The sequence below is a fragment of the Punica granatum genome, chromosome 6, assembly GCF_007655135.1.
Source record: "Punica granatum isolate Tunisia-2019 chromosome 6, ASM765513v2, whole genome shotgun sequence".
Taxonomy (NCBI): domain Eukaryota; kingdom Viridiplantae; phylum Streptophyta; class Magnoliopsida; order Myrtales; family Lythraceae; genus Punica; species Punica granatum.
The window spans coordinates 2,529,908-2,597,653 of NC_045132.1; the positions used below are offsets into that span (position 1 = coordinate 2,529,908).

The window sequence follows — 67,746 nt, forward strand, 5'->3', positions numbered from 1 at the left end:
AATTGGTGGTGAATATCATTGTATAAGCACCTTTTAATGTTACGTCATATCGGTTTCGAAGAATAAGAACTAAAAACTATTTACCCAAGTAAAAGACTTGTTTGAATAATTAAACATTTGATACATGAAATAACGTTCTACTTTGAACTCTCTTTCCTACATGGGATTGAGCAGATTTCAGTACTTTATAATTATTATGTTATTCAGATCATAGCACGTAAAGAAGCAGTGGCCGGCTTTTGGATTCATACACTACTATGTCATATATTTTACTAGAAGCCTATCCGAAATCGAAATCTGTATCATTTATAGGTACGATAGATTTCTAGTACTCATTCGTGACCTGTATTTAAAATCTATTACTGCATGGGTAAATGCAAAAGTTAATTAAGGGATGAAGGGCAAAAAAAAAAAGTGAACGGCGGTGCAGGGTAGATTTTGGGTACTCTTGTACCGACTTTCAAGTTTGGAGAGAATAATAAAAAAGTTCGATGCAGAAAAATCCAAATTAACAACCTGGACGTTTGCTTACTTTGTCGATTTGTTTTGTCCTCTGGAAACAGCTTTGATGGGTGCTCCACTAAGAAATTACACAATTGAAACAACAAATCCTCCTCAATTTTTTCGGATGAGACTACGGGTGTTCTCGACGAACCTGCATTCGAGTCAAACGTCAATTTAATTCTAGTGACGTTACTAATTCTAATAATTTTGAACTCCAATATTTGGAATATGCTCATATACAGTGCAGTTTTTTAACTGCACTGTACCTCATTGATGAGTTTCGTTTCTTTCTCGACAAATGAATCATAGCAGTATTACTCCAAGTAGAGCTACTTCGGCCCGAAGCAAACTAATTTGGCTGTTACCGTAATAAATAAATCATTATGATTAAATAAATAAACAGACAAATAAACAAACAAATAATAAATAAACAAATTTGAGAGGAACACAGCATCAATGTTTGTTTGGGATGTTGCAGAGAGGCATCTCTACCAACTGAAATCATTGCCCACCATCAACTACCCTCTACTTGATTTCCTTAATTTCGTGGAGAAACTCATTACTTTAATGCATGTCAGGTCTAAAATATATGCCTAAGTGACATATATAATCTCTGTCAACAGCTTACTCCCTTCTCTCTTTTTTTTTTTGGCTGAATAACAACTTATTTCTTTTAATAATATTTGACCCTTGCTATCCTAAAGATTAGGTACTTCTTTTTTAAACCTAGCTGCCATATACCAGTTATGCCCGTGTGAAAATAATGGGGGCCAACCTCTATACTTGCTGTCAAGGTTTCTTGGAGGAATTCTAACTAGTTAGGTGGGTCGGACGAGACCGTGCATGGGTCTTGTTCTTGGCTTCAAGCGACTTTGCCAAACGACTTAGGTGCGTCATTTTCTGATTTTTCCAAAGTATATAACGAATGGGAAATGTAGTAATGTACACACGGTTCTAGGGTTTGTGAGGCATAAACGCCATGAGTGAACATTTAGGGTCCTTTCGGTAGTGGAGTTGAACATTTAGTCGAGCCCTAGAGAGCGACTGATATTTAGATACGAGGATAAGCCGATAACCTCGAATGTACAGTCTAAAGCGTGTTGGTCAATAAGGTCGGTCTCGGGCCCATCACCAGTTGGCATGGTCCAATTCAGTTTGATTCTCAATGCCAATTACGATTCGGGACCAAACTAATTAAGCATCAAAATCAGACGTGAAGGACATGTTTTCTTTTCATTTGCAGGTTACCTTGTTTCTTTTGATGTCCCTTTTTGTCATTGAGAGTTGGCAAGTATCTAATTCGCTATGCATGGTTCCGTAAGCCAAGGTAAATAATGAAAGAAATTTCTCTCATTACAATTTTTTTGCGCGACGATAGTCGTTCGACTTGATCACTTATAATTAATTTTCCATAACCATTTCAATTGAATGTGTCCTGGAGGCTGAAAACTCTTCTTGAGGAAGCCCTCCAATGCAATCAAACGCCAAGATAATGGTCCATTGGAGTGATTTATTGCTCTACTCCATCTGCCTTAATCATTATCATAAACACACACTTGTGTGAATACTAAAGGAAGGTCGCTTTGTAATTTCTTGTTCCCATAAAATGATTGATAAGGACACATGTCATATTACTATTAAATAAAAAAAGAAAGATTATATGATTTTTTAAATTTCTAACCCTCCATTGCTACTCCCAGAAATACCGATCGATTATGTCAATGCACCCGTATGACTGACCTCATGCGCATGCCAAGGGCAAGATTTTTAAAATATCGAAATCATGAGCAGATGACAAATTATTGCGTTTTATATGAATCAACTTTACTTATATCGAAAATTTGAAACTCACTGAAAGAATAGTAACGGATAAATTGATATTTGTATGGAAGTAAATATCATTTAATCGATTGAGAATATATGTCGTAATCTTATGAAAAAAGGAGAAAAAAAAGAAAAGGAAAAGAGAAAAGGGATTCTAGACAAAAGATTAGGTTAGATTAGATTGGACTGAGGGTGTGCACAAAGTTCATGTGGGCAAGATTTTCCAAGGAATCACATCCGAACAGCTCAATCCCCATCACGGATGTTCTTGTCCCACTTTTAATGGAAGCTTATATGCGTCAGAAATAGAAATGATAGCTAAAGTTATCAAAAACAATCAAGACGTACATAATAGAAGATTACTTGCTTCCAGCAAGGATTTGAGAGAAGCGTAACAAGTGATCCTATGATCGGATGCAAGCTGTACCTGTATTTGTGTATTTGATAGGTTAACACGTATATGTCAGGGAAATTATGATAGCTAAATCAATCTCAAATTAAATCTCAAATTACGTATGTGATATCGATTCATGCATAAATCCCTAGTTTAATGAAGCCATAGGATTGGTCGATGGACTACACCTATATCCCTTTATTATTTTTATTCCGATTGTTGTAAACATTCTACTCTTTTTTATTAGGGTTGCTAACTCAACGGTAGATTACTCGGCTTTTGAGTGCAGCTAGTTTCCTTTCTTAATGACTCATGTACTAGATAGTGTACCTGAAGGGTCAGCCCGTTTGGTTTTAGGATCAATTTTTAAAATTTTAACTCTAACTTTAATTATACTTACTATACAATAAAAGTCAACAATACAATTATTATTTTTTTATTTTTTTCAATTTTTTTAACCATTCAATTCAATTTTTAATACTAAACTCTCTCAACTATTCATTACTTTTTCACATTTTTTCTTATAATTCAACAACATAATCATTACAACCCAATTAAAATCAAAACTCAACTCTACTTAACTCTAAAACCAAACACACTATTATATTTTTTCGAAACTAAATCCCATGCCATCCTTTAATAGTTTTGAGAATAATGAGAAAAAAAGATTATCAATTGTGACGATCAAATTCCTTCGCATAATTAATCATTTGCTCCAGCAATCTCAAATCAAGAATCTCTAAATCTCGAATCATCAAGAAATTCTGCATGCATTCGATTTTTATAAGTAAATTTGGAGAAAGAAAAAGAAAAAAAAAGAATGGAATAAGCCCGGCAAAAGGAATGTCATTAGCCCAAAGGACTTATCTAGAAGTTGGAACCAGCAAACAAACAACCAAACAATAGTTATTAATTTTCTTAATAATACGAAAAACGACATATAGTAGCGACGCATGCACTCGCCTGATAATTAAATATATTTTAAATTTAATTTGCATTGCGATGATTATTCATGTCCCTTTAATAAATATTTAAATATTTATAATTAGAATAGAATTTATATTTTATCATATCATAAGCTCATATTGAATTGAAAAAAATTTCTTAGTAAGACCTTAATAACAGTCCTAATTATATTCAATATCATCATATATTAAATTTATCATCCTCAACAAAAAGTACAAAAGAAAGAAATTATTCCTCACCCTTTGGAGGGAAAAATCAATCAGTCTCTTCTCTCATTCACTAATCACCATCGATTATCATCTAAACCCTAAGAATTAATCTTTTAATTACAACAGAGATTTTTCATAAACTTCTCCGAAAAAGCAGAAAGAAAGAAAATGGAATGGAGTTTTCCGTCTCATTGATGATCGATCGATCGATCAATCAGCAAGTGTAGAACTCGACGAGCTCGTCCATGGAGCCGAGGAGCTGTCCCTCCTCCGCCGCGTTGTTCTCCAGCATCCACAGCAGGTGCTCGAACAGCACCACCTCGCACGCCACCACGAACCCCCCTCCGCCGCCCTCCTCCTCCACCACCAGTTCCCGGAACAGCGGGTGCGCGGTGACCTCGGAGCTCACGAGGTACCGCCGCCGGGACTTCCCCACGTAGACGGCGTGGAGGTTGTGGCCGCCGTGGTCGCCGACGGCGGCGGCGGGTGGGGCGGCGGTCACCTGGTTGGAGGGGCTGCGGGTGGTCTTGGTGAAGGAGGGCCACCGCTTCATGGCGGACTTCAGCTTCGTCAGCTTCCCGACGATGACCATTTCCGATTTTTCTTTGCCGGAATTTGAAGAGAGAGAGAGATAGAGATAGAGAGAGAGAGAGAGGATCTGGAGACTGAGGAGCGGACCGAGGAAAAAGGGGCGTGGAAGGTTCCAATATAAACCCATAGGGAAGTGGGCCCCAATTTTAGCCCAGCTAAGAATGAGATTTTTATTTATTTATTTATCTATCTATTCCTCTTTTTTTTTGTTTTTTTTTTTTAGCGGAGAGGAGAAATAAAGATAAGCCATTTGCGGGTATTGTTTTTCTGTGTTTATTATGAAGCAATTTGGTGCCGGTGGGGACGCAAAGCTATACGATATGGACGACATGTCGTCCTCTGGCCCCCGTCCATGGCATTTTGGATTATTCTCTTTGTTGTTAATCCGAAAACCAGAGTCTGACGCGACTCGACTACCACGATACGTTGAATTTCGAGTATTCACTCTTTTTTTTCCAAAATCCGGATGAGTACGTATTTACTATTTCGGTTATTATGATGAATAGTATAACATAAAATCGTAGAAAAGAAAGGAGTTAAAAAGGTTACTAGGAGGTAGGGGAGTGTTGCTGATGAAAATGCATCAAATCAATTAAATGGGATGTCATGGTTTATCTTCCGATAAATTAAAATTAGCCATTTCACCCGTGCATGGTAAGGAAATATTATTCGAACGGAATTTTTATAATTTATTATATAAAGTCTTTAAAAATATTGATTAGTTTATAATTGTAGAATTAACATTTTGATAATCATCAAAATAATGATGAGTGGAGAATATTAAATGCATTGTATTAGATTTACTCTATTAAATACTTAATTTACATAAAAAACTATGTTATTCACATTAATTTATATATTTTATAAATAAGATTAGTAAAATCACATTAATGAAATTATTTTAATTAAAGTAATTAACTAATGCCTTCTAGTTTAGAAAAACTCTTAATTTTCAATAGCAAAATTGTAGAAGATATTTGCATTTTAATCCTTTATACAATAATAAGTTACTCATGAAACTTCAATTTTTCAATTTTAAGTAAGTTTAACAAAAAGAGAGACTAAATCTATTGCATTCATTTAATGAACTTTTAAATAAAAAAATATTTTATCATCATTTTTTATTTCTAAGTATATTTAATATTTAGAACTTGTAATAATTTTTTAATATTCCAAATCTCCTTACAATTTTAATTATGTAAGTAATTACTTATGGGAAAAAATTTTCAAAAAAATATTTTCCTATCATTATTAAACTGAAAAACCATATTACAATTTGAAGAATATAATTAAACATTTCTAGAATTGAAAATTGGAAAAGAAAATAATTTTAATTAATCAAATTTCAAATGATATATTTATTACTAAATTGTACGAATTCTTAGATCAATTCACTTGTATTTTTTATATTATTAAGTGTATTTAATATTGGTATAGAGATTTTTAAAAGTTCATAGATATTACAGTAAACATAATTTTATTTGTTAAATTGAGAATTGAAAAATGAAAATAATATTAGTAAATTGAATTGATATAAATATATTATCCCTATAAATCAATTTAATTACTTGTGCATTAATTATTAAAGTATTAAAGAGGACAGAGAAGATTAGTAAATTTTGAATAAATAGAAAATTGAGAACTTGGCACATGACATCGTCCTATTAATTCTAGAATGACACCTGGCTCAACTATGTTTATTTTTTGATTTGCTATTATATATTATGTATAGATGTCTAGGGGAGAAGGAGAAGGGGAATTGAGCCGTCCTCTTGGGAAAAAATAAACTGTATGGAAACATAACTTCACATGGATGATTTGATAGAGTAATACTAGCTTTGCATAGTTACGTTTACAACGATAAAATTTAAAACAAATTATGATTCTTAGAAGGGGTTTGGTGCATTGCCTGTAATCTTTCAAGTAGTAATTTACATTACCACAAGATAAATTACCACTAGACAGATAATTGGTTATCCACATTAACATATTTGGTGAAGGAAAAAACAATGGATTTACATTGCTAGATATGCAGGTTAAAAAGTCCAAATTGCCCTTGAAAAATATTTTCAGAAATATCAATATTAAAACCCTAATTTTTAAATATATATATATATTATAAAAGAAAAAAAGGAAAAAGAGCTTCGGCTGTCGTTCAGGATGAAGTGGCGAAAACCTCCATAGTCGCAGCACCTCAAGCTTCTATGAAGCACGAAATCCTCGGATCGAGGCTTGTATGCTTCGTCGAAGCTCAAATCGAGTCCTTTGTGCTTCAACCCCAAAGGGTTCGGTCTAGTGGTTAATGTGTACTCAAGTTTACACCGAGACCCAGGTTCGAATCTCCTTGGGGCCATAGGCGCGCCTTTGGCGTAATTACCCGCTCCGTGTGCCGCCGGGGGTTCACGGAAACCTGGGTATTAGTCGAGCGAAGTTTGGACACCCCGGGTTAGCCAAAAAAAAAAAGAGTCCTTTGTGCTTCGACGAAGCTCGATGGAGAAGGTGACGGCGAGGGGAGACGTCGAGGAGGAGTAGAGGTGACGGTGGTGGCGACAAAGGACGTGGTGGCGGCGACAGAGGAGTCGGTTAGGGTTTCTAGAAGAGGGCTGAGAGGAAGAAGACTTTTATGATTTTATTTTGTTGTGATCACCATGTTGGAGGCAATCCACATGGGATTACCACTGCAGGATGGATTGCCACTCGAATGTTGTCATCAAATAAGGTAATGCAGTGGACCAAGGTAATTTAATCACAGATTGCTGGTAATTCTTCTTGGATAACCCATACTAAATGCATCCTTAGAAATTTTCGTAAAATATTCTTTTATTTTAAGGAAAAAAAAAGTGAAATAGCGCTTATAAAATTATTCTTTGTTTGTTTGAAGATGCTTTTTTTTTTTAGCATATTATCACAAATTCAATTGGACTGGTTCGATTGGTAATTGTTCGGCTTTTGGTCCCTTGGAATGTTTGGAAGACATTAATTCCGAACTTACATATCAGGGTGGAGTCCAATTGCACCTATTCGGTCGAGGACTGATTTGACCTTTTTCATCTAATTGGTTGACAGCTCTCATTTTCAATGGCCAACCTTGGTTCATTGGTCATTTATGGACCAGACAAGATAACTCGTCAAGCCTTTTTCCTTGCACTTACAATGTTCCGAGTGATAATTACAAAATCACCAAGCTACCAAATTCTAGGCAACCAAACGAATTAGCCCTCCTTTGACTTCAAGAAAATATAATTACTCGTCAACAAGTGCAATGTAATTATTATATTATATTATATATATATATATATATATATATAACTTCTTGTGGAAGTAAGTTTTCTACTCGCATGATTTTTATGGAAAAGGATAGGAAAAAAATAACTTACTTATTCATGATATCAAGAATTTGCTGTTCCATATCAAAAGAACAGAAGAAAAATATGGAAAATATATAGAGCATGGATTTCCATTAAACTTTTTTTATTGATATGAGAGCGAGAATGTAACTTCAAAGCGACTTTTAGGGTGTGTTTAGCAAATGAGTAATATTCATTATTCTACTTCATTTTAACTCCGTTTATCTTCAGTTCAACAATACAATTATTATTTTTTTCATTTTTTTTCAATTTTTTTTATAAAAATTACCATTCAATTCAATTTTTAATACTAAATTCTCTCAATTATTCATTACTTTTTAACATTTTTTTATAATTCAGCGACACAATTATTATAATCTTAAATAAATATAATTATTTATTATTGATCCCAAACTTACCCGTTGACTTCACACTACAGTAATCAAAATCAGAAACCCCAAACGTGCAAAGTGAGAACCACCAAGTGTACGCCTAAGGTTAGTCTTCATGTAATGATTTATAGATACAAGTACGAGAGCTGGCTTCGGAGTTTGCCAGCCTCTTTAGTCAATGTTGAGGCCGGCAGTGATGCGCGATGGTGATAGTAAAAGAACACGTGTTATCGTGTGAGGAAAGGTATGAGAAGTCAGTATCCCACAATAAATTAAGTAATAACATGCATGAGATGAGTATAAGTTCCCTTGTTCCTTATAGCTTAAACTTTTAGCCGATTGCATATATGATTCTTATCACTACCGTCACTTATGCGGTAGTGAAACACATGATCCTTAAAGCACGAGGAGAATGTGGATTATTAACTATATGTATATAGATTATACAAAGAAGATGTCGACGTCAAAATCGCACGACCACCTAATTGGCAACACGTGGGAGATCCAAGCATGCCAAGAAGCGGATCCAAGTTACGAGACGCATCACTAACCGGCCCCACCAAAACAAAGCGTGCACCACGGCCTTAAAAGTTCACGGGATTGCTTGCCAACTAGATTTAGGTCTTTAAAATTAGAGTGCAACTTAGACGATTCAAGGTCCGAGGATTTGACCATTTAGGGTTCTCTACCCATTTCCTATGCACAAGCACGAACATGAGTCTGATATCGATCAAGCGGCTATGCAATCTGCTTAATAGAACTCGATTGATAATTCAACCCAAGAAGCCGAGTTTGAAGTGAAGGAAATCCACCCGATGCAAGTGAACCGCCCTTCGATAATCTTCGGCAAGTGGTGCCGAAGGAAGGTAAAATCTTCGCCTTGAAAACCCGGGAGATCCAAGGACGAATTTTATCGATCCACGGGGAATCGATTGAAGAATGAACGAATGGGAATTGAAAAATGCGGAAAAGTAAGGTTCGATAAACGAAAGTGGGTGTAAGGTGGAGTGCGATAAACGAAAGATAAGAAAAGTACGAGTTTGATTGATTGATATGCAGAGTCCAATAACGCATAAGACGACACATATATATAAGCGATACCATGAAACCCTGGAGAATATATCGTAATCGATACACCCATAAAATACGATATCAAGATAATATCTAAATAAGAAATCAACTCCTAACCTACCTAGAAACAATATCGGAAGAATTATCTGACTTATTTGACACTAAAATGAAATATAACACGAGAATATCATGACATTATTGCATGCTCGATCATCAAAATATCGGCTGCCTAGGAAATTAATTCCACCGCCTCTGTACATGAAGGCTGAAGCCACGCTTATGGATATATATATTTGTCTCCATATTGGGCCCAAGGCATGACTTCCAGATTGGGCCTCATCTTGAATGGGATGGCCTAATAAACTTTGGGCTTTCTCCTTCAAGAATTGGACCTCTAAATTGATTCGCCCCACATGATTACGGCATCTCTCTCCAAATCCAAACCAATGGATTCCAAAAGCTTGGAAAAATTATCGCAATCACCGAACACACATCACAACTAGGCATTATTCACGAACTACGGAAAATAAGTGTAAATAGAGCCACATTACTCTATAATTATGAGGGGATTTTGTCATTGTTCCAATTTAGTCGCCCAATATTTTTTTTTTCCCTTTTTTGTTCTTGGTGGGAATCCTTAATAAACTATAAAATTTTCTTGTTCTTGTTGGGGACAGATATTGGCATCATTTAACAGCATGGAAAGGAAAAGGAAGCTGTGCGGGTTGGTGACCAGTCAGCAGAGAACCCAGCTAGGATTTCGTTCTATGCTTTGTCCCAAAAGAGACGACCACCCTGCCACCAAATTCAGCATCTTCTTCCTTTTTCATCCCTCAATTTTGCATGGACTACCTGCCAAAGTTGGTCTCCGAATTTCATCTTCTCCTGTCCTTTCTCACTACCACTGCCACACACCCATGCATCAATTGGTGATCGTATTGGGGTTCGTATACGCTATATCTCCTTATGCTTTCTCACCTGCTGGTAGCGGTCTTGATCGACCCGGCTTAAAGCTAGGAAAACAAACATGGGTGCTTTTCGCAATCATGCGCTTATATTAATATTTATTTCAAACTTGACGTGATTGCAAGATAAGAGTTGGTGATGGTTCTTATTTATGCGTACTTAGACCCGATTCTTGGGGGTCCAGCACAGGCTCACCACAGCCCAATGGAGCAAACACGTCGGGCCCGTTTGGTTTCAGAGTTTGATTTTAGAATCATGATTTTGATTTTAACTCTACTTACTACACAACAAAAACACGCGTTTCCCAAGTTAAATTTATAATACCATCTCATTTGTTTTTTTTCCATAATCAAAATCAAAATCAAAATCAAAGTTACTTTAACTATGAAACCAAACGCACTCGTAAAGTCGCAACTCCCACCTAAGCCCACCGAAGTATGGTATTGATTTTTTTTTCTCCATTTAATTAGTTAATTAATTAATTTAACAAAGTACTAACAAAAAATAATGAATACAATGTTTGATGATTGTTCTTGATTACATTTCCGGGTTGTCTTTATGGAATAAGTGAGCTGGGTCGGAAAGCTTAACTATGGCTTATTATTTATACAGAACACAGTTCAAATTATATTAAATACATAGGGATGAGTATTTGTAATTTGGAATTGCGGCTTGAAAGGGATTTGATCCGGTAGCTCTACTAGCCTACTACTAGCCGGTGACATAAGAATGTCCATACCTTGTTGGATCGATGCCGTGAATATTTCTCTTTTCCTAAATATACCAAGCGTAGGCGAGAAATTCTTCATTGGAGAGTCGTAGTGTCGGACGAAACTCTAGAACGGTCATTTAGGAACCATCGGGCCGAATAATATGGTCCAGTCGTCCGTTGAAGTTGAGTGTGTTTGGATTCGCAATAATTTTCAACTCAACTCAACTCAACTCCACTTATCTTCAATTTAACATCACAATCATTACTTTTTTTATTTTTTAAATATTTTTAACCATTCAATTCAATTTTTAATATTAAATTCTCACAACTATTCATTACTTTTTCACAATTTAACAACACAATCATTACTTAATCATTATTTTCTCTCAATTATTTATTATTTTTTCACACTTTTTCTCATAATTCAACAATACAATCATTACAAACCAATTAAAATCAAAACTCAACTCAACTCAACTCTCAATCCAAACACACCCAAGTAAGAAATGTATAAACCCATATAGGGCTAAAGAAGAGTATGGGCCTCAGCCCTCGATCCGAATTCCCTCATAGGAAAGTGTCTCATAAATCTTCTGCTGATTGTCATTGTTCTACTTCCAACATGGCGTTTGCGCAAAAATTAGTTTCAAAATAATTTATTTTCTACCATGTTTTAAATTTTTCGGTGTAAACTATGGTATCCGAAAGTCAAATTCGGTCCCGACTAATCCATTTGAGCCGGGTTAGCCCATTAAAGGATAAAATTCTCCAGCGTAGATTTTCTATATTCACAAGAACTCGAATCCAAAAATTTACTTAAGCGGAACAAACGCCGAACCATGCTTTAAGTTTTTGTCGTGCCATGTTTAGGTACGGAAGATATTTGGAATCGCGATATAACAAGCCTGGATTGAAACTAGAGGGGCGTTGAGCCAATATAGATTCGGACCAAAAGGAGAAAAAGTATCTCATGCATCCATTGTACCACGTGTTAGTATAATAAATCAATAGAAATTACATATTTGATGTATATACAAAAAAAAAATTCCCATTATTAATTTGTTGTATCTCGTGTCATATGGAACGAATATATACGTTACGTCTTCCAATGGAAGAATTGCATCGTCCTTGATTTGATCATAATGTTTGGCTGCCTTTTAACTTGAACCAACAATTGCTTGTGAGATGGTCGTCTTCATCAAGGCTCGTGGTATATTAAGACCGTCAAAGTCGTTCTCTCATCCCATCCTTTATCGACCATGGGAGCAGAAGCAAACGGAGGCCTATGGAGTCGATAACCAAGAGGTGCCGAACACGAACCGCGAAATTACGCTGAAGTGGAGAATGAAGAGGTTGGTAATTATGATTTTTTTTATTATTATTAAAAAGAAGAAGAAGGTAATATAATGTTAAGATTATCTGTTTAATGCGATTGCATGCATCGAATTTTCATTGAGAAAATTCATTCGCGACCCCACGAGCATTAAAATCTTTTTTAATCCCCTCCTCATCTTATTAGCCGAAATTAATATGTTCGTCCCAATGTCGAATTAACATTACGATACGATGTATATCCAGTGAGTTTCCGCTATATGTATGTATATTATTAAGTCAATCAAATCCAACGGCTCGCAACGGTAATGATCGTTTGATCTTTTCTCGGAAGTAATGATGATTAATTAAAAGCATCATTCAATCTCCCTCGTCCGACAGAACAGTCGCAGTCCTTGCGCCACGTCACTGTTTCAGAACCTCTTAGAGGATTCCACAACCCCGTAAATGCTGACACGTGTCCCCCCGCCTTCATTCTTCCAGATTGTTCGCGTAACTCTGCTCCCCTCTCCATATATTCCCTCCCCCCGCCCCCCACGCCTCGTCGCCAGACATTTGCCGATTCCTTCTGCTTCGATACACCCCCGTTCGTGATCGCGCATTCGCTGTTGTCAGCGCCAGCAACGCCGTAACCGCCGCCCTGCTGTGATCGGAGAGGATGAGCCTTGCGCTGGAGCAAACTCTGCTGAACGGGCTCCTCGATTTCCCGGACGCAATCGAGAAGCTGGTGTTCTCGTCTAGGCCGCACGAGGCGGGCGGGCGGGAGAAGAGCGCCGGGAACATTCCGGTGGACATCCTGGAGGCGCCCAAGGAGTACGTCTTCTACATGGACGTCCCCGGCGTTTCCAAGTCTGACATTCAGGTAAGGAAGTCAATGCACCTCCCTCTGTCTCTCTGGTGATTCTTCTTATCTTCCGTACATTTAAGTAGGAAACTTATGGTAGATAGATAGTGACTGGTGCTTGGTGTCTAATGCTGCCGATGTTGTCGAGTTCGACTGACAGCGATGGTCGGTGGAAATAAGCAAAAATCCGAATAAACTGACAGTGGGTCGATTGAAGTTTAGTCAGTGCCAATTGCAGAAGTCACTGAGTCCTGCGAACAGTTTGCAGGATACGTACTGGCCGATCGATAGTGGGAAATGTAGCTAGATGGGTTGTTTCGGAATGATAACGTAAAATTTCCCAGTGGAACATAGAAATTACTTGGACTACTTCTTCCCTCTATCGGATCGGAGCAACCTGAGCCAGATCATCAATTGAGCAATGTGAATTAACTGATATGCTGTAGATGATGCTGATATAGTTGTCTTAGATCGTCGTGATCGGTAGTCAGTTCGCCTATGCCAGTCGAGAAGTATCACTTGTGGATATATATGATCATTACGCTCGTCTCGTGGACATCGACAGGGAGTTTACCTGCAAGAATGAGTTTCCGGGAAAATATATAGGTTTGGTTGATTGTTTGATGTCGGACGTGTTTGTTTAATGCTAGTCTGAATGTTGTGTGCAGGTGACCGTGGAGGATGAGAGGACCCTAGTGATAAAGACCAACGGGAAGAGGAAACGGGATGAGACCGAGCAAGACAAGGAGTGCAAGTTCCTGAGGCTGGAGAGGAGGACCTCGGCATCGCCCAGGCTTATGAGGAAGTTCCGGCTGCCGGAGGATGCCAATGCAGGTGCAATCATGGCCAAGTGCGAGAACGGAGTGCTGACCGTGACGGTTGAGAAAGTGCCGCCTCCGCCCAAGTCCAAGACCGTGGAAGTTGCCATTGCTTAGAGTGTGAAGGGAAGACTACAAAGGGGGAAAAGAAAAACTCGTCAATTCCGGGGGCTTAGATAGGAACTTGTTGCTTCTGTAGCCTAAGTGTATGATTTCCGTGTTTGCGTTGTGTATCATTTGTATCTACCCTTGGTGTTAATCCGTAGGCAACAGTCCGGTGTGGAGCTTGATGGTGTATCGACTGTGTTCAAGTGGAATATCGATAAGGAACGGAATATCCACGTCGATAAGGAATGTAAGAGCTTCCCTTGCCTAATGTCTCCTCCTCTCAAGCGGCTCAAAGGTGTTCTAATTCGAGGTTCAAGAGAGAATGCAGCCTATAAATATGACTGTCTAATATTAAGTCGAGTGATTAATCGGATCAACTTCCAACTATAAATGGCCTCTTACTCTGCGGATGCAATTGCGCGGCCTTGTGTGTACAAGCTAGTATTGGCAATCAATGACACTGGTTATTGCTAAATTTTGGATCGAGTTATATGCAATGAAAAATTTGATCCTGATTATGAGGTATTTTTAATGTATTTCAAATTTAATTATGTTAATAAGACTTTTTTGAAGTGTTTCAAATTTTTTTTTTTTGCTGCAAATGAAGTTTGATTACATTAACTAATGGTGATATTCATGTAAAATTATATCACAAGACATATAAAAATTATTATTTTTGTCAAATAATTTTTTGTTTATATACTGTAAATCGAAATGATAAATTCTTATTGATTTTATAAATTAAAATGACAAATTTTTATTGACTTGTAGTTTTTCTGCATGGTATCTTCATTCATTGTATACAAGATTTTTAATAGAGGGGAGATGATGATTTGAGTGAAGTGATTTGGGGGCAAAGATGTGTCAATCAAAAAGTACTCTGATCTAAGTTTGACAATCTAAAAGTACACGGGGTGTGTTTGAAGAATTAAAAGTAGAGAACCAGTTTCCTAATAAGTCAAAAGTACAGGGCATATTGTGCAATTCTCCGACGAAGGCAAAAGAGCTTCTTGGCATGGCCATTGGCCGGAACATCTTTTTATCCGTCTCTGCAGTCAATCCTCAAAGCTTCGCTTAAACCCCGTCCGCCGTTCCTTCTCCCATTCCTTTCTCTCTCTGTCTCTCTCTGGTGTCGGACATGTCCCTGCTCCTGCGAGCCTTCCCTCTCCTATCCCTTCGGTCGAGGTCCTTCCCTCTCTTCCACGCCCTCTTCACCCCTAAGCCCCTCTCCCTGCCCACCAAGAGGACCTCTCCCTTCTGCGCCTCCTCCAGAATCCCCGCCGAGACCCTCACCTCGAAGCGGACCGTCTCACCCGTCCCTGACAACCTCGTCTGGGTCTCCCGGACCGGATTCTGCGGGGAGCTGTCTGCCCATGATGTCGGGAAGCGGGTTAGGCTCTGTGGGTGGGTTGCCCTTCATCGGGTCCACGGCGGTCTCACATTCCTTAACCTCAGAGACCACACTGGCATTGTTCAGGTATCTCTTTTCCCTTTCTTCTTTCTGTTCTTTCAGCTAACGAAATTCTCTAGCTCGTGATGGATAAAGGAGTGGTTTTGATGGTATAATTCGATGAAGCGTTGTTGGGCAATATTGCTTGTTGCGCTGTAATGAATAGCACGTTAGAGTTATTAGATTGTGAGAGGACTCGGAGCTTCTGATTCGGTGAAGATTTGATTTTGAAGCAAAGTTTTGTTCTTTAAAGCTTAAAAGGTTATCAGCATAGTGTCTCCAGGTATGATGAGCTGCAATATAACATTTCATAGATTCGTTTCATCTTGTAGTTCCAATAAGCCACTATATGTAGTGTATGGGACCTTTTTGCGATAACATCGAGGTCTACGATTCAATACTCTTGTGAGCACATAGAGCCTGAAAATGGGAAGACGGATTCTTCTGTATGGGCCGGAATGGCATGCATTGATCTAGATTGAATGCCTTTCTGTTGCTGCATTTGCTATATCTTTGGTGGTAACTTGCTGTCTTCTGGTTGGTAATGCTAATTTTTGTGCTTACACTTTGCATGTGAAGATTACAACTCTCCCTGATGAGTATCCTGAGGCTCATTCCGCCATCAACGAGCTGAGGCTTGAATATGTGGTCTCTGTGGAAGGTACTGTCAGGCAGCGTCCGAATGAATCCATCAATAAGAAAATGAAAACAGGGACAATTGAGGTATGTGTACCAGTTAACATGCACTCTGCTTTGATTATTTGGCTCTGAACTTGAAATTCTGATTTGTAGTCTTCTATTTGGGTGGAGAGATGTGGAGGAAAGTAAAGTGCGTGCATTTTATCAATTCTCTAAAGTGGATTAATTTGGATGAAGGGGAATATTGTACATGATCGACTAAAGTAATAATTGCATAATCTTATGCAGCCACTGTGCATTTGGATGTTCTGCAAGATGTGTTCTTATTGTCCTACCATATAATTAAGATAGTTCTCCTGTGGTCTGTCTTCTTCACTAGTTCATCTATAAATGGATGAGCATTCTCCTCTTTCACGTCTCTAGCATTTTCTTGTCTTTTCCTCTTCTTTACTCATCTCTTTCATTTCCTCTTTCTTAATAAAAATTACACAAATCAGGTGAAGTCACATTATTGTTCCGTCCTTGGTTTTTTATGATTATCCGTCTTTACACTTGAAATTGGAGGGATCGTGAGATAAAGAGATGGAGATCTTACAATATGTCATGTGGTAGAAGAAGGCTGTCTTTAGAGCTTGGTGGTTATATCTCCTTCTCATGTCACATGGATTATTTTATTTCTAGGTCGCTGCAGAGCATGTTCAAATATTAAATGCTGTGAGGTGTAAGCTGCCCTTTCTGGTCACTAGCAGCGATGATGCAAAAGATTCCATCAAAGAAGAGATCCGCTTAAGGTAGTCGTAATCAGTTTTTCTTTCTCGTTAACAGTTCCTTTTCTTTTTTTGGTTGGGGGGGGGGGGGGGGGGGGGGGGGGGGGAGGGATTTTCTTATTTTGTATGTGTGTTCGGCTTGTTTGATAACACTTGGTACTAAATAAAAGTTGGGTAGGAAGATGGGTGGAGTGGTGGGGCTTGGGGTGGTGTATTGGAAGATATACAAATGTCATCTTATATGAGGATTTTGACTAAATGAATCAGTATAAATTGTTTTCAGATATCGGTGCCTTGATTTACGCCGTCACCAGATGCATTTCAACATTATGTTACGGCACAGGGTGGTGAAACTCATACGGAGATATCTAGAAGACTTGCACGGTTTTGTGGAGGTAAAACTATGCCGCGAGATAGCCATGATTGCTTTGGTTTTTATATTAAATCAATTACCTGATGGACTTGTATAAAAATAGTGGCCTGTAATATCTGTCCTTAATTGCAGTCTTTTTTGATCTTATGGTGGTTGTAAGGTAGATTGAGACTCCAATACTCTCAAGGTCGACCCCAGAAGGTGCTCGAGATTATCTAGTACCGTCAAGAGTTCAGGTGTCTGTACGACCATTTATTTACTGTCCTTGTATTTATGCTTAAATCCAACTGCATCAATTTCTTAGAAAAAATAAATTGAAACTACAAATATGTGTGACAAACTCTAGCATCAGCGTGAACTCTAATCTGTATTTAGTTACTCTTCCTTTCTGTTAGTTGTTTAGGGTGAAACTAAAATAAGAGAAAGTAACAACGTTCTGCTCCAAAATTCTTTTACTTACCAATGTGATACATTCTAGTGTTTGCTTTGAAGGCAGGAACATTCTATGCTTTACCTCAGAGTCCACAACTATTTAAACAAATGCTGATGGTTTCCGGTTTTGACAGATATTATCAAATAGCGAAGTAGGTTCTCATCTATTTCTCTCTCTCTTTTTTTTCCCCCCTTTGATTACTCTGTTATTATTACTGTTTATTGCCTTTCCTTTCACTTGATGTTTGTTTCTTCGCAAAACCTATACAGTCTTATAGTTCTCTTTATTTGTTTCAGGTGCTTTCGGGATGAAGATTTACGAGCTGATAGGCAGCCAGAGTTCACGCAGCTTGATATGGAGATGGCCTTCACTCCTTTGGAGGACATGCTTAAGCTTAACGAAGACCTTATCAGAAAGGTAAGCTTTACACAATTGTTAGTTAAAACGGTGATGATGTGTGGTTCGTTGTTTATCATGTGCTTCCATGATATGAGACCATTGCATTAATCTGCAAAAGTTGGCTCTAATGATGGGAAATTATAATTGTTTGTCGTAGGTTTTCCTCGAGGTCAAGGGTGTTGAGCTACCAGACCCTTTCCCAAGGCTGACATATGCTGATGCTATGGATCGATATGGATCGGACAGGCCAGATACTAGATTTGGTCTTGAATTGAGAGATGTAATAGATTTCCCCTTGTGCCTTCTTGAAAATTACACGTTTTTGGATTGCAGAATCTCGAAATATCTTAGACATGAAGGAAAAATCTTAAGCTTGTAGTTGACCATGGTTTTTACAACCAGACTTAACTGGATCCAATTAGGTTAAGTTAAAATAATCTGAGATGGTCTTTTATTTGAATAATAATTTGTCTGGGTTTTCAGGTATCTGATATTTTTTTGGACACTACCTTCAAAGTGTTCTCGGAAGCCTTGGAAAGTGGCGGAATCATCAAGGCAATCTGTGTTCCATCTGGAGCTAAAATCTATTCAAACACTGCTCTCAAGAAAGGGGAAGTTTACGGTGAAGCCATAAAATCAGGAGCGAAGGGCTTGCCATTCTTGAAGGTTCTCTATGATGGTAGAAACGAGCCTTGTTCTCTGGTTTTGTTTCACTTTCGCATCAGATGTCAGAGGATCATTGTGATCTTGTCATGTCATTGCTGATTTCTTTTCTCCTATTAAATTCTTTTGCAGGCATTGAAGGTGTTCCTGCACTTGCGTCAAGTTTGAATCCTGCTGATATAATGAAACTGCTGGAACGATGCTCGGCATCATCTGGTGACCTCATTTTGTTTGCTGTGGGCCCCCACATGTCAGTGAATCGGACACTAGACCGACTACGACTATTTGTTGCCCATCAGCTGAATTTGATAGACCATGTAAGTCCAGGTCTCTTTTTTCTTGATCTGAGGAAAATAATATAACTGGAGTTATTCTTTCTAATGGGATTTCCTTTTTCCTGTTAATTTAGTCCAGGCATTCGATACTTTGGGTGACTGACTTCCCTATGTTCCAGTGGAATGACTTGGAGGAGAGACTCGAGGTCCGTTCTAACATCTATTTTAGTTCATTTTCTTTTTCTCTTTTTGTCAACTTAGTGAGCCAACCTTGGGCGAATGAACTCCCCACAACCCATTGATCTAAGTTGATGCCTCTTTACGAAGCTCATTTAGGCGGTTGTAGGCGCTATATGAGGGGTCGGAGAGTTGAGTCTACATTACTTAGAAGGGAAAAAAGTAAAAAAGACCCAGTTGTTGAGACTAAAAGAGAATGCAGCTTGATTGCTCTGTAAAAAACCGACCAAAGTGGGAGGCAGTAGTTCACTATAATCTACGGGGTTGGCCTGAAGTACCTTGCTGATAATTTAGGTGTAATCTTTTATTTTTGGTACTCTATTGCAGGCCTTGCACCACCCTTTTACTGCACCAAATCCCGAGGACATGGAGGACCTCTCCTCTGCACGAGCATTAGCCTATGACATGGTCTACAATGGAGTTGAGGTACGAACTTTTCCCTGCTCATTTTATGAAAATCGCAGGATCCCCACATTATAATGTAACTGAACCGCCTGTGTCCTTTATGCTAATATTGGTGTTTCTTAGATCGGTGGTGGCAGTTTGAGAATCTACAAGCGCGAGATCCAGCAGAAGGTTTTGGAAACTGTTGGGATCTCATGGGAGCAGGTGAGCAAATCCTTAATGCAGTTTTGCTCTTGGGCTACGTTCGGTATGAGAGTAGAATATTCAGAACAGAATCTTGTATGCGGACAACACTATTTTGTATGGCGGTTCCATTCCATGCCTTGCTTAGAATATTCAGAACAGAATCTTGTATGGGGATAACACTATTTTTTGTGGCGGTTCCATTCCATACCTTGCTTAGAAATTATTTCCATGCCTTCATTATACGGTAATTAAATATGTATAATTTAAATTGCATGGGTCTTCATGTTTATAGGCTGAAGCGAAGTTCGGGTACCTTCTCGAGGCACTGGACATGGGTGCACCACCACATGGTATTGTTCCCTTCTTAGTATGTTCGAGTGAGAGGCACTGATGAATCTCCCAATTGTTACACCTAATATATATATATATATATATATATATGGTTAGTGTTGGAGCATGGCTTCAGAAAACGTGTTTCTGAGAAACAGAAGATTTCCATCCTTACTGGGTCTCATGAAAATGTTATCTTTGGCTAAAAAGATACTCGGGTCGGTATCTGTGCAGGTGGGATTGCCTATGGGCTAGACAGATTAGTAATGCTTTTAGCGGGCGCAAACTCGATCCGGGATGTGATTGCCTTCCCGAAGACTACGACGGCTCAGTGTGCCCTAACACGGGCACCTTCAGAGGTCGACCCTCAACAGCTTAGGGATCTTTCTCTTCAAACCATATAAAATTTCCAAAGAACATAGACATGCCAAAGAAGTTTTGCCTTGATTTTATCTGAGCCGAGAAGAAATATCAGTTCAGCTGCATATCTGTTTATGGTAGTTAAATTCTAATTACATCTTCAATTTGTATCATGTTACTTTGTCATATTGACTATTTCTCATATAAAGCGTTGCTGCTCTTGTTATGCATTTTCGGACAGTGGTTCTTGCTGATTCGATCTTGAAATGACATCGAAATGTTAATATGACCGAGTGATTTATTATGTGTTCTAGTTATTGTTTGAAGGTATTTTTCAAAGATATTTCCTTCTACCTTTGCATAACTGAGGAGGCGCCTCCTTTTCACTCCTCAGGGTGTTCATTGGGCGGATCGGAATTTAGGGACCCCATTACTGACCCGATTGAACCTAACATATTGATAACTAGTCGTGAATCCATCCGTTGAACGGGATATAATGTGATTTTTTTTTAAAACAATGTTATTATATGTCATGCGTATTTTAGATCGTTATAAATTGTAATTTACAATCAATTATATTAAATTAGAAGACTTTGGATCTTATAATGTAAAAATATTCTTTTAAAATTTAGAAAATAGTTTTTATTAAAAGTTATCATACAAAACTAAAAAAATCAAGAAAATATCATTTAGTGATCAATATTAGAAAAAAATCATAAAATTCTAGTATGTTAATTTTAAAGTTAAATATTAAAATCAGAAAAAAAACTCAAAATTGTTTTTGAATTTCAAAAATTCAAAAATTTTGATTTACCAAATATAATGTTACTAACAGTATCTAATAAAAAAATTAGAAAAAGATATCGTCGTTAGATTTTATCATGAAAAATCTTTTAAAATTTTTAACAAAATAATTTTTGTCAAAAGTTATTATGAAAATAACAAGTTCAAAAAAATCGAAAAAATTTAATAAGTAACGGAGCGTTCTATAATCATATTGTCGGACCCACGATATTCTTGCTTTCATATAGATACAGAGATGATATTTCTATTTTCCAAGCTAGCTAAAATCAGTTCAGAGGAATGTTAAGGATAATGGGAATATTGACTCATTTTTCAAAATCTTTAGTATACAAGCCGATATGCGAAATTAATGTGTTTAACAAGAATGTTAAGCAATTGAGAATACAGAGGCCAGAGGGTAATATATGATTATAGTGCTTGCTACGTCAGATAAATTGATGGGAAATGAATATAATTTTACATTAATATTTAATACTCTTGTTTGATAGATTATATTTTTCAAAGAATTGTTATTTGTTGCCTAATAAAGTGAATATTTAGGTGGCCTTCGTTGTATTGTCGATAATCTGATCACTAAAAAACCACTTTACCTCGAGATAGATTCAAACCGATTGAATTACCGTTTATTCGCACTACCGCGTTTGGTATATCAATTAACATTACTCTGAATCTTATTTTATTATACCATCAAGGTGAGAATCCACTTTCTCACCCCTCTAGTGGTAATTTAAATTACTCCTTCTGACGGTAATTTACATTACCATCTAAATGGAAATGTATAGGTGAGAATATGAATTGCTATGGCCTAAACCCACGTAACAAATGCCTTGTTAGTTTTGTCTTAGTAGAATGACAGTCTTCAGCATATTCGTTTGCAAAACAAACTACAATAATCTGTTTTCAACACATATTAAGCTTTGTTTGGAAGTGAAGTAGTGGTTGCATAAGTGCTTTTATGTTAATTTTTAAGTAGAAGTAATGTTTGGTAAACTATTTTAAAATCATGGTTTTGTGGATTTTAGCGATTGGAAACATAATTTTATTCGGCAGGATACTATGTACTTATGTAAATTGTTTCTACTTATTTTCTATTACAAACATTAATTTGAATTTCAACCATTCGAAATTTATTCTGAAATTAACATTTATTTTTTAGCAATTATATATCTGCACTTTTGTTTCAGTAATAATATTCCCAAACCAAGCCTTATGGTGTGTTTGATAACATAAATCAAGTGCTGAAATTTCTTTCTCAACACTTAGGTGGTGTTTGATAAATTAAGTATTGAAAAATTAATCACTTAATTAGTTAAAGAAAGAAATGTATAGGAAGAGAGTATGAATAATAAGGGTGAGAAAATATTTTATAAGAGATTGAGAGCATCAATAAGTGAAAAATGACTTATTTTATTAAGTCAAAATTTTTTCCTTACTCATTAAGTGATTTTTACTCAATATTAAGTAGATGAGACCATTATCTTTTATAATTAGCTCTCTCTTATTTATTTTCCCATGTCACTAATTCATAACTAACTTTTAAGCACATATTTAATTAACTTGTAAACTAACACAACATTAATCTCATTCACCTTCTTTGACAAACACTAAAAAATGACTTGAAAATTGAATAATGCTCAGCTGGGGGAGTTTCTTTGTTTGATCCCGTTGAAGAGAGCAGTGATATCCATAATCCTGGTCACTACCGCGACGTTTCCAGGGACGTTAGGCGGTGGAGGCTGGCGACGGAGATCCTCGCTTCGATATTGCTCCCTCTCTATGAGAGGAGTGATTGAGGTGGTGGTGACCCCGATCTCGGCCACCACCACCCAAGTGAGGTCATCGACAACCCCTGATGTCGCCGATGACCTCTCCTTGGACGGTGATGACTGAAATTGACAGCTACTAGCAGCCTTTCCCCGTAGAGCGTGATCTGCCTCTTTCTCTTTTTTTTTTTTTAAAAATTAATTATTTTTATTTTATTATTTTTAGAAACGATAAAATTAATATAATATTAAAGGTCAGGTCAAAAGTGGAAAAATAAAGGAAATAGTGGCTAGCATGTGAGTATTACACCAAAAGCTCTAAATTTTTAACACTTAACTCTATCTAACAATTTTTACTTAATGAATTAAGCACTTATTTCATTAAGTGCTAAAAGTTTTAGCACTTAATTTTCATTACTTAATTTTAAATTCAAACAATCACAATTAAATTATTTGCCATATAAAGTAATTTGAAGGGGAAGTGTGAGGATCTCATGAATCCTTGATTCTTCCCATGATCCAAACCACCTCTTTAACATTTGAATTTTGTCATACTAATTTTAACTATGAGAAAAAAAAAGAGAGTGGATCTTGAAATTTCAAGTCTATTATTTTACAGGAGAAAATTAAAGCAGGTCCGTTGGCATGTAAGAAAAGTATGGTAATTTTCTCCACTCACAGGATTCACCCCCTCTCTCTCTCTTATTAATATTTTTTACTCTTTTTTATTTTACTTTTTAAATACATATTTAAATATATAGATTTTCTTCGGTACCCATCACCTATATTCAGAAGCCTAGTGGATTCAATTGATATAGGTATGGGCGAGGTCATCCTATTGAGTGATAAACTCATCCGATCGCGATTTTTTTCCTAGTGACAACATTCACATCTAAGACCTTACTTAAAAGGAATAAATGTCGAAGTACTTAAAATCAATATGTCTTAGCAAAAAACCTATTTCAATTTATCAACAATTTAATTAGTTTCTTTTTATTTGTGATGTTAGAAAATTTGCAATTTTTTGTTGTTGAAATGCAAGGTTATACTATTTTATTGATTGATATTAATTTTCACTATCTTATGAAAAAGAACATATTAATTTTCACTTGGGTATGGCTGTGACCAAAGATGCTTTTAGTAAATTGCGAATCCCTATTGTAAGTAGACTTCATTCATTTAAAATTATCAGGCCTATTGCAATCATGATTTTCTAAATATTAAAAAATCAAATTAAGATTAGCTTGTAGGGGAATGTTCGCTTTTATATGGACAAAAATTAATCAATACAATCCTTTGAAAAATCTGAATCATCTATTATCAATATTAAGTTCGTAATTTTTACATATAAATAATTTTATCATTGATTTTAGTAATACTCTTAGTTATTATACAAACTATTATGATGAATCAAAAAATTAAAGAAAAAACTTGCCGACCCGCTACGTCGTGCAGATGTAGAACCTAGTCGTAATTATATGTAGAAGTCTTTTGTTTTTTTTCTTCTCTGTGCACTATTCATTAGGTATTTTTAAGAGTATAGTTTGAAGTAAATTTTCATTCGGATATCGAATTTGCGATAACCCATCAGTTGTTTCTCTTTGAATCTCTAAACCCTTGTTTTTCGTACAACCTATACATCCAACATGCTAACTTTGTAAACAAAATTTAAAACCGGGAAAGAAATTATTTGATCATTAAGTAATTAAGGAAAAAAAAATCAAAGGACAATGAATATAATTATTAATTCACGAACTAGCAAAGTGGAGAATTATGACAAAAATTAGGGACAGAATCGTCATTGAGAAGTCTAGGGTTCCTCTGCGTCGACACATATAAAAGCCTCCGGAAACCGGTCTCTGCAAACCCAAAGGCCCCTCACCTGCTCGGAAAACCTCTGCTGCTGCGATTCCGTCTCTAAGGGTAGCTCTCTCTCCGGCTAGGCTTCCTACATCATGGCGACGGCCACCACCACCGCACAGTCTGGGCCGCGACAACTGTCGCAGAAGGAGGCCGACATCCAGATGATGTTGGCGGCTGAGGTCCACCTCGGCACCAAGAACTGCGACTTCCAGATGGAGCGCTACGTTTTCAAGCGCCGCAACGACGGTATTTGATCCAAATCCTCCCTCCCCTCGCCTTTTTTGGTCTGTCGTTGATGCATTTCTGGAGGTTGCAATGCCATTTTGTGTTGCTTAATCAGTGAGCCTGCGTAATTTAATGGCAGCTGTGCTTAGCTTTTCCTCTGCTAGAAATTCCTTATTTTTACTGAGAATCAATCGCCTGCGATGTATTCTGTGTGTTTATATACTATGGCAGTGTTTTTGCGAGGGATTTGTCATTGGGATCTGCTAGCTTGTTGGTTTATTGGGGATACTTGTTGATGCACATGATTCAATTATAATTATATGTGAGTCAATTTGCCTCACGACTTTTGGGGAGGTTTAGGTTCGACTTTCAGTGAATCAAGGTCAGCGATAGGAATGTCTGAATGTTTGGTTTTGCCGGGCTGATTGTCATTTTCAAATGACGAAGCTTCCAAGGTTTTCTGAAGCATGTTGTGTGGTAATGACCAGGTATCTACATTATTAACCTGGGGAAGACATGGGAGAAACTCCAGATGGCAGCGAGAGTTATTGTTGCTATCGAGAACCCTCAAGACATTATCGTACAGTCTGCGAGGCCATATGGGCAGAGGGCTGTTCTGAAGTTTGCCCAGTACACCGGTGCTCATGCCATTGCTGGGAGGCACACTCCTGGAACTTTTACCAACCAGCTCCAGACCTCGTTTAGTGAGCCTCGTCTCCTTATCTTGACTGATCCAAGAACTGATCACCAGGTGAATTTTCCTTATTCTTAACCCTTCTATTGCCTTGTGTACTGTCCTTTTGATGACCATTTAATGTTTTTGTTTCATGATCTGTCTTTCAGCCAATCAAGGAAGCTGCTCTGGGGAACATCCCAACAATTGCATTCTGCGACACTGACTCACCCATGCGATATGTCGACATTGGCATCCCTGCCAATAACAAGGGAAAGCACAGCATCGGGTGTCTTTTCTGGCTGTTGGCAAGGATGGTCTTGCAAATGCGTGGAACCATCCCACCTGGTCAGAAGTGGGATGTGATGGTAAATCCAAATGCATTTTTCCCTGTTGAGTTTCCGGCAAGTTATCTAGGGAGAGGAATGCAGTCTCTTAATCCTAGACGACCTATTTGTCAATGATCAGGAATACTTAGTGAGATCTTTCTTCTCGGTTTATTTGTGCAGGTGGACTTGTTTTTCTACAGGGAGCCTGAGGAGGCCAAGCAACTAGAAGAGGAGGAAGTTGTTGCTACTGCTAATTATGGAATTACAGAATACAATGCCGGTCTCCCTGCTGAGCAATGGACAACTCAAATCGCTGATGGTCAGTGGGGCGCTGATGCGACCGCACCTCCCGATGGTCAGTGGGGCGCTGATGCGACCGCACCTCCCGATGGTCAGTGGGGCGCTGATGCGACCGTACCTCCCGTGGCTGCAGTGGCAGCTACTGATGGGTGGACAGAGTCAGGTACTCACTATTAATATTACTTGCTAAATTTTGTTTTGATGTGCCATAGTTTTCATTTCAATCGATTACTTTGATATGTATTTACATTTTTTCTTTCATTTGTGATGTTTGGCAGCTCCTCCGCCGGTGGCAGGTGATGGGTGGGAAGTGGCCCCACCTCCGCCAGGTGCTGGTGTTCCTCCCAGTGGCTGGGAATGAAATCGTATGCTTTATTAATTATGGATAAGCAAAGGAGGGTTTGAGACATTATTTCGCCTTTCATCTCTCGGGTTGTCCTATGGATTGTTTTTGTTCTCTTTTTTTACCCTTTACAAAGGCACAGTGTTAGTATGCATAGGTGGATGAATTCTTAGAGACTCGAGGTTGAATTTTGGCATCTCAGCAAATGTTTAGATTATATATTCCGCATATGGAAAGTCTTTCATCTTACATGTTTGCAGTCTCCGTGATTAAGTTTTGAGAATCGGGCGTGGATTGCATTCCATTACTTGGCATGACGTACTTGCCATTGTGCCACACTTCAGACCTTGCTTGGACCTTTTCGGCTTGGCCCACTGAAAAATATGGGACGGGCCTTGACATGTTGCCTTGATCCGAGCCTAGCCGGGAGTAATGGATGGAGGATATGAAGGGGGAAGCGTGTGAGAGTGTTGTTTCTCGGAACATCACCATTTATAGTGGGTGTGATGTGAATAAGACAATATCGAAGGTTTCTCTTAAACCTTTATCCAAACAAGCTTGTCTACTATAAGGTCTGTTCGAATTTCTTAAAAGAAAATCGATGAGATGGTAGTTATCTGTCGTATAGGATGGATTGAAAACCGGGTATGTGGGTATTAGGAATCTTCACTCCCCACATCCCCTCTAACAGACAAACCCTAGTTAGCGCCGCTTTCACCAGTGCGTCCAGCTCCGGCCAGATCGGCTACACCACTATTGGGATCAGAAAGTTGGCACCCCCCTTTATCAATCCGATATTTTCGATCCCGGTGGCTTCTCCTCTTTTCTCCTCTCCTATATTTTCTTAATGCTTTTTTTTTACAGTTGAGGGAGGCAAATGGAATGTGTTGCCGAAACAACGTCGTGGTTAGGGTAGTGGTCTTCTGCCTCACGGCTCTTCAAGCTGGTCGTCCTTCGATCTGGTCGCAGGTCGTGGTGCTCCTTTGCTTGGTGGTCTTCCTCCTTAGTATGGCGCAGGTCACAATGCCCCTACACGACGCTCCTCCACGACGTGGGTCATGTGCTCCTCTGCCGACGTGGATGCGACTGTGGGTCTCGACACTGGCTCACCTTCTCTATGGAGATATTACTAGCGGGCTTCTTTGTCCCGATCTAGGCTGCGGCTTTGCCTCGTTAGCTGCTCATCGTCTATGGTCCCTGGGGCTAACATGTCTTCGACATCTTCGCCTCAGATCTAAATCGAAGGTTATGTTGGATGGCGCCCTTGGAGGTCACAGCGACCTTTATGCTCCTCTTCGTTTTTGGCGGTGCATAGAGGTGTCTCCTGATAAAGTAGCCTCTCGCTCCCCGCTGAGGTCGCGTCTTCTCCACCATCAAGTAGATTTGCTGTGAAGAGCGAAGACAGTCTTCGTTTCCTTGGTCGTCGGCGAGGACCAGTAGTGGATCCGCCAGCCCTGATTAGGCTAGCCCGCTCCCCGATCTTTCATGCCAAGCCAGCTCTCATCCATGTCTCGATTCGACACGATCTGTCATGCTGTGCCTCGACTCGACCTGATCTGTCATGCCATGCTTCGACTCGATCTGTCATGCCGCGCTTGACTCCATGAACTGTTTACTGCTCGACCTGAACCGACCAACAAACCACCCCTCAATAGAGACACTAACGGCACAGCAACAATGTCCTCACTCGCCTCTTTGCCTTTCCAACTTTCTCCCTCAATTGGCGGCTTCTGTTCTGCGAACAACCGCCATTGCACCTGCGATGCAATCCTTGCCCTCCATTACAAAGGATCAAACTCCTCGCACAATCGATTGTACCAACTGCCTACACAATCGACTTTTTGTGCCTGTACTCTTTTCTTGTTGGTTTTTATTGGTTTCGGCTCCCTAACAATATTTGCTAGTATGAACTGATTAAGAAAGCTTAGTACTTTGATTTGATAGTCTAACTAGTCTTTGATTAGTTAGGTTGCCGCTGATTTGAATCGATTAAATGAACCTTGCTGAATTGGTTTGCATGTCTAGGGATTGGGTTATTTAGGATTGGTTGATGGAATTGATCTGCAAGTGCGATCTGTAGAGAGTTATCACGGCGAGTACCAATCCAAGACTTGTCTCAGTTCTGTACAGTAGTCTCTATATGTACTGCGCTATACTTTGCTTACCCATTTTCACTGGGGTCCATATAAAATTTAGTTGCAAGATGTTGAGAACGAATTCAGATACTGAAATGATTTTTGCAATTGTATCTATGTTTATTTGATGTACTTCAATACTCCCTTTGTAATTATTTAGGTGGATGTGCTGAAATTTCTGAGTTTTGAGCTCTATAATGTACCATCTTGGACATTTTCCCTAGTACCCGTTTTGTTATCAATGAATATTCATTCATTCGTGGAGAGGGGAAAAAAAAAAGAGATGGTAGTTATCTATTGATGCTGCACGTTTAAGATAGCAACTTCGGGAAAATTGGGAGCAAATAAGGAGGTAAAGCTCTCTATTTGTTGAAGAACTGGCTTGTGTTATGGACTGAACCAATCGTGAAAGGCAAAATAGAGGAGAAGAGAGGAAGAGGAAATCAAGAGAAGAAGGAGATTAGAGATTGAAGGAAGCCATCAGAGAGGTAATCACTTTTCATTCATCCATATAATCTGAAGTTATTACATAAGTATCCTTTTATACAAGGAATCACTAATCACGCCTCCCTTGCTTCACATGTAACTGACTGTTTCAAAAATTACAAAATATACCCCTCATTTTCTATTTTTCTATTCTCGTCGCTCAATCTCTTTTAATTACAAATTGACCATTTCCCCCTTTTTATCCCGTGACATTCCCCTCCCCTTCAAAACCCTTGCCCCCAAGGTCGAACTCGAGGAAGCGCCATTTGAGCTCTCTATTTGTTGAAGAACTGGCTTGTGTTATGGACTGAACCAATTGTGAAAGGCAAAACAGAGGAGAAGAGAGGAAGAGGAAATCAAGAGAAGAAGGAGATCAGAGATTGAGGGAAGCCATCAGAGAGGTAATCACTTTTCATTCATCAATATAATCTGAAGTTATTACATAAGTATCCTTTTATACAAGGAATCACTGGTCACGCCTCCCTTGCTTCTCATGTAACTGACTGTTTCAGAACTTACAAAATATACCCCTCATTTTCTATTTTTCTGTTCTCGTCCCTCAATCTCTTTTAATTACAAATTGACCATTTTCCCCTTTTTATCCCGTGACATTCCCCTCCCCTTCAAAACCCTTGCCCCCAAGGTCGAGCTGGGGGAAGCGCCATCTGAGTTCGTCCGCATACTCCCATGTCGCCTTGGCTGGGGAGGTGTTGGACCAGTGCACCTACACCTAAGTGGCTGCTCTGTTTCCCCTATTCACCATCCTGCGTTCCAGGATTGTTGCCGGCTCCAGAGGTAAGGCTCTTGATCTGTCACCTGTTCTTGGTGGTTCAGTTGAGCAATTGACTGAGCCAATGGCTCTTTTGAGCTGTGAGACATGAAATACTGGGTGAATTTGAGCTGAGGCAGGTAACTTGAGCTTGTATGCCACCTTCCCAATCTTGTCTACAATATCGTAAGGCCCAAAAAATCTAGGTGAGTTTCTCTGAGCGTCTGCTGCTAACTGTCCCTTGTTTGTATGGTTGCAACTGAAGGTAAACTTTGTCCCCTATTGAAAACTCTCTCTCAGACCTCTTCTTGTCAGCTTGCACCTTCATTCGATTCTGTGCCCTCCTTAAATGGTGCTTCAACACCTAAACCATGTCTTCCATGTCTATCATGTAGGAGTCTACCGTAGCAACTGATGAATCCCGAGGGAAATAGGGCATGTGCAATGGGGGTGGGAACCATATAAAGCTTCAAACAAAGTTCTTCCAATAGAAGTGTGGTAGGAAGTATTATACCACCATTCAGCTAGAGGTATCCACTTTGCCCATAATGCTGGTTTTTCACCAGTCATACATCTCAAATAAGTCTCAAGGCATTTGTTAACAACCTCTGACTGCCCATCAGTTTAGGGATGGTAAGCCGAGGATGCCCGCAACTCCACCCCTTGTAATCTAAATAAATCTTGCCAGAACTTGCTAAGAAACATTGGGTCTCTGTCACTTACGATGGATTCCGGCATGCCATGTAATTTAAAAACGTTATCAAGGAAAATTTGAGCCACCATAGAAACTGTGTAAGGGTGTGTAAGTGTCATGAAGTGTGCATACTTAGTGTACTTGTCAACCACCACAAACACTACTTCTCTCCTCATAGACTTAGAAAGTCCTTCAATAATGTCCATAGTTATGTCAGTAAAAACTGACCTGGGCATTGGTAAAGGTTGCAGGAGTCCAGGATAGGCTAAGTGCTCTGCTTTATTTTTTTGGCAAACTTGGCACTCCCTCACGAACTGCTTCACATGTTTCCATAATCCCTTCCAATATAATAGACTTGCAATTCTTTTTGCAGTAGCTTGAGCCCCTGAGTGCCTTCCTACTGGACTTGAGTGATATGCTGCAATTATTTCCTGTTGTAATGCAGTATCCTTTCCCACCACTAGTCTTCCTTTTCTCCTCAGTTGCTCTCCAACCCAAGTAAACTTAGGTTGAGAAGCCGACCTTTCTTTCAGATTTGCTATCAGCTGTCGAATGGTGTGATCAGAACTCCAACTTGCTTGAATCCTGTCAAGGAAGGTTGTAGACACCACCGAGACTGCCATACATTGAAGTTCTTGCCCAATTATTCGAGAAAAGGCATCAGCCACTACATTTTCTTTTCCCTTGTTGTAACGTATCTCATAATCATACCCCCATAGCTTAGCTAGCCATGTGTGTTGAAGTGGATTAAGCCTTTGCTCTAATAGGTACTTCAAACTTTGGTGGTCGGTTTTGATGATGAAGTGTCTCCCACTTAAATAATGACTCCACTTCTTCACTGTATAGAGTATAACGAAGAGCTCCCTTTCATAGAATGAGAGTGCTTGGTGTTTTGGAGCCAATATCTTGCTGATGTAGGCTATGGGATGACCTCCTTACTGCAAAACTGCTCCAATCCCTATTCCAGAAGCGTCTATTTCCAGTATAAACTCCTTCGACAAGTCTGGCAAAGTCAGCGCAGGTGTGGAAATCATAGCTCCTTTAAGTTTCTCAAATGCTTCCTGTGATGTATGTGTCCACAGGAATGCATCCTTCTTGAGAAGATCTGTGAGTGGTTTGCTAATACTGCCATAGTTCCTCACAAATCTCCTATAATATCCCGTGAGTCCTAGGAATCCCCTTAACTGCTTCAAAGTGGTGGGTGTGGGCCATTCTTGCACTGCCCTTAACTTCCTAAGATCTATTGCTACACCTACAGCAGACACATAATGCCCAAGATACTCCACCTTATCTTCCCCAAAGCTGCACTTGGATTGTTTTACAAATAAGGAGTTCTTCCTAAGCATAGTAAAGACCCTCCTTAGGTGTTCCATATGCATTTGCCAGTCCTTGTTGAAAACTAGAATGTCATCAAAGAAAACCAACACAAACTTCTTGAGGTATGGCTTGAACACCTCGTTCATCAAGCCTTGGAATGTTGAGGGAGCATTAGTAAGCCCAAAAGGCATGACCAGAAACTCATAGTGCCCCTCGTGAGTTTTGAAAGCCGTCTTATGAACATATGCTCCATACATTTTGATCTGGTAATACCCTGACCTCAAGTCAATCTTCGAAAAGATTGATGATCCATGCAATTCATCTAGTAGCTCTTCCACCAACGGAATTGGAAACCTGTCCTTGATGGTCATGCTATTATGACTTCTATAATCCACATACATTCTCCACGAATTATCTTTTTTCTTTACCAACACCACAGGAGAAAAGAAAGCGTTGTGACTAGGCTGTATTATACCTACATCCATCATTTCCCAAGTCATCTTTTCAATGATATCCTTTTGTAGTGTGGGGTATCTATAGGGTCTGATATTCCCTGGTTGTGACCCTTCCTTGAGTAGGATCCAGTGGTCATGTTGTCTCTTGGGTGGCAATCCCTTAGGCTCCTCGAAAATATCATCAAACTCCTTCAATAATGGCTTCAGTTCTGGTGCTTCCCTGTGGTCTCTATTGTTACTCACCTGTACCTTACTAGGCCCAGCTACTTGCAAAGTGCACAGTTGCACCATAGCCAGTTGGTCTTTTTTCTGCAACAATCTTTCCATTTGTTCTTCTCCAATGGCCTTAAGCTCTTCATAATTATTACCTTGTAGTGCACTTCTTTGCCTCCTACAACAAACTTCATATGTAATTCTTTGAAGTTCCATACTATGTCTCTTAATGTGGATAACCACTGCACCCCCAACACCATGTCATAACTGTCTAAGGGTATCAGCAGCATATCAGCTACATATTCATTACCCTGTATCCTCCATGTAAACTTCTTACACATTCTCTCACACCTCAACTCATTACCATTAGCTACAGCTACTTTCACAAAGGGCACCAACTCCATTTGACAACTCAGTTTCCTTCCAGTTTCCACATTCAGGAAGTTGTGAGTACTTCCTGAGTCTACTTTTATGTGCAACAACAATCTTTTGCCTGTGGTTCCCACGACCCTCATGGTTTGGAAACTGCGGGTACCCAAGAGGGCATGTAGGGATATCAGAGGGGCTGTCTCTTCCTGCTCTTCCTCGACCTCTACCTCATGTTCTCCTTCTACTGCTTCTACTTCAATAATAAAGGCCTGCCTTCTCGAGCACCTATATCCTGGCACAAACTTCTCATCACACCAGAAACAAAGGTTATTTGCTCTCTTCTCTTCCAACTCCTTATGAGTAAGTGTTTTGTGGGGACGGTTGTAAGGGGAAGGTAAGCTTCTTGGTAAAGCAGGAGTGGGCAAAGGCAGTAATCCATTGCCCTTGTTGTGGGTTGTTGGGATGTTTTTATGGGTGTTAAGTGCAATGTTTTTGGATGCATTAAAGTGGGTGTTTGGAGAATGTATGTAGTTGTTGCTGGAAAAAATATTTTGCAGCTTAGGGATTGTTGAGCCAGGTTTGTACAGAGCTAAATAAGTGGATTCTTGTAATTTGGCTAGGGAATAAGCTTGGTTAAGGTAATAGGATGAAACATACGAATAGGCAATTGGATCTCACTTCTCAACCTTCCCAAAAAATGGCTTAGAGCATCGGACTCACTAATAGACACCTTGTTCACTAATGCGTCAAACTCATTCATATACTCCTGCACAGATCCCACCTGCTTCAAGTTTTTAAAATCAGCCATGGGGTCTACATATCCATAGTCACCAAATCGCGAACCCACAACAGCAACATACTCATTCCAACTCACGGACTTCCCCTCTACTCCCATCGACCTAACATATGATTGGTGCCACTGAAGGGCTCTTCCCTCCAAGTGAATGACTACCAATTTCAATTTAACCTCATCTAGAGTCTCATCCACTTCGAAAAATTGCTCGCACCTATACAACCATTCCCTAACTCCATCACCACAGAATTGTGGAAAATCCAGCTTGCCAATTCTAGAGATAGGTGAATAGTGCCCCACTTCTAACCCATCTGAAGAAGGCGAAGGTAAGTCAGACTTACCCTTCTGTGGTTGAGACTTCAGTCGATTCTATTGCAGGGTAATACCACTCATCATTTCTGCAAGTTGATCGATACGACTACTGGTGTGGTTCTTGAGCTCCACCATAACTTTATCATGTTCTTCCAATGTAGCTGCCGGCTTGTTCACCTCCTGGTTACGAGTTGTAGACGCCATGGATGCCAGGAAGGAGGCTTTGATACCACTTGTTATGGACTGAACCAACCGTGAACAGCAAAACATAGTAGAAGAGAGGAGGAGGAAATCAAGAGAAAAAGGAGATCAGAGATTGAGGGAAGCCATCAGAGAGGTAATCACTTTTCATTCATCCAGATAGTCTGAAGTTATTACATCAGTATCATTTTATACAAGGAATCACTGGTCACGCCTCCCTTGCTTCACATGTAACAGACCGTTTCAGAAATTACAAAATATACCCCTCATTTTTTATTTTTCTATTCTCGTCCCTCAATCTCTTTTAATTGCAAATTGACCCTTTTCCCCTTTTTATCCCGTGACAGCTTGTGATAGTAATATCCTCATTACAGACTTTGTGGATGGGTAGGGTTGCTTTTAATCTTCATAGGAGTCTTGGTGACGAGCCTGCCCCATGAATACTGGCGTAGCTACGCTCAACTCGGATATTTCATGAGTTTACGTCTTGTTGAGATTATGTGCCGGTCATCCCAACTTCTTTTATTTATAAAAAAAAATCCTAATACATATATATATATATATATATATATATAAAATTAATGTCCTGTAAAAAGGACATGATGTTTATCCAAGGATAAAAAAGGACATGATGTCAATCTCGTCTTGAGCCATAAACAAATCATCAAAAACCTATAAAAGAACCCGGGAATGATGGCTGCCTTAAACATCCAATCCCGTGTTCTCTTTCGCCCGTGTATGAGTCGCAACCCCTTTTAGCAACCTCATGGGGCTGGCCGGACTTTTCTTCTTCCTTCGTCACTGGGGATGATCCAACAATCCTGAGCGTGGATATGGTACCTCAGAGACAGGTAGTGATCATAGTACCGTAATTCAAGTACAACCACCATCTTATACGAACCATACTCTCTAAAATCTCAATCTCGAGGCTGAGAGTAAGGAATCGGGTTGCGATCCGTGTAATTTACTTGAAGAGAATTGAAAAGTAAAAGTAGAACATGAAAGAATATAGACTTGAGAAGCTCCAAAGGGCCCATAAATAAATAGATATTTACAAAATTGGGAGGAGAAGATCCATAAAGAATTGGCTAAACTTATTTCGGCCCCTGAGACTTCTAAAACCATGAACAAATGCTCTGCATATTTACATACGACTGACAGTGCTTTATTTTTGGGAGGGCGGGAAGCTTATTTCAGCTAAAATAGACTGGCGGGTTTTTCTCATTTTTCGGTATATATTTCTCTTACCGTATCTTTCCCGTCATTTGATCAACCCAATCCTTCGGATGGGTCGGAATTAGATCAGAATGTGGTGAATATCAGTCTCGGCGAGTTTCGGATCTCAATTGAGCAGCATCACCCCGTTGTTCACCCAGCGGATGAAGTTTTCGGAATAATCAGCAAGGGGATCGTCAGGGATGGTTTCATGTTCCTTTCCCTGAGGAGGAAAAAAACAACAGGAGAACGATACACTCTTAATGAGACATATGGTGCCGCCTTAGGAAGTTTCCTAGTTGAAAAACCACAAAACTTATGAAAATAGGTTGATGGTGTGTAGATGCAATTGACTTGGTTTAATATGTGTATGCATGTGTGGCTTCCAAAGTCGATGGCATATCATAATACCCTTTCATGTTGGGCCAGTCAGACAAGGCAATAAGCAAGTGAACTAATAGTCAAAGGACATCTCATGTGCCCTTAGGAATCTATGTTAAGCAAGAGAGACAGAACACTAACCTTCATGCTGGATCCAACCTTGCTTGACGATCTGGCCAGTTCGCCTTTTAGTCTGTTCACACCATCCAGCGACAGGCCAGTGATGGATGACCTGTAAACAATAAAACAACAGCAGATTTATATTTTGAAATCACAAGTGGATGTGAATTTTCTGATTTCACAATTTTAGATGAATTGATTTCAAACCAAGCGGATACCTTTCATATATGTCTTCGTCACATGAGTTTCCTGATGAAGAAAGCCAGTCCACGTCCAGAAAATTTGAACAGTTGCACGAGTCCCCATGTCTATCGTAACAAATGTAATCGCTTTCAAGACATTGATCCTCTTGGACATCCTTTATTAGCGGCTGGTAACTACACCTGATAAAGGCAGCCAACATTTTCTCAACCTTTCACCAAGGAAAGCAATAAAAAGAGAGCTCTTAGAATAGATAAAGCATGTGCAATGAGTGGGTGCATGGAAAGACCTGTAATCGGATATTTCATTATCGCAAGCTATTGCTGGGGTAGACTCTGAGAGACCTTTGTTAGCCCCTTGTGCTTTTCCAGCAGAGAGTGACTGATTTGGGACTAAGTTTTTGGTTGTTAAATGAGCGTCACTTTCAGAGAGAATGTTTCCATCAGAGAATGATCTCTTCATAAATGACCTACAGATAACAGGATTTAGAAGAAATTGTGCGCACAATATTATAATAAATGCTACCATCAAACAAGGCATTCAATATTATGATCGTTGAATTATTCCACTCAGCACCAATCTTTGTAGGATGATGCAGATCACACTTCAAGCAGCAATTTCATTGAAAAATGTCAAATTTCAGCAACTTGGATGAATTTTACCTAGCACTCTTGTCAGCATAACCAGACCGTCTGCCTACATTGTGGTGCTGGTCTGAGTCCAGTTCCCATAGAGCAGGTTTACCTTGCTGTGGCTGAAAGTAGCCCAAGAACCTGCTCAAACAACGGAAAAATCTTAATATGAGACAATCACAAAAAATTTCTAGAAAAAGCGAAAAAGGAAAACCTTATTCTGATCATAAGACTTTTCAATACATACACATTAATGGCATCCTGTTTTTCACCATCGATGTAGGCATTGCTGTAGTACCGCTGTAGAGTTCTAAAGAACTCTTGGGATTGAGTTGCGGCCTTCCACTGACCCCGTCTCTCGGAAAAAATCTGACATGAATCAGTGAGCAGAATACTATTTAGTTGATGTCAAGATAGGAAAAACTACTATACTTGAATAAAATTGTATTTGCGGTACCAAGGAATCTCTGGTCTAAATAAATCCTTAAATCAGATATGCAGTTGCAGCAAAGAAAGTCAAGGAAATGACAATGATGCAACAAATTATAGGCCCAGTGGACCCCAAAACCTTTTTTTATACTTCCCAAGGAAATGTCAATTGCTGAAGCGGCTATTTCTTTTTCTATACCTAGCTTTTTTAAGGGAAAAACAAAAGGAGGTAATTACCTTGTTGTGTGCAGCAGAGCCACCATACTGCAGGGCAAGCGTATCTCCCATCATTTCATATATGCTCATCAGATCCTCTGCCAATAAGTTATCTAAATCTATATTTTCAGATTCCAGTAATCCTAGAGTATGTAGCTGCCTCCCCAGAGCAACCAACCCATACGCATATTGGGCAACATTTGTACGATCCAGACAGTCTATGCAGTTAGTCCTCAGAACCCCTTTTTGAAACATTGGCAGCTTAACCTTTGGGTTACCACCGATGCTACTGACCTCACTTTCCAAGCTGTCCCCATCATCGCTGTTGTTGGAGAAATGATGAGAACCAGAGTCTCCATAATCACTATTCCTGCATCACTTCACGTGTCAGCAACATGTATTGCAGCTGTTATATTAACAATTTAACTGTTAGCAGCAACCCTTGATTCCCAACCATCATGAAGCAAAAGAGTTGTACAATTCTTTCTCCCAATCAAACCCAATTGTTCACACCGTACAACCAGATCAGGCTCAAGACTCTTTTCCCTCATAAGTGGCGGAAAGATGAAAGTATCAAGTTCATGGGTTAGCAAAAATCTGTCAAAACTTACTCAACGTAGGATGTGATCACGGACCCATCAATCTTTAAATTTGCTGGAACTTGACAATAGAATATTCCTGTTAAGTTCACCGCGTACACACCCACTTTGATGAGAAGTGCCAATACGTTGGTAGCTTTGCTGGAAAACCAAGATTTGTTATTGCCAGTTAGCACCCAATAAAGAATAAGAGCTCTTCTTGAGGTTTAGTTGAACAATTACTTTCTGAAGTGCTTATGCAGATCCCAATGCAAGAATCTCAGGCGATTCTCTTCGGGTAGACTTTTATTGATAAATCTTATAGCATTTGCAAATTCTGCCCGTAGAATGCTTTCCCGAGGCTTCCTTTCATGCGTCTGGAAACAAATTGGAAGAGGCAAATAGGGGTCACTGAATAACCAACATCACCTTAGACATATCGAACAGTGCATACAGGATACTTAGGATGGGGAAAATAAACTACCTTGATCAAGTTCAGTATGATTATTGGATTTCCATATCTCTTGACCAAATTCTCAAAGTGAAGTTTTGTGGCTTCATAGTTGGGATCCTTCTTTGATACTGTATATTGGAAGGTGTTCAGTAAGGGGAAGTTAGTGCAGAAGGAAAAAATAAAAGAAACTTAATATTCATATTTTCAAATTAGAGGACGTACATATTATGTCAGGTTTAAGATTCAAACGCGAAGTCTCCTGAGACCAGAGAAGGGGGATTGAACCCCGGTTTTGTACAATGGAACTTATTTGCACGGGGCAGCCTTCTGGTACATCTTCAAACACAATTTGCTCAGTCTCCACGTCATTAGCAACTCTACCCTTCTCATTGACTCCCCTTTTCAGATACCTGCCACATGAATAGATTAGAGTCTGGGACTAACTGGCCCGAGAATGACATTACCCAAGGTGAGGCTGTGGGGCTAGGGAGTGGGGAGATGTTAAGTCAACATGATCAGAAACTTGTGTTTTGTACATCCGTTTAAGCCCCTTCCCAAGTATAGGGATGTATGATAATATGGAAACTGAAGAAAATAAGAGAAGTATAAACATCCATATACTGTTGAAACATAACAATCTTACAAAGTCTTCAATATGAATTATAACCAATACCTGGTGCCAGCATAATGACGAGACCGTCTAGCTATGAGGGTTAGCCTAAATTCCCTGCCAGAGGATGCAAGTTTCACCTGATATCCATAAGGAGAAACTGTCAATACAGCAGCAACTTATTCAACTTTATCGTCTTTTGTCTACAGCCATGAATACGATTTTTGGAGGCCCAGGAGGTTTCACAAGTTCCCCAACCACAAAAAATCAATTCAAATGGAGAAATTATGGTTATCCAATTGCCAATAACTGTACATTGAACTATAAAGTAAGAGAACAGAATTTCGTCAACCATTTGTTCCTACATATATTCTTAGAATCTTAGAGAAGGAAAGATAAAATTCGTGAAACTGCTTGCATGTATGAGCATGGTTGTAAAGTTCCAAAGGCTTGACCTGTTTAAAGAAGCCATATACTAATGCAACTGTCCACAGAGTATTCTTTAGGTTATTTCGGATCCCACGAGTCAAGTACTCATTCCAGACGAACATTGTTTCGTATAGTACTGGTCCAGATTCATAGTTGTACAGATTCTTCTGGAGACTTTGCATAACATTATATGAGTAACTGAAGAAGAAGTCCTTAGTGAGATCCACAGTGCACAGAAGCTTCTTGTATCTACAAACAGCAAGAAAAAGCTAGAAGTGAGTATGCGTTTATGCATTTAATGAAAAGTTAAGAAATGAAATAACAGTACGAACAACCAGTAATACTATGAGAAAGGACCAGGACAAAAGAAAGGAAATGAAAGGAATCTCCTCCCCTGTATCCCTGGTGATACCTTGTCTCAATCAACACTTTAAATTACATCACAACAGCAATGAAGTCCCTGTACACGTGCAATAAAATAACTGGCAATGCCTCTAGAAAAATGGAGCAATAAAGCTGAATTGGCTATCAATATCAAATAACATTCAAGATACAGGAATAGCAGACAATACTATTGATCTATAGGTATAGACTTAAAATGCTTAGACAGTCATAATCGAAGCATGAAAAGAAGAATATCTATGAGCCAACACCATGCCAAAACAGATACCTTGCCATAATGTAACACTTTTCAACTAAAATGTCAAGATACCCAAACTCATAGTATGTCCAACTAATTACAAAAAGACTGGAGATAAAAGCACCCCCTAGCTCTATATTTAGCTATACACAGGAATTAGTCACCTCCTAGGCTTTTTCAGTAGAACTGTGGATAAGTTACATTTACATGCAAGATAGACAAAAGACCTGTTTTCATTCTTAGTAAAAGCCATATTGGACTGCATATGAGAATTCGGAATTTGGATCATTTCGCTCTTGGTAATGGAATATATTGCATGGCCACAGATAGCCCCAATCTTCCTTCTCTTCGTAATAATGAGCATGTAATGAGGCCCCAAAAATTTGATGAACCCTAGAAGCAGAAAAAGAACCATGAGTTTCATGCTGCAGTGTGCTGCCAAAAGACGAGAATTTTGCACTACATACCGATAATGCCATAACATGTAGTCACAAATTTAAGACCACCGGTGGAGAGGTTTCCTTCATCAATTCGTTTGAGCAGCTCACAGCACTCGTGTTCTGTGTATGTGGTGGGATCTTCAAGAATATTTAGCTCTGAAGGTTCTGATCTGTCGATCTTCAACACTCTCCAGAAGCTCCTGTTTTTATCTCTCCCAATCATATAAAAGTTCTGCGCCACAACAGGCATATACGCAACCGAATTAGTCCACTGTATAAAGTAAGATTGCAGCAAACGCCATGTGGTGTGCGCATATGCAAATAAGACAGATGGAAACAAAGCTATTGAGAGATTTCTGCTGAGCTGAAGAAGAGAAAGATCGGCACGTCAGTTTATCATGAGATCAAAAGTCGAGAAAATTCTAATATGATTTATGAGATAATAGTCTCCTACGATCCAAAAGTTGCGTCCCCAAAACTTACAGTAGTCGGATCAAAACTTGCCGAGTCTAAGTATATCGTCGTGAATACAGCTGATGTGTTTAGAACCATACAAGTTGCAGAAAGAAGAAACAATGGCAGAAACTTCTCGACATCTTCACAAAGCAAAATTCAAACTTTAACGGGCAAACTGACGACAAATTAAGATAATCTTCGACACCAGAGAGTTTCAGCTACCGCGTGCCCATATGCTAAATAAAGGAGCTGAACGCACAGAGTTCGTATAACATAAGTCAACTTCAAAGGATAACTAAAGCTTCAAAGACGAACTGCGAACACAAAAATGGATCGTTGTCTCGATCCAGGAAAACAGATTATGCAAATGGATGTGGAGTATGCTCAAGCCTCAAGCACGAAGAGTGTCGAGAAATGCAGAGTCGTGTTTACCGAGTGAGTCTCGTAGAGCCTGAATTTCTGCAAGTAGTAGCCGCTGGAATCAGCATCTTCATCGATCCGAGTCCGCGTCTCCGCCTCCATGTTGGTCCGGATCCCGAGCACGTCGCCGCTCGGGGTTGACTCAGTGGAACTCGCAGCTCCGGTTCGACAGAGAACACTCCGAAACCGAGATCCTCACCTGCACTGCCTACAAAAACAGCATTCCGAGTTTCGCTCGAGCAGGAACAAGCACGGGGCAAAGCAGCTGAGTCCTCGGAACTCGGAGCTGACGGCCGGCGGCGCTGAAGCTCCCGAGGCAAAGCAGAGAGTTGAGCTCCTCGTTGACCAGTAGGATCTGGAAGCAATCAGCGAGCTTGGAGAGCCGAGAACGCCGCGCCCGGGAAGAAGAAGGAGAATGAGGAGAAAGAGGACGGGGGGAGAGAGAGAGAGAAGGCGAGGAGAAGGAAGAGAGAGAAAGGAACAGCTCCGGCGACTGCGTGAGTCTGCGTCCACAAAAAAAATTTATTTAATCAATAATTGAGAAACCAAAATATACCGAAAGACCGAAATATATTGGTTCGAGCGATTTATAGTTGTTAATCTTAAATAAGATTTTATGTTCGAGTCTTATATTTTATTTACTCAGTGAGCTGACCTCTGAACTGATACTCGTTGAGCCTAAAGAGTTTACACCGGAAAAAGATTATATTTTATTTATTAATTTACTCTTTATTCGACGACTCCATAAGATGTCTTCAATATATTAGTTAAGATTAATCCCACTTGGTTGTCGACTCATTCAATATATTGGTCGAGATTAATTTTTTCTAGCTATCAGCTCAGTCCCGATTACGAAGTGCTTCCAATAGTATTGAAAGTTGCAAATAAGGTCCCTACATGAAGCATAATTCGCGAACTACATTATGTTTTATGTTGAATTATTAATTAATTTAAATTTTCTCTCATTATTTCGAATAATATAATTTATTTATGTGTTAACAAATGAGTACGGTATCATGTCTCAGTTATGAGCTTCCAAAACAATAGCCGGTCATTTTGGGGAAAAGGCAGGGCATTTCCGGTAAAAGAATAAATTCTTGTCCGGGTCTCCGTTTTCACCTTTTGCCCGTAATAATTATTGCGTTTTATTCTCTTGAAAATTTTGCAATATATTTTATAACTTCTTTTATCATACAAAAATAAATTCAAAAGAGATTTGATTATCGTTAATATTACGTGACTTAAATTGAAATTAAAACAGGTGATAAAGTTTAGAAAGCCGGTTCATAAACAGATTTGGAATATATGGTAGCATGTAGGACTGTTAATTGTCGTAATTTTATTGGAATCGATTCATGACTTTATTAAGAGACATAAACAAAAAGAAATTTCTCTTAAACAAATGTGGAAAAGAAACATGGAAAGAATTATCTAAAAGTTCCTTATATTGTGGACATGTTAAAAGCAAATAAGGAACGTGAAAAAGAAGAGAAGACATCTTCTACCACGTGTGACTTAAGCTACAATGTCGCCCATCCTTGCAATATTAAAAACTGAGAAATTTTTCTGTGGTTTCATCTCGTTATATATGGGACATGATACGACACTAATAAGATTTTAATAGGTGAAAAGATAGTGTTAATTATATGAGCAATTAGACATAAATTTGATAAAATGTAAGAATCTTATTAGTTTGTTTCATAGCACAATATTGTGAGTTAGGATCACATAATATATTGTGAATACTTTTCTTAAAAGCGTGTAAACTTTTCTATTAGTTTTGTTAATAATATTGTTAAGACGAGAACCTTAATTTTTTTTTTAGACGAAAGGAGTTGGAAATAGTATATTTGAGCAAAGTTTTCAAAATTTAAATTGTTTCGTGTTCATTGAGTTAATGCATTGTGTAATAACTACTGAAAAATCTATTTCAAATGTATACACATGAATAAATACTGAGTCATTAGTAAGACCTGCAATTTCAAATTTGAATACTATGAATTTACTCTATCATTATGATGGGCTACCTTATATTCAAAATGACATTTCAAATTTTGATAGATTCATTACTAAATGGAGAATTTATTCTCAATACGTCCGTGAAAATTTTAAATGTGCACAAAGAATCAAACAAAACAAATCATCATAAGAATGACTATGAAAATTTCTATTCTTCCCTTTCAACCAACGAATGCATGAATTTGGGAAGTTGAAGGTTTTTTTTTTTAATTACAAATTAGACTCATGAATGATGGGCAAAGAAAGATAAAGGGACGAGAGAGTTTTATTTGTAAAAATTCAATTAAAATTACTCGAGTCCGGATCGAGAACGAGAGACACTAGTTACATTATGATTTTATTTCTCCAAATTTATCATTCATATAATAAGAAAATTATGCAAATAGGTGAAAACGTTCGAATTTTACGAGTCCAATGCAAAGAAAAGAGAACTTTTTGGGAGTTTCAGCATGTTTGTTTGTCCCTCTTCTTGGCTACGAGCAAGTGGCACATAATTTACCCCGACATGTCTGGGAGGGGTGGGAGTTTCGAACAAGTTGTTTCATTATCATTAATAATTAACAATAGAAAAAATAAGAAAAAGAAAAAGAAATATCGAGATCGTCACATGCTAATTGCTTAAATTCGAATATACTTATGTGCCTTCCGTTGCCCAATTTGCCACTAAAAGGACATCCGAAATATTCTTATCTAATCGTGGAATCTCAATAATGCTCCAAAATGAATTTTTCTAATTACCACGAAATAATTAAAATCTATAACTTGCCATTTATGTTCCTTCTTCCCATTTTATATTACCCCCTATTCTTTTGGCGGCCATTTTAGTTGCTGTTTAGCTGACCAGTTCCACCTAAACCTAAAGTGAAAATTTTGCCATATATTCTGTTCTTTTTTCAGTAAGACCACAAGATATTTTTAATTTATGAAATGAGATTAAATTCCGTTCAGCTATCGATTTAACTCGGATCGTTTCGATATATTTTTCTTAGAAAATGGAAAATATAAAAGAATTTTGAAACTCTCTATTTTTCTTTTCATCGAGGGGTTTTTACCTAAAATGGCACATGGTTTGTCCGTTTTTGTCAAATCTATCATATACTTTTTTTTTTGTCAAATCTATCACATGGTTTACTTTTTGTATCAAATCTATCCCAACGTAATCTTTTCCGTCGACATCCAACGGCCGTGCTGACGTGGCACGTGGAGAGATAGTGGGTCATACTTGCCACGTAGGCACCACGTCAGCACGGCCGTTAGATGTCGACGGAAAAGATTACGCCATGATAAATTTGATGCAAAAAGTAAATCATGGGATAGATTTGATAAAAAAAAGCATATGATAGATTTGACAAAACGGGTAAATATGAACCATTTTAGGTAAATATCCCTTTCATAGAAGACAATCAATAAAATATATATTTCAAAAAGTCAAATTGTATGTAATGGTAACACTTACAACATGAAAAACGTTCACATAAAGAAATGGAAAACGTTGAAACCTTCTTCTTTTAAACTTTTTTTGTAGAATAAAGGAATTGAAATATGCTTTTTGTTTGTCACATGCAAAGAGAGAATGTAATTTTGTTTTACACAGCTTAAAGCACTCGGTTGATCAAAAGAAATTTTCAATTTTTTTTTCTTCGAGATTGTCACAATTATGATGTAACTAATCGATGTGTGTAAATTTTAAAGCGTGTCGATCCACCGTGAATAGGTCAAAGAATACCGGCTTATATCTTAACATCTTGATATCATATATTATCCGGCATTTATAGCACGGATCATAAAATTTATACTAATTCAAAACAAATTGTTTAATTAGTTTGATAACCAATTGTTTAATTGGATAAACGACTGACTAATCTGACTTTTCTGCGTTCAAACATTATGAAAGAAAGAAACGATCCATCAATGATTGCATTAATAAATTTAGGGGCCAACGTCAAAACACTGAAATTGACCCAAATTGAAGACGCGGCCATGTATCACAGAACCTTCCATGGCCAACTGAAAAACTTTAATCTTGTTTTGCCCTTTTTTAAAACATCTCCGTCAACAACCTCCTAAAAAAGGCAAAAAAAAAAAAAAGAGTTGGTTATATGGTGGTTCAACATGTATATCAAGCATCTTAAATAAGGTATTGAATTCGAGTCATGTGAATAGAAAATGTCCACAGTTAGAAGAACTTCACCCATTACTAAGTCGACTCAGCTCGATATGAATTAGCGAAATTGGACTTTCGAATATATCAGGTAGAGTACAGTAAAAAAAGTCCAAAAAAAATAAAACTCACGAGGTGCTTTTTGAGTCGGCAAACAATGCAGACGAATTTTAAGTGCATGTCGCAAAAGGTGACAAGTCATTTAACAGGTTAAGAACGCCTCATTGTCCATCGTATAGAAAAATTATGTTCCTGTTGAAAAGTTCACACATGCATAATAAAAAAGAAAAAAAAAGGTTCACACATGTTTTTCATCCAACAATGGTGGAACAGTTTATTATATATATGGACATGGAACACAGGGACAAGTACACACTTTTAGTCCCCGAACATTGGGTGCCTTTTCGGTTTCATCCTTCGAGATTTTTCCTATGTCAAATTGGCCTTTCGCGAATAGGGATATGACTGATTGATCCCACTGAAGACTTATTTTCAGTTCATTTATTTTTCCCGATATTCTTGCTCATATTAATTTTAAATAAATAAGAAAAACACAATGAGAATATATATGAGAAGATTGACGGCGAAGGACAACATTCATATAGGACCCGACCATGCCATGTTAGGCCATGGCCTACCTCCATTGAGGTTACTGTCGACCCTACATTACATGACCGTGGAACATGGACTATTTTGTTATCACACATTTAATCCTATTATAGATCGTGATGCATTTAATCTAGATTGGTTCCGAAATCAAAATTTACAATTAACAACTGTTTAAAATAAAGAAAACACGTTTATTAAGAAAATTAACTAAAGAACCAAAGTGGATTGGTTCAAACGGTTCGACACTTGTTCCGCTAAAGTAAGATCTTGGGTTCAAGTCATTTTGAATGCAAAGAATCTGCGATTGGGAGAACTTTATCCCTTAATAGGCCGATCCGATCACTCGAACTTAATTAGTTTGGCCCATTGGGCTTCCATAAACAATGTATGCACCGAAAAAATTTACCGAAAAAATTAACTAAAGAAAAACACCATGGCAAAAGATGCGCCTCTCGATGCCCAACGTTTTTGGTGGCATTGATACCACATCATGGAGGGCAACCTCTGATCAGAGACGTATTGGCTTACCAAGAACTAAACCAAGTTGGCTATCCTCGGATTAAGTAATATAAGCAACGCCTGTAGAGGTATCTGTCGAAGTTGGAAGCCGTGATCCTTCTTTACTAACAAGTCGATATTTTAAGAAACTGAACAAGAGAAGATGATATACAGTGCAGTCATCTAGAGGGTTTATATCGGCCTAACTCTATCTATTCTTGCTGATGATATTAATCCCACATGAAAAAACTAAACGAATATCTATTGATTTATATGAGATTTAGTGTCACCACTTATAAATTTGAACTTTTAAATGTAAATAGGCTTAGGCGCCCAATGACAATTCAATAATCCTCAGGTATCATGCTACGATTGGCTATTACTATATCAAGAAGCCCAACGACTCACTCGATCCTTCGAACATCTCTGTTGTTTGGATGGATCGGAGCTAGGGTTTTGCTGGAAATTTGGAAATAGATAATTCAGAAGGAGAGGGGTTATTGCTTCAGCTTTCTTCATACTGATGAATTTGTTTTCTCGAGATAAAGGAATCATTTGATCTTCAATTCAAATATATATATATATATATATATATGTTTTTTTCATGTAGGGATTTCAAGAAATAGTTCGAATTCTTTCCATTCAATTCCCTCTAAATGACTTATCCGAAGGTAAGGTGAAAGAGACCACGCTCTGCAAGAGATTTATTTAAACAATGCATGTTATCTATACCAGGGCTAATTACACTAGGGATACAAAAAAAAAAAGGCTAAATATAACACTTGGTATATAATGAATTTTTTGTTAGGATTTGATACAAAACATTCGAAATTATTGCAATCAAGTGCACTCTGTCTCTGCAAACTAACGCCATCATGAATTGTTGATATGGCTTACGAGCATCCAATTGGCTCAAAATTTAAAATAAAAAAATTTAAAAATTTTAATTAAAACACATAATAAAATAAATAAAAAATAAATTTCAAAAAATTTCTCGCTCTCTCTCTCTCTGATCTATCTCTCTCCTCACTCTGATCTCGATCACTTCCGAGACCATTCCTAATCAAGCGCAACCCCAACCGCCCCTGCAATGCTGATCACTTCTAGGACCACCACGGCTACTTTAGTAGCTTGTATCGGGCTGGATCGATCCCAACTCGAGAGGACTTGCTAGATCCTTAAAAAAAAAAATTCAATTGAGGGTGTGATGGCCCCAGCGGCTACCCCATCACCAGACCCATGTCGCTGGCAGGCCCTGACCTCGTCGAGGACCTAAGTTGGGGGTGGGGTCTACGACGAGGGCCACCCATACCCCCCACTTAGATCTCTGATTCGAGGGTACCCAACTAAGAGATCTGAGTCAAGGGTAGGTTGCCCTCACCGGCGACCCCACCTCCTGACTGAGCTCGGTGATGGGTTCAGACTCTGCTAGTGAGCTCTGTTGGGGAGTAAGGGTGTTGTCGAGGACATCCCACCCCCAATTTACTCGAGTTCATAAAAAAAAAAATTGATCGAGATAGAAGGAAGAATGAGAAGGAGGAGAGAGAAGGCTTCGACAAGCTTCCAACAACACGAGCTTCTAACGATGGACGATTGTCGAGCTTCAACGCTACTGCTACAGGGAGAGAAAGACTAGGATGAGAGAGGGGATTGACAAAGAGAGAGAAAAAGAGAGTTTTTTTTAATTTCTTTTTTTTATTATGTTATTTTAATTATAATCAGAAATGAATTTTTTTATTTTAAATTCAATGCCACGACATATGCAGTTTGAAAGGTCATCTACCACGTCACCAGAAGCTAACGGCGTTAGAAATGTAGATGACGAAGTGCATCTGATAGTAACAAATTCAAACGTTTTGTACCAAATCTTATCCAAAAATTCAATTTTGTATAATGTTACATTTAGCAAACTTTTTGTACTAATGGTGCAATTGACCCTACGTACAATGACTAATACACATTCCACCATATATTCTTTATCTGTGTTTTTTTTTTCAAATTGTGATTTTTTCTATAGTGTGCACCACCTAATATATGGAAACTCAAATGACCTCTACTAATCTACGTTCGGGTCAGATCAACTCACTGATGATTCAAATTGTTTTTTTGTTCTTTTTATAGGGGAAAAGTATACTATTAATCACGTAGGTTTGATCAATGTTATATTTTCATCTTTTTTTGTATTTTTTTGTCATTTGTACCCTTTACCATACATTGCTTTTATATTTTAATCATTCCATTAACTTTTTCATTAAATATGTTGAGTTAGATGCCATGTCAACAACATATCATCATTTTTTTTATTTCATCTTCCTCCAATTTGAACGAAATGTAGCAATTGAAACTATCTAGTGAAATTCTTAGCGGGAAAGTTGGGGACATGCACCTTGTTCCTCTTCCGATTTATCTTAACAATTTCTTAATAAAAAATTCAAAAAGGCAAAAAAAGAAAAAGGGGAAAAAATAAATAAAAAATAATCAGAGAAAGAAGAAGAAGACGAACAGTGCGACATCTCTTCTTCTATTTCTTCACAGATCCATCGAAAATTTGACTTGGTGATCTCTTGTACTATATATTATACATATGTATTTTCAAAACTCCACATCTAATGCAAAGAATTTCTACTCTAAAATTATACATTTATGAAAATTCATTTTCACATTACACTTCCCCAAAATTATAAAAAAAGAGAAATGACAGACGAAGAAATTGATTTCAAACATTCTATATCATGTTTCTCGAATTTTTTTCATGGTTGCTTTTAAGTGGGTTGATTACCTCCTACTCCTTTGCCCCTTCCAATTAATTTTGGTGTTTCTGTTCGAAAAGGAGTTGCATTGCTATTTTGCTTCTACTATGCCTGATTCTGGACCAAGAGGATGAAGACATGTCGCTGCCATTGCTGTTCATCTTCTTCTTTATTTGATTTTCTTTTTTTTTTCATTGACTTTTTCTAAGAATTTTAAGATAAGTCCCGAAGGAGACTAGGATAAATGTAATTGGATAAGATTTTTTAACTCGGTTCATTTTACACCTTCAGATTGCTCGATTTGGTTTAATTGGAGAAATGAAATAGTAAAAATTAATAATGTATCGTTGATATGGCAGTTAATGTAATTCAACTCAGCATATTTAATGGAAAAATTAATGAAATAATTAAAATAAAAAAGTAACGTAAGATAAAAAATGCAAACGACAGAAAAAATAAAAAAGTGACGAGAATAGAAAAGTAATTAAATTTACTATACTTAAAAGTGTACTTTTCCTTTTTATATGTTCATGGAGTGTACGTTTTATTGGATCATGAACCCATAAATTCTTCCTTTTCTCTCGTCAGATATCCTGACCAGGGAGTTGGAAATAAATGGGAATGGGTAAAATTGATTATCACAAGGCAATCAATGGGAAATAATATAGTCAACCACGGCAACTCGGAAGCTAAGGTGGTGTTTGGTTTCATAGTAGGATTTTAGAATTGTGATTTTGATTTTGATTTTGAGTGGTATAAATAGGGTCCACCCTTTGACTTTGTAAGAGTTATGTTATTTTGTTGTGGAAAAAAGTAATATAAATGGGACCCACTCTTTGACTTTGTATGAGTTATTTTGTTTTGTAGTGGGTAGAATTAAGTTAGAATTGTGATTCTAAAATATAACTCTGAAACCAAACAGAGCCTAATAAATCCTAGATGAAAGCATTTCCATTGCCGACACGCATCACAAAAACTTATTAAAAGTTCAAAGATTGGATCGATTATCTTAAATAAGAAGTCGAGTTGAATTTGTGAATAAAAAAATTATTACTGAGAGAGTTTTATATCTTAGTGAGTCAATTCGTTTCGAACTGAAATAGACGAAATTCCTTAGACTTCTGAATACTATGATAAATATTGAAAAAAATAAACACATAAAATATATATATATAGAAAAGAAAATTAATTGAGTAAAATTGAGTATTAACCCTGGTATGTGAATCACTTTGGTTTTAGAATTGTTCAGTCTTCAAACCTCCAACCGGTCGGCTTTCGAACTTCCGTGCTAAAATCAAATGAGGCATTTTTCTTCATTTCCATTCATATAAAATACTTTTCCCGAATCACAAGTAGTATGTCATTGTGATCAAAGTAATGCAATGAAGGAATTATGTGTGCGTTGAATTTGAAATTTTTGCTTCCTTTTTGATAGCATATTGGCTTTTAAAAAATTGTAACCCGACGGGTAGTAGTAGCCAGCGATGCCACTGAGTAATTAACATCTCCATGGTTCATCAATCCGCCGGGCAACTTCTTGAAATTTTTTTAGATGTCAGAGGACCAAGAAATTCCTTGATATTTATACTTCGTCAGATAGCTTGAGAAAGAACATCAAAATAGAAAAAAAAATTGTCAAAAAACGCAGAGAGTAGACTTTAAAGTTAAATTATCTATATAAAATTAACGGAATTTTGCTCTACATAATTATTTAATCGAAATTCCTAATTTTGTTAATTATCACGTGCATAATAGCAAATCAAACAATAATATATAGCGCTCTCGCTAGCCTTAAAGGCCCGCCTGGTTTGTAAAAAGATAGGCAAATTGAAATTAGAATGCCTCATTCTTATTGTGAATGTTTGTTTTAAAGAATCGAAATCTGATTTCCCTAAACTACTGGAATGATTCCCGTAAAGTGAGGAATCATCCATCATGGGCTCTAGGGATTGAGCAACAAGATAGCCTCATAACATAGATATTGAATGGAATTTTCTCGTATTTCTAAGCTTTTTTTAAAAAATTATTTTAATTTTTTAAAATTTACAAATATATAGATTTGTGGGACTAATTATCATTTTCTTACTTTTTTTTTACTTTCTTGAAAATTATTTTTCAATTTAAAATTTTTTAAAGCATATAAGTATAGATTTGTGAAATCAATTGTTATTTTCTCAGTTTTTTTAAGTAAATTTTTTTCTCAAGGTTTTGAGCTTTTTATAAAAATTGAATTTTACAATTTTAATTTTTTAAAAACATATAAATTTAGAATTGTGGTACTAGTTGTTATTTTCTCTATTTTTTGAACTTTTTTAGAAATTGAAATTTTTACTTTTTAAAACATATAGATATAGATGTGGATTATGTGATCGGTCATTGTTTTCTTATTTTTTAAATTTTTTGAAATTAAAATTGTTTTATGAAATTATCCTGATAAAATCAACTCACATAAAATCATATATTTTCTTTCAAAAAAATAAATTGGATCATATTTTTCTTTGTCCCTTTAGAGTGGCTTCTAAACCGTTTGATGGAGATCGAACGGTTGGGAGTTTCCAGAGGATGTCTGCAAGGCACATGGTGCGAACCTGGAGGTTGACGTTTTTGGGGACGTGTCAAGATCTAAACAAGAAACTGAGAGATAGAGAGAAGCTGGTGACAGCCAGAGGTGCTGACGGGTCGAGACGGCGACGTTTCGTTTCTCACCACGTGAAACGTGCGCTGGTTACCCTCTAATAAATACATGCACACACACAAATATTAACACATCATAATCACATCTCTCCTTCCTTTCCCCATTGCTTGGGCCGCCAGAGAGGCCACGTTCTTGTCTTTAATTGGTCAATCCAATAATTGCAAAGGCCTTCAAGGTTCAAACAGTATGAATTGAACTTATCTCATAATATAATTTAATTTAATCCCAAGTTTATTATTTATAATTTTTTTATTCTAAAAAACCGACGTTTAATAGAAGTTTTTCTTACTTTCTCTCGAGTTAAATATAATATTCACGATTATACATTAGCTCAACCAATCGATAAGCCGTGCATCGCGCATGGGTTGATTATGCTTAAAAAATATTATATCTTTCTAGATTCAAGATATTGTAGTAGAGGGGCGTGAACGTTATATATTTACTAGTCGTGTTCTTCTTCTTTGCTTCATTTTGATACGTTCGTGGTGTCTCTGTGCCGGCCCTCTTGCTTGTGCAATAGATCTTTCAAAATCATACGAACAATTGACCTAATTACTATGATTTCCTTGATAAAAGCTAAGAAATGACCAAAATTAATTAAGAAAAATACAGTGGAAGTCCAATTGGATGATAAAGGGTAAGATTGAAACACTGAAATCATTTGATATAATATAAGGGCAAAAGTAAATTGTGATAGATAGATTTTTTTTAATTATAAAGGGAGTTAAGGGCCTAATACAAGAAATATAAGTCCTAGTAGTTATTAAAGGGCAGAGATAGTTCAACAACGAATCTAAAATTTCTTAGTTACCCGATGAAAGCGTTCACCACTACAATATATTATATTTGATTGTGACACAGACTTTTTATATTCTCATTAAATACCATCAAAATTTTACTTGTGATCATCATCAATCCTATTCACTGTTCATTATATTTGACATTAATTTTATTTCAACAAAGTAAAACAAAGAAATTTCGGGATGAGTATATGTATATCTACGTTACAAATTAGAAAAGAAGTTAGCTGGTGTAACATTTCTTTTTCCCAAATTGTCCATAGTAAAAGTGACATCAAAAATTAGAGACCACTTTATTAAAAGAAAGTTGAGAATGTATTCATATTTTTTAAGGGTTATTATCCCAAAAAATCACATAGTTTGCAAGAAATTTCAGATCTATTAATTTCTTAAATTTTGACTTATAAATTTACAAGGTTTTACTTCGTTCTCACATCTATCAAAACGTTAATTTTCTTGTTAAATTTGCTGATGTGGCTTTTAACGTTGCATACGTGGCTAATGGAAGCTCTACGTGGATTCCAGCAGTTTAAGAGATTTGCATTTTGATCCCCATCACTTTTGCTAATTTCCACATTGTCTCCCGACAGTTTAAGATATTTGCATTTTGATCTCCAATTCTTTCACTATTTTGCCATTTGTACTAGGTCAATGGCCAAAGAGCACACCGGCCATCGGCAATGGTGGAAGGTGTGCCTCTGGTGGGTGCCTGACCCAAAGGAAGGCGGCTGAGAGTCGGACCAACAAAGATGGTCCACTCGAAGTTCACTTCTGCTGCACAAACACCGTGAAGGCCTTCACAGCTGACTGCTATTGTTGCTGCTTCTGTTGTTGTAGGCTTGCAGCTGTATTGGCTTGAGACACGCCTCCTTCCATGGCCGTCATCATCAAGCCGAAGAAGTGTATCTTTGCATCGTCTCCGTTCGACACGAAATCAAATCAAAATCTCACAACAAATAATAGACATTAAACCCTAGAAATTATCTCGGGATTAACTATTCTGAGGCATCGAACATTAAACCCTAGAAATTAGCATGATGAAGTCGAGACCCAATTCGAAGGACATGGAGAATGAACAAGACAATTATAGAGCCCCGAGCTACAATTGAGTTCAACCAAGCCAAGCCCTCGACATTCACGATAGCTGGCAGCATGGTGGTGCCACCACTAAGGGCGACCGTGATAATAGGAAGTTGCAAGAGGGCCATGGATTCGAGGGCGAAGGGGGTAGCATTAGGGTTTCATGGGAAGAAGATGAAGAATGTGGTTAACTAACCAAGTTTGACGAGTTTGGCCAATGCGGTGCGGCCATGTGGCCTTCATTAGCCATGCAAGTAATATTAATGGTCACGTCAGCAAATTTGAACGGGCATTTAACATTTTGATAGATGTGGAAATAGAGCAAAACCTTGTGAATTTACAAGTCAAAATTTAAAAAATTAGTAGATTTAGGATTTCTTGCAAACTATGTGATTATTTTTGGGATAATGCCCATTTTTAAGGGAAAATTACACAATAGATCCTAACGTTTACATATTATCTTAATTTTATCATAATGTCGATTATTTTTTCCTGAGGTATTATAGCATTAATGGTTAGGTTTCAAATCTATCTTACTGTAAAAGTTCCTTCCATTTTTTACGGAAATGCTGACGTGACGATTAATTGCTTGACGGCGTTGACGTAGAGAGTGAGTGGGTCCCGATATAAAGGGAAAAATTACACTATGAATTTGAACCTTTTTGTTATTTCTCAATTTTATCATAACATTTTGATGTTTTCTCAATTTTGTCCAAACATTTTGATAGTTTCTTAGTTTTATCTCAATCTTTTATTGTTTTCTCTATATTATCCCAACAGATGGCGCAAGTTTTCGCCTAATAATCAAGATGTTCCAAGTTCGATACTTATTGTGTGATTACTTGTGTCTCTTTATTAGCTATTTAGGATTTATATTTCTTTGTATTAAGTCCACAGGCCTCCATTGGATTGAAAAGGAAAAAAAATTCTTCGTTAATTATTTTTTTAGTTATAAAGAGGGACATGAGCCTAATAAATAAATGAGAAAAGAGAAATGAATGAGAAATATAGGTTTTAAACGGAAGCATGTGCTGTTATATTACATTGATTCGGCAATAATCCCCGAAAATACCCATACGATTACTAACATACCCCACCTGTGATTATTATAAGAGCTTGCTGTACAATTTTCACACTGACTCATAAGCAAACAATGACTCATAAAAGACAAGTTGCGATATCAACAATATGCACGTGGAAGTTGGGCATCATAGCCGAAATCCCGGGACAATATATATTGAATTCACATTGGCAAAGTTAATTATGACATATATCATCGTACATATCATTTCGAATTTATAGTTTAGAGCTATTCAGCCTTTGCTTGACTAATAACTTCTCTTACGTGAATACCCTATGAATTCATGAGAAAAATAACTTCCGTCAAAAACAGTATAAGTGCTTTCATATGTAGGGTATTCTCTTGCAAGACTTTAGTAGGCAGATTCGAACTATAAATTTTATCGGGGCACTCATGTCATTTAGACAACCAGGCGATCGTACGTGTATATGGTGTGCGTCTTGTCAATTGGGAGCTCGGTTTTTATGGACTCGTGGAATAAATTTGGGTCATAAACATGGAGGGACTCATGGATTTACACAAGGTGGCAAAATCTTTGAGGGGACATATGAAATGCTAAAACTTTTGAATTAGAAGAACTAATATAAAAAATTTCATCCAAAATTGAAGCATAATATATATAATTTTTTTTTTATTAACGATAAAAATTTAGAGGAGGGGCGACTTTCCCCTCAAACCCCTTATCCAATTGCTAGTCATAAAATAGGGGAAGGCGACTACCTTCTCATCCTTGGTCCTATGATGAGGTGCTCTGTGTCATTTTCCGAATGGAAGGATTTGCATTAGAGGGGGATTACTTGGGACTAGGGAACAAGGAAATCGTCAAAACAAGACTTTTTCAAAAGAAAAAAAAAAGAAAGAAAAAAAATTATCGATCGCCAGCTGTATTAGTTTCGCTGCCTGGAATATTCCTCGGATTCTCCCTTAATCGAGCACGTGCTCCACGAGGAAACTGATGAATTTAGTGGTGGCATATATTTTCAGAAAATGGATAATATTATTAAATTTTTAGAGAAATCACGAGGTCTTTCAATATATTGACGGAGGTTAATTGCCTAGCTCGGATGCTGATGAAAGACTAACTCTGTTCATTTACTGAATATATTAGGTGCATAATGGCCTTTTTTAAAATATATTTGTAAACTAATTTTGGATGATATAAATGGAAGGTAGGAAAAAAAAACATAAGAAAATGAGCGAAAATATAAAAATGAAATTAAAGAATACAAGTACACCAAAAATTTAAAAATTCAAAAAAGAGGATGTAATATAGTTGCGTACACCTTCTTATAATAAATAATTAGAGATTTCACTTTCGATTTTTATTAGTGAAATTACCTATACCCTTCATTTACTTTCATTTTAAATTTCCTGCACAATTTGTACTAGGCCCATATACCTTATGGCTCCTATGTAAGCAAAAAAAAAAAATAAAATCCAAAAACTCTGAAAAAATTCTAAAAAATAAATAATAAAACAAATGCGAAGGAGAAATATAGGACGAGTCATTTCATTTTTTTTTTTCAACGTCATATCTTTTGCTAAGAAGATCCGAAGTTCTTAGAATGTTCATCTAACCACCAAATTAAATCAATAAAAAATTAGATACAATTCATCGAGCGATTAGAGTCACTGTCATCTAGAAATTGTCGAAAAATCAAGCACGTGGTGGCTCTTAAACAGAGTTTTCTAAAAATAATTTCATAAATCATTATAGTCGTAATTATAATAGTACTAATGGTTTGCTCGAGTTATACAGAGATCTCGATCATTAAACTCTCTATATAGGTCTCCTTATCGAATCTACGTCATTCAAGGGCCTTAAGTGTGATAATTAATTGGGGCGGAAGGCCGAAAGAATTAATATTATGAAATGAATTTACATAGCTCCCATGGAGGCATGGTAGTGCTGTAAGTGATCATGTCAACTCCTCACGTAGAGACATTATCTCACTTCATAGAGTAACGCCATGGAAATGATCGATGGCTACGTGATGTATGTATCAGTCGGCTCGACGGTATACAAGAATGGCCCAATCCACGACCCGTTGTCATTGGCGAAGTCTATGATAGATGTCACAACAAAAATGGTCTTTTTCACAATGTGGTAAGGAATATGAGTGGTTGAACCAATATTTATGATTGCCCATCAATAATTTTGAGAAAGCTACTTGCCCCGTCTCCATGACCTTTCCTTTTTAATGCATATATTATATATATATATTCCGATAAATTTTCTCTATAGCCAATAATTTTCTTCCCTCGTGAAGGATTGGGAGGAGGAGAAGTTTGGCCATTTTGGAAATTATTAGAGGGATGGGCTTTGCTAACACGCCACTATCAAAGAAGATGCTGCTTTACCTCAATTGTCTTTGGATTCTTAATCGAGTATCATTTCTAAGTTTATTCACCTGGTTCGACACTTATTTTCTTTAACTGAAATCTTTAGGTAAAGTCTTGCTAATGATTAGGAAAGTTTTATCCCGTAATAGACGACCCCGCTTGAACTTGAATTAGTTGGAATATATATATATATATATATATATATATATATTACCCTTTCAAATACCAGATTGTAATACATACTTAAAATAAATCATTTCTTGCACTTCTCTCCATGCCCCGGCTGTTGGATAGCTCCTTTCTCGCCCGCTTTGTCTCTTCTTGAGTCTATCCAACCGCTGTTAATTAAGTAGGGGCACGGTTAAGTAGCTTTTGCAGGCACCGGTTTACTAAGGGGCACCGGGAACAATTCTATTTGATTGTTGGAAAATGTTTCTGTCCTAATCGAGTAATGGTTTCGAAGGGTATCAGTTTATAATGTGGGATAATGATCAATCGAGCGGGCCTTATAGGACCGGCAGGGCAATCAGGATGACACAAGGCATCTACATCAATGCACATCGGGTTCGAGTCGGAGTCTGGCCGCTTTCAATGGTGGACTGTTTCATCAAGAATGGCTTCCCCTGTTTTACTGAAAGAAAGGAACTTGTCTTCAAGAATTGAACCAGTAAAATTTTCATCACGAAGATAGTAATTGTTTATTTGCCTAATTGATTTTTCCATAACATTTGGATGCTGGAAGACATACGTCTTTCCATAGAAAAAAAAATAGAAATATATATCAAGTAAAATCTGAGGGAGCTAATTAAGATTTTATTGTTAATTGAAATTTTTGAAAGTAAAAATCAATAACGGGGGCAACAAATTTATCATTAGTTATTGAGACATCCCGGGCCGGAAATTGCATCTCAATTTTTAGCTGGGCCTTGATAAGAAAATGGGCCTAGATTCTAATTTTAATCAATTGACATGGCTCACTTTGGCCCAATTATATTCCAATCGGCTCTTCACGAACAAGGGGAGGCGCCGTATGTGCAGTGCAGCGGAAGGGCATATAAAGGGCACGAGAAGACCTATCGATGATAATTGCTTAATTCCGAAGTTGAGGGCGAATGACACTGACTGAACCATATTGTTTTTTAAATATGTTCCATTGGATTAGTGTCAGCAGGCCGATAAGTTGGATTAATGAATTGCTCTTTCACGGCATGTTTTAAAATGAGAGTTCGACTAGTTGTGATGGATATAGAGTACCATGGATTTCTCTTATGCGTGGTAATCAACGGGGGATGCACGGGGAACATTTCATACAATATAACGTCATAGAACAACAGAAATGGTTTAATTACGCACCAAGGTAAATCCTAGGAATTATTTTTGCGGTAGTAACATCATATTTTATAGTCCTCGGAATTTATTTGTTTTTCGGTAGAATACTCCTAGGAATTAAGAGTCCTAGTCCGGATAAGGCTAAGGCATGTGGAACAGCTCCTTTGCACCGCGAGGCCACACAACTTTGAGAGGTCCACTCCAGAAGAGGGCCGAGAGGAACTTGTTGGCGCTGTCGGACGGGTGAGCTCCATCGAACCACACGTACTTAGTCGGGTCATGGCAGAGGTTGAAACCGGCGGTGGTGTTAGCACATGTGAACCCCCCGTTGAAATGCCCGCTACCACAGCATGCCGCCTGCCCTTCTTTGAAACCTTTGCAATGTAAAGAAAGCCGAAAGAGTCATAATTCGATCGATTATGTTATTGCAGGCAAACCTCTCAAGTCTCGATATATAGCATTCACGAACAAACACGACAATGAGCAAACTGTATATATACATATATCTGTACTAGAAGTTAGTGCGCCCGCAGAAAAAGTTTTCGAGTTCAAATTTTTTAATTGATAAGTTCATTAAATCTTTTTTTGCTCCGTTCTTGACATCATTCTCTAAAAAATTCTTACTCGTTGCTGCGCACCATTTGATATAATTTTTGTTGTTCCTTTAAGATCTTTTAGAAGTTGTTTTTTTATAATACTGCATCAAGTAAAATTGTTCATAATAATTGACGAATGTATTATTTTATAGAGATAAAAAGAATTTTAGTAATTATAATATCAAATGATAAAATTAATAAAAATGGTGAGGGGACAAAGAATAGAGAGGGAAAGTGGGGAAGGGAGAGAAAGGGGAAGAGAGAGAGAGAGAGAGAGAGAGAGAGAGAGAGAGAGTAGGGTAGATGGTATTTTTCGGTAGTAGGTTAGCTGGTATTTAATAATTACATGGACTGACAAAATTATTCTTCTAATTTCTCCAAATTTGATGGCTATTATTCTTTTTACAATAGTATTTTTGAGAGAAGAAAAGTTAAACAAGCGGTTTTCTTCTTTCTTTTTGAATACTATAGACATAGATATAGACTGATATACATATAGTTATTAATGATATGAATGTGAAATATTACCATATTTCGGAGCGTAGTTGGTGATCGATGCAAGGGTAGAGAAGTAATCAAACATAGAATATTTGAATCCGGGCAACGTCTTCTCTATCTTCCGGAGGACATTCGACATTGCTGTGTTGTGCATTTTGGCGAGACTCATGACTTCATGACTGCAGCCCTCAGCTCCCGGGCCGACCCTGGTCGCCGGCATGCAACCCAGTGGCCCCACGGCCTGGAAAAGGAATTTCCTCCCGCCCATCGCGTACACTTTCTGCGGAACCAATCACCAGATCTTATACATGATAAGTATGCATACCGCACTTGATATGATGGAAGCGACCATGACATCTAGACAAGCTTGACTAGCATAATTCTGAGCTTAGCTATAACACTATAAATATATGTCTTCGATTAGCTTGAGTCCTTCCATGTGCAGAAACATTAATAGTGGCTAGTAATGGGTTTGGGATCTGGGTCTCGGAGGGCGAAGCCAGTGTGTTAGCAGGGGGGGCAAATTGCCCCCCTGAACTTTTATTTTTTTTCAATTTTACCTCAAAAGTATGAATTTTTCTATGTAAAATTTGTATTTTGCCCCCCTGAACTTTAAATTTTTGAAATTTTACCCCAAAAGTATCAGTTTGCTCCCCCTGAATAAAAATTCTGGCTTCGCCCCTGCCTAGAACAGTTAGTTGCAAGTGCAAGTACCGGATGGGGAATGCTCGCTTCTTACCTTGACCATGGATGTGATATTGCCGAGCACTATGGTCACGTACTCTTTCTTTTCAGAGGCCGTGAGAGGGACTTCGCCCGGTTTTGGATTGCCGACCTTCATGTAATCGTTCCCTCCCATGCTGAGCAAGTAGACGGCCTTAGACAGCAACTCTTGGGTCTTCTTATGACCCTCCTGCTGCTCCAGCTTCTTCTTCACATGTTCGAAGTAGCTCAGTTGCAGCTTCAGGAATATCTGTTAATTAATTAACCGAGATCACATCAGATTATCAGAACGAGAATGCTGCAATTCGATTACGGTCCATTAACTCGTAATTAATCACTGCAGAGAGTCAGTTGAATTCTTGTATTTTTTTTTTGGGGGAAATAAGCCTTCTGGGAACAGTAATAACAGGCAACCTTCCTGATATGATTACGGGCCTCGTCTGGCCAATAGGCCGTATCTTTAGTTCATCTCGCTGACCTGAGACCGTTAACTTGTGACATCGACCCATACAAAAGGCGCGAATGAGAAGTAAATCCTGAAATATGACTAGCTCACGTCACTCTATAAGTAAACCTTCAATTTCATCAGAAAAGATGTTTACCGCATTGGGACTATTTTCGGCGAGTACCGCAGCTCCAGCCGACGCGAAATTTGCTCCATCGGTGTAATTGGTGAACCCGGGTTCCAAGTACGGTTTGATGAATGGCATATTCGCATACTGAGCTGCAAAAACACCAAAATCCGACTGTAAATATCGTCCGGATTCACGATAAATTTTAGCTTAATCTGGGTGATGGTCTTGTAATTCTGGAAGATTTCCGGATTCTCTGTTTGCATTCACTTTCCTTTTCCAAAATAAAAAAAAAGACTAAAAATTGGTCCCAAATTTTAAACTGCATTAATTTTTTAGTAAAACTCTCCAAATCATGAACTTTTTCCGTTCACAAGACTAGAATCCGAGGTCTTGTTTAAGGGGAAAAAACTCATCTCGAGCCAATCCATGTTTGGTTCCTACTGCACTTTTAGCTTATGCATACATGAATGCTTTCCGGAAAACAAGAACTGGAGAATGATCTCCACTGAAGAGAAAGCACTCCAGATTCGACAAATACCATAAAAACAGACGTGAAAACGCGAAGGTCATCGGGTTTGTGGGTAATGTTGTTACCTAAGAAGTCCGGAACTAATCGGCCATCACAGACTCTTCCACTCCCGTGAAAGGGGAAGGTCATGCCAAAGGGCCAGACTCTCGCGGGTTGTGTGCTGAGGGGATAGTATTGGTTGTTCCCGGCATCCATGAGAGAGTCCCCAAAGATAAAGAACGGCGTGTGACATTGCCCTCGAACGACGAGGACCGCCCACAAAGTGAGAAACGTCCCGATCACCGCGGTCGATCTTTCCATCATTGGACGAGGAGCTGGAGAAGCTTCAGTGGGAAGTTGATTGGGTGAGTTGCTGTAATTGAATTTTGAGCTTTGCTTACTGGAAAATGGGAGTGATAAGGCTTTTTATAGGAGCCAGCAAGCATAAGGTTCGATATGATTGCTTTATTGAAAAAACATATGAAAAAAAAAGAGGAAAACGTGTTTTATAAATTTCACTTATTGGTCTGATAACGAACGAAAGATGACAGAAAAGTTTTGGAATAATTTCACTCACATGCATTACAGAATACAGAGGGTACATATACAGGAAAGTATTATGAAAATTATGAAAAACTATGAAGAGAAATATTCTCCGCATTATCAATTAATATTTCTATTTAATTGTATTGGACTCATGAGCCTCCACGTGTAATTGAAAAAAATACCCACAAAATATCCTTACTCTAGTTACATGGGATTGAATGTATCAGAATCCGAGTAATGGGAAGGTGACTTTCCCTCTTGATCTGTTTTATCTTCATGATTTATTTCCTCTCATAAATTTGAAATATTAAATGGCACCATATGATGATCCCATGGCGCCTATTATCTAGTATCTACTTAATTTATTTTTCCTCTCTCTCTCTCTGTTTTTTAAATTAACTCCGTTGACTACTTCTAATTTCCTTTTCTAGACATCAGACGAAACCCATGGAATGAGATAGATAAATATAGGAGTACAAAGAATCCCACCGGTGAAAATGGAGATCAAGATCAACTTACGTTTGGTTTTTAAATAAAGATTTTACTCTATTTCACTCAACTTTTTTTTTATCCAAATTTAACATTATTATTATTACTATTTTATCTTTTTCTTTTATTTAATAATAACTTCTCACTCATACTTTTTCCTAATTATTTTTATCATTAATTTTTTAATAATAAATTTTTCATCTATTTTTACATCTATATATTTTTCTATACTCGTAATAATTGTTGTTTTGTCTTTTCTTATTTCAAAGAGTGAATAGAGTAAAATACCCAATCCTAGTCTAAAACCAAACACAAAAGGTTGAAGACAATGCGACTCCAATTTCTTTTAATTTTAATAACTTGGAAAAGAAGACAGGTAATGAGACACTATATAAATGGCTATGGACCACAGATAAGTATGTACGACATATATTTATCGTGTGAGAGTAATATACTAAGAGCTCTCCTTTTTTTTTTTCGGTGAATTAGTAAGAGTTCAATTTACATTTTTTTTTGATAGGTAACTCAATTTACATGTTGAAAGTGTGTAGTAACAAGCAATGAATCCAGATCGATGAATCTAAAGGATAAAAAGGGTATTATGACCAGCTTAAAATTTTTTTTGTTAACTTTCGTATTTTTATAATAGGTAGGTATAAACATAAGTTTCATTGTATAAGGATTTGTTTGAAATAATTTTGAATGTTTTATGGTATTAACAACTTTCTGCCCTGCTTTTCTAAGTTATATATCTTGTCTCTCTAAGTTGGAATGAGTTGTACTAAGTTCTTTCCTCTTTCATTTGATTACAGCAGTAATGATCCATTAAAAGAAAAAATAACAGGATAAGCCCGATTCATATGTTGAAAGTGGGCCGACCTGGCTCGATCTAAATTAGTAAGAATTCGTTGAAGTTTTGCATATTAGGATATACACAAAAAACAAAGGTACGATAAGTTTGAAATATCAAATGGAACCACGTGTAGTGATCTCGTGGTGTTCGTTATCTAGTATATATTAACTTTATTTGTTTTTCTACTTTCTATTTTTTTTTCAAATTAATGCCATTGGCTGCTTTTCATTTCTTTTAGGTTTCAAACGAGACCCATGGTCTTAAAATGGGAGAGAGAGAAAACTATAGAAGCATAGAGAATGTTACTAGTTAGAATGGAGATCAAGAACTCTTGGTCTTAGGTCGAAGATAATGTGATTCCAATTGCTTTTAATTTTAATAAGTTGGGATTTGGGAAAGAAGACAGGCAGTGGAATGTATAAATGGCTACGGACCACAATAAATATGGTAAGACATATACGTGGCAGTGATATAGTGAGAGCTTAATTCACATGTTCAAATTGTATAGTATAAAGAAGCAATGAGTCCAAGATCCAGCTAAAGGATAAAAAGAGAATTATGACAAGCTTAAAGGTTATTAAATTTCGTACTTTATAGTAGGTAGGATTTCCTTAGGTATAAACATAAATTTCATTATATAACGACTTGTTTGAAACAATTTACTTTGTTTGAAACAATTTATTTTGTTTGGTTTCGCAGTTAAAATCACAAAAATTTTAACTTTAACTTTAACTCAACACACTATTCAACAAAAATACATATTTTTCAAGTAAAAAATTTTAACTTTAACTTTAACTTAACACACTACACAATCATTTGTCATTTTTCATAATCAAAATCAAAGTTACTTTAATTCTAAAACCAAACGCACCAATCAAAATAAAAGTTTTATGGTTCTAACTTTCTGCCCTTCTTTTCTAAATTATATATCTTGTCTCTCTAAGTTGTTTCTTTCCTCTTTAGATGATAGTAGTAATGATTCATTAAAATCTTAACAGGAAAGAGCTACATACATATTTGACTTTGATTACCCAAACATGGAGACGTTCACAGTGGAGCAGGGCCGCCTCGTCACCTTGGACTTCCCATGCAATGCGACCACGTCTGTGTCTTTGTCGATAACTCTGGCATAACAAATGGTCTAATAAGTTTGAAATATCAAATGGGACCACAGGTGTGGTGGTCTAGTGGTGCAGATTATCTACTTATTTTGTTTTGTCTTTTTTCTCTTTGTTTATTTCTTTTTCAAATTAATTCGGTTGTCTTTGCTTTTAACTTATCCATGGGCTTCGAGTGAGATAGATAGAGGAAAAAAAATATAAAACTATGAAGAATTTCACTAGTTAGAATAGATATTAAGATCTTTTGGTCTCGGATTGAAGACGATATGACTCCCAACTGCTTTTAATTTTTACAAACTTGGAAAAGAAGACAGGATGAACACGATATAAATTGCTGTGGACCACAAATAAATATGGTACGGGAACATATGTATCGTGTGGCTGTCATATTGTAAGAGCTCAATTCACATGTTAAAAATGTGTTGTTATAAACAAGCAATGAGTCCAAATACATCTAAAGGATAAAATGGAAATTACGACAAGCCTATGTTATAGCTTGTTTCTGTAGCCAAGAATGGAGGGACGGGTGAGGTGGGGTTCAGAAGGACCAAGACGAGAAGGGTGGGGAGGGACAGGGAGGGAAATTAAATCCCCTTGTTTGGTTTACATAATAAGTAAATGATGGGGAAGGATAAGTTACCCCTCTAAATTACCCTTTGTTTGGATAAGCTAAATATCCCTACGCGTGCTTATAATTTTCACCATATAAAGATTTGTTTGAATTTATTTGAAAGTTTCCCTCCAAAATAATGTGTACGATATATATTTGTTTGAAACAAATTGATTACAATAGTGAGGAATGATCCATCAAAGTTTTAACGGGGAACGGGGGGAGGCTGCATGCATTGGCAACATAATGAGTGAGGACGCCCCCATCACCTTGGACTTCCCATGCGACCACGTCTGTGTCTTAGTGGACAACTCTAAATTACCCTTTATTTGGTTTACATAATAAGTAAATGATGGGGAAGGATAAGTTACCCCTCTAAATTACCCTTTATTTGGATAAGCTAAATATTAGGAAGGATTGGTCATATGATATAGTTTTTTTTTTTTTTGCTAATCCCTCCAATGGTGGATTTGGAAAAATAAGGGTCTGAAAGGGGTTTGGTGGGTTTCACTACGCGTCCATAACCCTCTCCTTCCCCTAAAAACAAATATCCAAACATGAGATTTGGTCCCTCTCACTTCCTCACCTTTCCCAGTCGCTCCTAATCTCTCAATCCAAACAATTCCTGAAGATTAGTTCGTTAAATTCGTACGGTAGAATTTCCCTACGTGTCCTTATAAATTTCATTATATAAAGATTTTTTTGAAAGTTTCCTTTCAAAATAATGTGTACGATATATATTTGTTTGAAACAAATTGATTACAATAGTTAGTAATGATCCATTAAAGTTGTAACGGGGAACGGGGAGAGGCTGCATGCATCGGCAACATAATGAGTGAGGACGCCCCCATCACCTTGGACTTCCCATGCGACCACGGCTGTGTCTTAGTGGACAACTCTAGCATCGTCACCAAGTTCCCCTACGATCCGCTAATGTCTCATGTTACCAAATATAGTTTTAGTGTTCACGTGTTGTGCGAGTATATAAAAAATTAATAAAATTTAGTTTATTCGATTTCTTCTTTAAGAATCTTTTAATTTATGTAGGCAACTCTTTTCCGAAATTATCTTTGATACTTCCATTCACGATGGATGATTTTTTTTTTTTAAATTTATGAAGGGGACGGCCCTAATGCTGTGTTGGCAAAGCCAACTTCTTGGCTCCCCATCGAGTCGAGCAGCCTCGAATAGCTCGGAAGCCGCCGGAATAGTGTTTATTTAGGTTTAGGAAAAAAAAAGCATTGGCTATTCAGTCCAAATTAGGGAGTTGCTCGTTGTCCCATGCAAGAAATAACGCATTTGAACCGAGCTTCTGGTTTTTCTCTAAAAACTCGGAAGGTTCCGCCATTGTAAAATTTTTCCAAAAATTGATAATATCTTATATATACTTTATGCATAAAATGTAGAAAATGCCTTTCCATTATACTATATACGTACTTAGAATGTAGAATGCATGGGACGAATAGGGTGGGATTCCCCACTTTTTTTTTTAAAAAAATTATTTTAAAAAAAAACTATCATTGTCATCTTCCGAATTTCAATTTTTCATGTCATGTCACAGTGCTTTGTAATTATAACTTGCTCGAGAAAAGCTCTTACGTTGCAATGGATTAATTTCAATATAACATGATATATTCTTGTTTAGGTTATATGTTAAGTTATGATGTTGGCGTTATTATCAGTTATTTTATTATCTATAGTACGATTTCCACACAAGTACGCTATGATTAGAGCGTACCCATTCCACCCTCACCATACATCTTTAATTAATTTTCTTCTATTTCCATCGGTGCTCTTGAAGCTTGATTGTAATCGGAAAAAGTAATTCACACCTCGATTGAATTTCACTTGGAATTTACATACGTCAGCGAATTTGATAGGATCTTGCTTTCTAAACGGAAAATTATTGACAACACATCTAAGGTTGACTTATTGAGTTGAGCTTAGTGTTGTCAAAAAAAAAAAAAAAGGAAGATGCGAAAATAGGCAAAGATACCTTGTA

At 37.6% G+C, this 67,746-nt stretch overlaps 6 protein-coding genes across 6 annotated transcripts; 3 read left to right on the forward strand and 3 right to left on the reverse strand.

Moving 5' to 3' along the window:
• Window positions 1-3,822: 3,822 nt before the first annotated feature.
• LOC116210015 (auxin-responsive protein SAUR77-like) lies at window positions 3,823-4,592 on the reverse strand. Its single transcript, XM_031543803.1, has one exon. The coding sequence runs from the start codon at window positions 4,487-4,489 to the stop codon at window positions 4,112-4,114; it is 378 nt and encodes a 125-aa protein (XP_031399663.1). The 5' UTR covers window positions 4,490-4,592; the 3' UTR covers window positions 3,823-4,111.
• An 8,244-nt stretch (window positions 4,593-12,836) lies between these two features.
• LOC116209784 (17.4 kDa class III heat shock protein) lies at window positions 12,837-14,372 on the forward strand. The gene is made up of 2 exons (XM_031543475.1): window positions 12,837-13,170; window positions 13,821-14,372. The coding sequence occupies exons 1-2, from the start codon at window positions 12,967-12,969 to the stop codon at window positions 14,085-14,087; spliced, it is 471 nt and encodes a 156-aa protein (XP_031399335.1). The 5' UTR covers window positions 12,837-12,966; the 3' UTR covers window positions 14,088-14,372.
• Window positions 14,373-15,111: 739 nt separating this feature from the next.
• Window positions 15,112-20,881, forward strand: LOC116211975 (aspartate--tRNA ligase, chloroplastic/mitochondrial). Its single transcript, XM_031546534.1, has 15 exons — window positions 15,112-15,555; window positions 16,108-16,251; window positions 16,849-16,958; window positions 17,218-17,329; window positions 17,472-17,543; window positions 17,800-17,891; window positions 18,037-18,157; window positions 18,297-18,419; window positions 18,623-18,818; window positions 18,935-19,119; window positions 19,212-19,283; window positions 19,642-19,740; window positions 19,843-19,923; window positions 20,198-20,255; window positions 20,470-20,881. The coding sequence occupies exons 1-15, from the start codon at window positions 15,217-15,219 to the stop codon at window positions 20,637-20,639; spliced, it is 1,974 nt and encodes a 657-aa protein (XP_031402394.1). The 5' UTR covers window positions 15,112-15,216; the 3' UTR covers window positions 20,640-20,881.
• Window positions 20,882-25,017: 4,136 nt separating this feature from the next.
• LOC116211867 (40S ribosomal protein SA-like) lies at window positions 25,018-27,144 on the forward strand. The gene is made up of 5 exons (XM_031546391.1): window positions 25,018-25,271; window positions 25,739-26,001; window positions 26,094-26,291; window positions 26,433-26,715; window positions 26,831-27,144. Exons 1-5 carry the CDS (start codon window positions 25,118-25,120, stop codon window positions 26,911-26,913), a joined length of 981 nt encoding a protein of 326 aa, XP_031402251.1. The 5' UTR covers window positions 25,018-25,117; the 3' UTR covers window positions 26,914-27,144.
• Window positions 27,145-35,625: 8,481 nt separating this feature from the next.
• Window positions 35,626-42,401, reverse strand: LOC116211256 (phosphoinositide phosphatase SAC2). Its single transcript, XM_031545549.1, has 16 exons — window positions 41,873-42,401; window positions 41,012-41,216; window positions 40,772-40,937; window positions 39,931-40,153; window positions 39,539-39,615; window positions 39,088-39,275; window positions 38,896-38,993; window positions 38,655-38,788; window positions 38,445-38,573; window positions 37,855-38,203; window positions 37,436-37,557; window positions 37,219-37,329; window positions 36,846-37,025; window positions 36,574-36,738; window positions 36,377-36,467; window positions 35,626-36,077 (listed from the first exon to the last, which is right to left on the reverse strand). The coding sequence occupies exons 1-16, from the start codon at window positions 41,960-41,962 to the stop codon at window positions 35,982-35,984; spliced, it is 2,424 nt and encodes an 807-aa protein (XP_031401409.1). The 5' UTR covers window positions 41,963-42,401; the 3' UTR covers window positions 35,626-35,981.
• Window positions 42,402-59,165: 16,764 nt separating this feature from the next.
• On the reverse strand, window positions 59,166-62,542 carry LOC116212056 (GDSL lipase-like). The gene is made up of 5 exons (XM_031546641.1): window positions 62,212-62,542; window positions 61,645-61,766; window positions 61,059-61,292; window positions 60,350-60,599; window positions 59,166-59,599 (listed from the first exon to the last, which is right to left on the reverse strand). The coding sequence occupies exons 1-5, from the start codon at window positions 62,447-62,449 to the stop codon at window positions 59,367-59,369; spliced, it is 1,077 nt and encodes a 358-aa protein (XP_031402501.1). The 5' UTR covers window positions 62,450-62,542; the 3' UTR covers window positions 59,166-59,366.
• Window positions 62,543-67,746: the final 5,204 nt, after the last annotated feature.

What these genes read in the sequence shown, in the direction of transcription:
- LOC116211256 (XM_031545549.1), bottom strand. Translation starts at nt 41,962, where the DNA reads ATGGAGGCGGAGACGCGGACTCGGATCGATGAAGATGCTGATTCCAGC. An exon ending in TACATGTTATGGCATTATCG is followed by an intron (nt 40,938 to 41,011) that starts GTATGTAGTGCA and finishes TTCTGCTTCTAG; the next exon opens with GGTTCATCAAATTTTTGGGG. An exon ending in GTGATCACATCCTACGTTGA is followed by an intron (nt 38,204 to 38,444) that starts GTAAGTTTTGAC and finishes GAAGTGATGCAG; the next exon opens with GAATAGTGATTATGGAGACT.
- LOC116211975 (XM_031546534.1), top strand. Translation starts at nt 15,217, where the DNA reads ATGTCCCTGCTCCTGCGAGCCTTCCCTCTCCTATCCCTTCGGTCGAGG. An exon ending in AAAGAAGAGATCCGCTTAAG is followed by an intron (nt 16,959 to 17,217) that starts GTAGTCGTAATC and finishes AATTGTTTTCAG; the next exon opens with ATATCGGTGCCTTGATTTAC. An exon ending in AGCTGAATTTGATAGACCAT is followed by an intron (nt 19,120 to 19,211) that starts GTAAGTCCAGGT and finishes CTGTTAATTTAG; the next exon opens with TCCAGGCATTCGATACTTTG.
- LOC116209784 (XM_031543475.1), top strand. Translation starts at nt 12,967, where the DNA reads ATGAGCCTTGCGCTGGAGCAAACTCTGCTGAACGGGCTCCTCGATTTC. An exon ending in TTTCCAAGTCTGACATTCAG is followed by an intron (nt 13,171 to 13,820) that starts GTAAGGAAGTCA and finishes TGTTGTGTGCAG; the next exon opens with GTGACCGTGGAGGATGAGAG.
- LOC116210015 (XM_031543803.1), bottom strand. Translation starts at nt 4,489, where the DNA reads ATGGTCATCGTCGGGAAGCTGACGAAGCTGAAGTCCGCCATGAAGCGG.
- LOC116211867 (XM_031546391.1), top strand. Translation starts at nt 25,118, where the DNA reads ATGGCGACGGCCACCACCACCGCACAGTCTGGGCCGCGACAACTGTCG. An exon ending in TTTCAAGCGCCGCAACGACG is followed by an intron (nt 25,272 to 25,738) that starts GTATTTGATCCA and finishes GGTAATGACCAG; the next exon opens with GTATCTACATTATTAACCTG. An exon ending in TGATGGGTGGACAGAGTCAG is followed by an intron (nt 26,716 to 26,830) that starts GTACTCACTATT and finishes GATGTTTGGCAG; the next exon opens with CTCCTCCGCCGGTGGCAGGT.
- LOC116212056 (XM_031546641.1), bottom strand. Translation starts at nt 62,449, where the DNA reads ATGATGGAAAGATCGACCGCGGTGATCGGGACGTTTCTCACTTTGTGG. An exon ending in CCGAAAATAGTCCCAATGCG is followed by an intron (nt 61,293 to 61,644) that starts GTAAACATCTTT and finishes ATTAATTAACAG; the next exon opens with ATATTCCTGAAGCTGCAACT. An exon ending in ATATCACATCCATGGTCAAG is followed by an intron (nt 60,600 to 61,058) that starts GTAAGAAGCGAG and finishes TTGGTTCCGCAG; the next exon opens with AAAGTGTACGCGATGGGCGG.